The following is a 72,089-nucleotide window of genomic DNA, read 5'->3' as shown; positions in this document are numbered from 1 at the left end:
GAATCCACAGGGAATAAAAATTAAGTCATAAAAATTAGAAAAGAAGAAACAAAACTATCACTATTTGTGGACAGTAGGACTGTTTCTAGAAAACACAAAATAATCTACAAATTATTAGAAATTATAAGAAAATCTATTAAAGTGTTTGTATTTAAGATCAATACATGAAAATAATAAATGCCAGCCACAGTTTAAAAATGCAAATAAAAATAAATAAATATCTTTTTACCTCAGTTTAGGCAAAACATCTTTTTGACTTTTTTAGATGAAGCATAAAAATAGTGTCAATATTAAAATGTAAAATTAATTCATAAACACTATTAGGAAAGTGAAAGGCAAGTCACAAATTCAAAGATGCTGCTGCTGCTGCTAAGTCACTTCAGTCCTGTCTGACTCTGTGAAACCCCAAAGACGGCAGACCACCAGGCTCCTCTGTCCCTGGGATTCTCCAGGCAAGAACACTGGAGTGGGTTGCCATTTCCTTCTCCAATGCATGCATGCATGCTAAGTTGTTTCAGTCATGTCCAACTCTGTGCAACCCTATGGACAGTAGCCCACCAGGCTCCTCTGTCCACAGGATTCTCCAGGCAAGAATACTGGAGTGGGTTGCCATTTCCTTCTCCAAGTCAAAGATATATAACATTTAATTAGTAATGTTATATATGTGCATATATTTCTATAAATCATTGAGAAAAATGAAACAAAAGACATAAAAACATGTATTTTAATTTTATCTTTGACAAAGATTTTAGAAATTAATAGATAATATTCCTGTTGCTTCAAACCTTACTTTGACCCATATTATTTCTCAATTTATTAGAAAACATATGAAACTTTGTAACACATCTTGAATCTCTAGATGGTTTGGAAGTAACTTTTTTTAACTGTGGTAAAATATACATGCCACAACATTTACCATTTTCAGTTCAGTTCAGTTCAGTCTCTGAGTCGTGTCCGACTCTTTGCCACCCCATGAATCGCAGCACACCAGGCCTCCCTGTCCATCACCAACTCCCAGAATTTACCCAGCCTCACGTCCATCGAGTCATTGATGCCATCCAGCCATCTCATCCTCTGTCGTCCCCTTCTCCTCCTGCCCCCAATCCCTCCCAGCATCAGAGTCTTTTCCAATGAGTCAACTCTTCTCATGAGGTGGCCAAAGTACTGGAGTTTCAGCTTTAGCATCATTCCTTCAAAAGAAATCCCAGGCTGATCTCCTTCAGAATGGACTGGTAGGATCTCCTTGCAGTCCAAGGGACTCTCAAGAGTCTTCTCCAATACCACAGTTCAAAACCATCAATTCTTCCGTGCTCAGCCTTCTTCACAGTCCAACTCTCACATCCATACATGACCACAGGAAAAACCGTAGCCTTGACTAGACGGACCTTTGTTGGCAAAGTAATGTCTCTGCTTTTGAATATGCTATCTAGGTTGGTCATAACTTTCCTTCCAAGGAGTAAGCGTCTTTTAATTTCATGGCTGCAGTCACCATCTGCAGTGATTTTGGAGCCCAGAAAAATAAAGTCTGACACTGTTTCCACTGTTTCCCCATCGATTTCCCATGAAGTGATGGGACCGGATGCCATGATCTTCGTTTTCTGAATGTTGAGCTTTAAGCCAACTTTTTCACTCTCCACTTTCACTTTCATCAAGAGGCTTTTTAGTTCCTCTTCACTTTCTGCCATAAGGGTTGTGTCATCTGCATATCTGAGGTTATTGAGATTTCTCCCAGCAATCTTGATTCCAGCTTGCGCTTCTTCCAGCCCAGCGTTTCTCATGATGTACTCTGCATAGAAGTTAAATAAGCAGGGTGACAATATACAGCCTTGATGTACTCCTTTTCCTGTTTGGAACCAGTCTGTTGTTCCATGTCCAGTTCTAACTGTTGCTTCCTGACCTGCATACAAATTTCTCAAGAGACAGATCAAGTGGTCTGGTATTCCCATCTCTTTGAGAATTTTCCACAGTTTATTGTGATCCACACAGTCAAAGGCTTTGGCATAGTCAATAAAGCAGAAATAGATGTTTTTCTGGAACTCTCTTGTTTTTTCCATGATCCAGCGGATGTTGGCAATTTGATCTCCGGTTCCTCTGCTTTTCCTAAAACCATCTTGAACATCAGGAAGTTCACGGTTCACGTATTGCTGAAGCCTGGCTTGGAGAATTTTGAGCATTACTTTACTAGTGTGTGAGATGAGTGCAATTGTGCGGGTAGTTTGAGCACTCTTTGGCATTGCCTTTCTTTGGGATTGGAATGAAAACTGACCTTTTCCAGTCCTGTGGCCACTGCTGAGTTTTCCAAATTTGCTGGCATATTGAGTGAAGCACTTTCACAGCATCATCTTTCAGGATTTGGAATAGCTCCACTGGAATTCCGTCACCTCCACTAGCTTTGTTCGTAGTGATGCTTTCTAAAGCCCACTTGACTTCACATTCCAGGATGTCTGGCTCTAGGTCAGTGATCACACCATCGTGATTATCTGGGTCGTGAAGATTTTTTTGTACAGTTCTTCTGTGTATTCTTTCCATCTCTTCTTAATATCTTCTGCTTCTGTAAGGTCCATACCATTTCTGTCCTTTATCAAGCCCTTCTTTGCATGAAATGTTCCTTTGGTATCTCTGATTTTCTTGAAGAGATCCCTAGTCTTTCCCATTCTGTTGTTTTCCTCTATTTTTTTGCATTGATCGCTGAAGAAGGCTTTCTTATCTCTTCTTGCTATTCTTTGGAACTCTGCATTCAGATGTTTATATCTTTCCTTTTCTCCTTTGCTTTTCGCTTCTCTTCTTTTCACAGCTATTTGTAAGGCCTCCCCAGACAGCCATTTTGCTTTTTTGCATTTCTTTTCCATGGGGATGGTCTTGATCCCTGTCTCCTGTACAATGTCACGAACCTCATTCCATAGTTCATCAGGCACTCTATCTATCAGATCTAGGCCCTTAAATCTATTTCTCACTTCCACTGTATAATCATAAGGGATTTGATTTAGGTCATACCTGAATGGTCTAGTAGTTTTCCCTACTTTCTTCAATTTAAGTCTGAATTTGGCAATAAGGAGTTCATGGTCTGAGCCACAGTCAGCTCCTGGTCTTGTTTTTGCTGACTGTATAGAGCTTCTCCATCTTTGGCTGAAAAGAATGTAATCAATCTGATTCAGTGTTGACCATCTGGTGATGTCCATGTGTAGAGTCTTCTCTTGTGTTGTTGGAAGAGGGTGTTTGTTATGACTATTGCATTTTCTTGGCATTATGACTAGTGCATTTTCTTGGTGAAACTCTATTAGTCTTTGCCCTGCTTCATTCCATATTCCAAGGCCAAATTTGCCTGTTACTCCAGGTGTTTCTTGACTTCCTACTTTTGCATTCCAGTCCCCTATAATGAAAAGGACATCTTTTTTGGGTGTTAGTTCTAAAAGGTCTTGTAGGTCTTCATAGAACCATTCAACTTCAGCTTCTTCAGCGTTACTGGTTGGGACATAGACTTGGATTACTGTGATATTGAATGGTTTGCCTTGAAAACGAACAGAGATCATTCTGTCATTTTTGAGATTGCATCCAAGTACTGCAGTTCAGACTCCTTTGTTGACCATGATTGCTACTCCCTTTCTTCTAAGGGATTCCTGCCCACAGTAGTAAAGTGTATTAATTCACTGCCACTGAGAACTATAGCCATTATCTCTATTTCTAAAACTTTTCATCATGCCAAACAGAAACTCTGTGTCCATTAAGCAGTAATTTCCCATTCTCCCTCTCTTCCTGCCCTTGACAACCCCTACTCCACTTTCTATCTTTATGAATTTGTCTATTCCAGATACCTCATATTAGTGGAATCATATATTTGTCCTTTTGTGCCATGTTGTAGCATATATCAGAATTTCACTCCTTTTTATGGCTGAGTAATATTCCATTGTAGGTATATACCACACTGCATTTATTCATTCATCTGTTGGTGGACATTCAGGTTGTTTCCACTTTTTGACTATTTCAAATAATGCTGCTATGAGATCTGGTGTACAAGCACCTAAGCCCCTGCTTGCAATTCTTTTGGGTATATACGTAGGAATAGAATTGGTGGGTCTTAAGATAATTTTATATTTAACTACTTGAGGATCCACCAAACTGTTTTCCACAGAGCCTACATGTTCCCACCAGCAATGCATTACAGTTCTAGTTGGGAGTATCTTTATGTGTTACCCTATCTTATTTTTAAACACACAAACAAAAAAAAAATGCAAAGATTAATTTTCACCTAGAGGTGAAAAGCAATAGTTAAATAGCAAAGCTATGAGACATTAAAACCTGAAATTTGTGAATTTCCTCTTGTTTGGCGGACTTTTCAGGAATCCGCAAGTGTTGTTGGCACAAGCTTCTTTGTCAGTAGGTAATGTGAAAATTGAATTTGTTGTTGGTGATAAAGTTCACGTCTGCTTTCTTTGGGGGGACATTGATTTGGGAATATAGTTTACTGTAACCTGGTAATTTCAGTAATGCAAATGCAACAAAATGTTACTTAAAAACAAAACATAAATTCAATCGGGGGTGGCAAGGCAATTAAGGGGAGCTCTCTCCATTCGGTTGTCCTTCTGGGGCATTATGGCAGCTGCAGCCAATATTGAACAGGGAGCTGCAGCTGTTTACAGATGCATTAGGAAGGAGAGATTTTGGAACTCGGTTGCAGAATTTCTCCTGTGCAAAAGAAAGGCCAAAATTGTAGGAGAGGGAGGATATCTAGGGATATAAGTAAATTTAATTTTCAGCAAGAGCTCGGGGTGCTAACCCTGAGCCTTATAGTTGTAATGAATCAAAACTTCGGTTTTGAATGATCACAAGAAAGTTTACTAGGTTCAAAACAATCCAATCATGCATTTATCCCCCAGTGTATCCATTACTCTTACACAGTCCCAGAAAAGCATACCAAAGTATCTTTCATTTAGAATATTAATATGGTTCCTTTATGCTAAACAACTCTTAGCCTTCCAGTCTTCCATAAGTTGCAAGGCTATCCATTTACACCACAATAAATTCAGTGATTATAGACAGGTACTAAAGCATCATCTTCTGATATTTGATTATCATTAACATAGTAATCTTTTGATAATACAAAGATTTTTGTTGAAAACAGTGTAACTTCAGAATGGAATCATGGGAGCATTTGTAAACCCATGGCTCTTGGTTGTGACTTGTGACTGGGTGCTTAACAGGTGGTCTGCCACTTGGCCTTGTGACTCTGGTGACATCATCTCTTTGCCGAGATGCTGAAGCTGACTGAACACACACCCAGAACAGGAGCTACTTCTGTAATTTAGCAAATTATATTTATCATCTCATCTGGCTATATCCAGTTGCCCAGGAATATGACTTTTGGTCATTATTCTTCACCATATATGTGGTTGTCATGTAAAAAAGCCAAACAAAACAGTCACAAAATCAATTTGTTTCCAGGGAAGAAAGGGGGCTTAAAGGCATGGAGAAGGACCCTAATCCCTTTGGGAAAAAAGCAGAAAGGTCAATTTGGTTTATTAAAGAGCTGATCTTTTTAGGTTCAGGATATAATACACTTCCTTTAATGCCATCTAATAGGAAATCAGAAACAGTCCAAAAGCATACTATTCCCTGAGGAAGAGTCAACACAAAATTAGTACCATCAGGCCAACTCCAGCGCCTTCTGCAGCCTTAAGCACAGAATCCTGCAATGCAAATGTCATTTTAACTCCTTGAAATCAAATTTAAGGCCTGGTGTATAGAGGTGTTCTGGTAGGCGCATATATATAATAAAGTAAGGGCACGTAAAGTGTACTTTAGAAGGGTCTGGCAGATTTTTGATAAAGCTTAAAAAACACAGATACATGTATTTTTCCTATAAACAACACACTAATGAACATACCCTAATTGGTATTTACTATTGCCCAGCACTCATAAAGGTAGGTTACCTGAGAAGATTCCTCAAAGGATAAAGAGTTGGGGTTCCAAATTAGGGTCCCAGGACCAACGTGAGCCAAAAGGGGGCTTACCTAAGGTAGGACACCTGGTCAGAAGTGTGGTTCATGAGGGCAGGCACTCATCAGGGAAGTCTGTGGTTAGAATCAAACCTCAAGGGCACAGAAAGAAGGGGCAATGATTCGAATTGGATGATAAAGTGTTGGTGAAGAGTAACAGTGCTTATGGTCTCTGTGGCTGGTGCCTGCTGTTCGGTAAGAAAGGTACAATGGCTTCAAGGCACCATGAGTGTGTGCCAATGGGGGTGGGTACAGATACGTGCAACATGAAGTTCTTCTATTCCGAGAACTCCAGTGTAGCTGGGCTGACTAGATCCCCTGTGAAGCAACCAGCTGCTGCTAAGTCGCTTCAGTCGTGTCCGACTCTGTGCGACCCCATAGATGGCAGCCCACCAGGCTCCCCCATCCCTGGGATTCACTAGGCAAGAACACTGGAGTGGGTTGCCATTTCCTTCTCCAACCAGAGAATGGTTCAAAATAGCAAATGATGAAGGACTAAGTATCAGGTTGCTGACTGTGTGATATTCAGAGAGGACAGTCAGGGGAAGCTTCACAGAGAAGGGAGCTCAAGCAGGTTTCAATAAGCTTAGGGGAAGGGAGACAGATTGGGGGCATCCCATGCAAAGTGATGGCATGTGCAAAGGTCCTGAGGTTGAAGGAACATGGCAGCTGCATGGATCATGGGCAATTAGCCCATAACAAACATAGCCCTGCACAGACCACAGGAATCTGGCCCCAGTGGAGCAAATGGTACACTGTGAGAACCAAGGGTAACTCCGTCTGAGTGGAGAAGCTTGAGGACCAGTGAAGGTTAGGATGAGGTAGGAAACAGAGAGCCCTGAAAACAGCATGAAAAGAATGGAAATAGGAAAAGAGGGAGAAGGAAGAGACAGAGCCCGAGGAAACCACATGGCAGCCAGCTGATGAAGTGATTGAGCCACAGTGCCCAGTTTAGAACCTAGAAATGGGACAAGGGAGGAACATGCTACATGTTGGGACATTTTATAAGGAAGATCAACAGGTTTTGTATTTTGTACATAAAGTTTGTACAAAAACTTTGTACATAAAGTTTAAAGAAGAGAAGAATTGAGGAAAAGTCCAGAATTTCAAGTCTGAGTGAAAGGAAGGTTGGAGAAAGGAAACTTTCCATGTGAATTTGGTTTTTAGAAAACTGACAATGCATGTAATATTGGGCATATTGATGTTAAAGTAACATCTGAACATCTGAGTAGAAGTCCAGTAAGCAGCTAGAGCGATGGGAATAAAGCTAAGATAAAACGTAGGACAGGAAATACAATTTGATCATATGCAAAGTAATTCTCAGTGAGTTGTATGTTCATATATTACGATCCTAAGAGGAACTATTTTCTGTATTCCACATGGAGTATGAATTTATGTCCTGGAATTAACTGAGTACAGTTTTCCCTTTATTAGCAGAAGCAGTAAAATAAAGCAGTCTTCTTGGTACCAGAAGGGAGAGGAGACAAGTCTGCATACAATCTAGAAATCTAATATTTCAAACTTAGGTCAGCAGTTTAAGTGTTCAGATGCTTTAACCATTGTTTGAAGGTAAAATGAAACCCATCAGAATGCTCATCATTTTAAAGCTTCTACTGGAAAACTCAACATAACAAGCCGGAAGTAATTTTTTCCCACTGAAGCCCAGCATCTTGGTCTGAGTATCACTTCCTTACAGAATAGAACTACTATCATGGAAACAGGTTGCTTTGTTTCCTTAGTGTGATGTTCTCTTCAGAGAAATCTGCTGTTTAGTGTATACAGGTTGATTTGGTAGAATGATATTTGTGTGCAGTGTTATGTAAATAGAGTTATAGCCCGTCTTTCTGATAGTAAAATAGGCTATAGTTAGGATGCATGTGTATGTAATGATGGTGTGTGTGTGGGTGTGGGTGTGCATATATGTGTGTGTGTATGGGCACATGTGCATACTGAGAGCAGTGGGTATAGAGATGTGTAAGCAAGTCTGTGTTAAAGTTCTGGATGTAAAGAAAGTCGCCAATTCACAAAGGACTTTGATTACCTCTATCCATTATACACACACAGTGAGTGAGCGTGCTACTCACCATCTGTCATCTATTTCATTTGCATCACCAGCACCTGGCCTGTTTATCTGCTACATTCGTTTCTTTGCTGAATTCTTACACTGCTTTAATAAAATACAGAAATGTTATTGTTAAAAACCAATTAATTTACAATCCTCTACAGAGATAGTATTACTTATAATTCAATTTGGCTTCTAATGATCTGCTTTCTTGCAAAATGACTTAATTCTTGTGTCAAAGATTAGTTATTAGATATTACCCTGCCGTACAAGTCATGTACTGCTGAGGTAGGCAAAGCAGCTTGGAATGTCCCTGGCCATTAATCAGAAATCTGAAACATGTTCTTGTTTAACTCCTTCAAGAACCTGGCTGTAAGCATCATGCCTTTAACTATTCCCCTGACCAAATGCTGAGACAGTGTGCTTCCTACATTAGGTTAGGTCTGGTACACGGAGATCTGGAATTTCCAGGGAAAGGGTTTGGTCACTAAGAACTTGAATAAACATGCATAACTTAAAATTCTCTCCAGTTTCATGTATCCACATACATTTTTTATTTGTCCATTTCTTACCGTTTCCTTTTCTCTCCAGCCATGTTATGAGTGAGATATGAAAAGATTTCCTCCTCTCCTAAACCCAGACTTTGAAGTGACTGTGGTTAGATCTCTCACACAATGATGATGCTGGGTGTCATTTTCCTTATTATTACAGTGTTAGCCACACTCATCATGCAGGCCAACCTGCTCACACAGTGGCAGTCTGGCAGCTCTCAGCCACCTTGTCCACACATTTCAAGAATGGAATCACTAAGCATATGGCTATCGCCAGCACATTCTAGAAACATCAGCTTGGCCCAGGAGTATCTGAGAGAAAATTTATTCTTGCAGATTTAAAATCCTTACATGCCTTCAAAAAATTTTTTTTGGTATAACATTCTCAAGCTGCCCATACCTTTACTTTTTTAATCTAGAACTTGGTGTAGAAACTATTTCCTCTTGATTTAATTTCGATTGTATTAATAACACATGGCAAGTGATATATCATATTTTGTGTTTTATTTTCCATAGGTACAGAATTTTACATTTAAATTTATGGCTATATAGGACTTCCCTGGCGGTCCATTGGTCAAGATTTCACATTCCAGTGCAGGGGGTGCAGGTTCGATCCCTGGTCAGGGAGCTAGGATCCCACATGCCTTGCAGCCAAAAAAAAGAAGCAAAACATAAAACAGAAGCAATATTGTAACAAATTCAATACAGACTTTAAAAATGGTCCACATCAAAAAAAATCTTTAAAGAAACTATTAAAAAATTAAAAAAATAAGATTATGGCTATAAAAGCTAGTCTGTCCTGAGAAAAATAATGAATTGCTATGCAAAAATGAAACCACAAAAATAGTCATTGGAGATTAGTAATAACTGAATAAGGATACTTCTCAAATCTTGAAATAACTCGATTTGCTGAAGCTGAAGAGAATTCAGTAGTACAGACTGAAAGGAGATATCATTTTGATGTGAAAAGGGGAAAAAATCTTTTTTTGTTATGTCAATTAGCTAAAAAGCCAGCATTCTACATTTACAAAAATCTATTTTTTCAGTGATGCATTTGTTCTGCTGATACATTTTTAGCTCCACGAGACACACTTGCCTCTAGCTCTGGAACACGTGCACACATGAAAACTACAGGGGGCTTCAAAGGTAGTGACAGTTTAGTGTGACTTCTTCTCTGGATGGAACCACATTCAAAGCATGAGGTGCTCATTATTTCACAAAAGCAGAGAAACCAGCTTTGCGATCCAGACAGACAAAACTTGAACAGCTGTCTTACAAGATGCATCTTCTTTTTTGTACATTTATAATATCAAGGGAACTATGCCTAGCTCCACACACTTCGTCTTATATAACAGGCTTTCTATAAAACGATCAGACTCATTGGTAAATTCCAGAAGATCATCTGATTTCAGTTGTATAGCTCATCCTGAACACACTCTCTGGATACTCAGTCCATTTAGGTGTTATTTTAACGAGCTAGTCCTGTTTATTTATACACATGTTTTACACTCTTCTGCTATTAAAACTAAACGTGAAAGATGGTATTTAATATGAGTTTGTCCTCAAACCTGGAAGAAGTAAAAATTGGATTGGAAGGGGGCAAAGGGAGAAAACTACAGGAATAAAAATGGACAAATGGTCCTCAAATCTGTTCCCTGGAGACTTTGGCTCAGACTGATATGCTTTAAAAACTTCTTTAGGAATAACAAACACTTCAAGTCCCTGAACCGTTGCTTTATGTGCAAAGTAGGGATGGGAACCAAATGCCAAAATATGTCCCCCCGAAGAAAAATTCCCAAATAACCGTACCCTTCAAAGTTTATTCTTCAGATTCAGACAATACATCATCAGCCTCAGAAACAGGAGCTGAGCCAAGCAAGCTGCAATCTAATATGGAAATATGTCCTGGCCATGGTACTGTGTCATTCTTCTGAATGGGATCACCTGCACCCATCTCTCCTAGGAGAAAATTTCAAACAGAGTTAGCTCCTTAAACCTTCTAATTAAAATGAGAAATCCCCAGGCTTCCATGACTCAGCCTCAGAAAAAGATTATTAGGAATTTAATAGGGAAAATATAGCAGCTCAGACCATCTGTGACCCAGTGCTCTGTGAGAATTTAAAGAAAACTGGAGGGAGGCCGCGCACACTCCAATGCACGCTCGAGGAGTACTTTGTAGGAGCTGCAATAAATCAACATAGTTAGAGTACAGCCTTTTTCAGATTTAATTACTGTTACATAATTATTAGCAAAGCATTCTCCTCTGAAACTGTAAAACTCATTACATCAAAAATCCCCAAGCTCCTGATGGAATTTATGAACTAGTTACTTTCTTTCTAGCTCTGGGAAAATAGTGGAAGAGAGTCCAGATTTGTCTCCAGCTTTTTAGAGGCAGAGGAAGATTTTTTTCCCTGTTTTGTGTCATTTTAATAGGTTTCTGAATTAATTTTCTATGAATCGTTCTTAGACATCTATTGTATATTCTTACCTAAACACCTGTTTAAGTGAGCTTCATTCAATGGGAAAGGGTACTGAGGAAGAAAATTTCATAGTATATGGACAAGGAGCTGACCGATTTTCAAAAGAGTGAGAGATAAATACTTTTTAAGTATCTGATTTTTTTTTCTTTTGATGATTCATGAAGAGTCAGAAAAATCACAACAAGTCATGAGACTTGTGTTGGAAAGTCCAGTGTCAACATGAAAATGATCTATAGGCAATGGTTCACTGGCTTTGGCTGGGCTTCTCTTCCCAATACCACGTATAGGGGGCATTACACCGAGAGATTGAAATCGGCAGTGGTGGGGTATTCACAAAACAAAACCGGCAAATGATACCATCTAGGCATATTCCCTGCAGAGTCTGCTGTTAAACACTTACTAGTACAGTACTGTTACTGTGTTCACCAATGACACAAGTGTAAATGCCATCTCTATTGTCTACACTACTCTATCTGGGATAAATTTCTCTCACTGAAACACTGTTTTGATCAGTCAACAAAAATAGGTTTATTTAAAGTCTGACTTGGGTAGGATGTTTGAGAAGCAGGAATACTGTAAATGGGATTCCTTTGAAAGACAGGTAAATACCCTGACCTGTGGCTAATTAGCTTCTTATTCTAAAGCATTACTGAGCTTAAGATGGGGACATTCCTTCCAACGTGGGTCAGGCAGCCTCCCTGGATTCTTAGCTCCTTACCTGCAGAGAACTGCAGCTGCTAGAAAACAGTTTGCTCTTACTCCTAACACTCAGAATATCCAGCCAGATGTTTTCTGTTGTATTTGTAGGCTCTCCTGGGATTAGCTCTCATCAGAGTGAGAGGAAGATAAAGGCAGCTGAGGCTTAACCAGTCAGCTGCCTTGGACCTGCTCCCTCTGTTGCCACATTTCTGCTTCTGACTCTTTGCCAGCCCTGGGACAACCTTTGTTTCTCCCTGGCGACTTCCTAAGCCCTACTTCCAGCAGGATCTCCCTCCATTCCTGCTTCTCATAACTGACTTGTGGCCAACACCAAATGACTCCCTGCCCCGAACATGTCCTGTGCTCTTCCCCGCTATTTCTTTCCTAACGGAAGAGATGGTGACTAACACCGCCTAGACATTGTTTTGTTTTGATGTTCAGTGTGTACGTTGTACACTTCAGATCATCTATTGATTTTTTTCCCCTAGCAATCTGCTTTAACTGATAAGAGTTCTCACTGCTTACTTTTTTTTATAGTAGCCTGCTATGTCTTTTTAAATGTATAAAAATGATAGCTTTACAAATCTTTTGGAGAGTAACGTACTACCAGTTTTCTTCTGTTTTCAGCATTTCTTCTATGATCTCTGGATACAGTTCTTCTGTTTGCTAAATATTGTGTCTCAGGCTGGAGATTTTCTTGGATGTTTGGTGATTCTTTGTGGTCTGCTCATATTATAGATGAGGATCTAATGTAAATGATGTTATTAGAAAGAGTTATTTCCTCCACTTGGTGGAAACTTCCTATCTCTCCCTGAATTTGTGTTCTGATTTGGAAAGCGTTGCTTCTGCTGGCTGGATGGAAGAAGAGGATGTGGCAGGGCTGGTCAAGCTTTTTTTTCAGGTCTATAGGTGATTTTTCTTGTAGGTTATGAAGACCATTTTCTTAGTGACTATATGCTTATTAAAATGTTCCGTGCTTCTAGAGCCCCATACCAATCGCTAGGTGTCTCTAGTCAGAATTCTGAAGCGAGAGAAGACTCCAGAATTTAATCCATAGCCAAATGCCATATCCAGAAGCACTGAAGGATAGAACTGCCCTAACACTTTTATCGTCACTTAATTCACTAACTAGCCAGTCTCTCTTGCCTTCCTTTTAGCCTCTGCTACTTCTGGGTTTGGAATTACTAGAGTTTCTGTTGGGAAACCCACCTGGACACAGACAATTCTCTTTTATTTGAAATGGTTGTAGGTTTTTCAATTCTATTTTCCCTTTAGAGACAATTTTCTCTGTTCTGATCTGTTGGTACTATACTGCCTAGCTTTTGAGTGCCCTGTGTACTTCATTCTTGAACTTATTCCTACAGTTCAGTGGAATTTGGGGAAAGAGTGGTCAAGCGAACTTGAAATCAGCCTTCTTGAACTAGAAGTCTCCCTCGGATCTTTTTTAAAGTGCTTATTTCTGGCTCAGTTTTAACTATACCTGTAACTTCACAAAACAGAATTTAACTGTAGCGCTGTCTGCACTTGTGACTGGTGGCTTGCACACACGTGTTTAATGAAATAACATTAATCACATAAAATACTAGGGGTCTGTATTTTAATTAGGATACACAACTATGGACCTGCCCATCTGTTCCACATTTCCTGACTCATCATTGAGGAAAATGCTGCTTTTCAATCCAAGCCTATCATGAGGTACAAGGCATATTAAGAACTACCCAATTCTTATCTCTTCTTTGTGTCTGAATATGGTTTAAATTACATCTATTAATTTCTTTTGTATTTTAATAGGAAAATGTTATTAAAAAACCCACGAAAGCTTATGGTGCTAATAGTCTTTTTAAGAAATTTTTGTGCAATGAACATCACATGTTATTCTCTAGACAGTCATTGAGTCTATAGTTGAAAAATACTGAGCCTTTTGCTTAATGCCAGCATTTATTGTTTCTTTTTCTAAAACATCATTATTGTTGTGGGCCCAAAGCTAATTTTTCAAGGAAAGGAATGTGTTTTAAAGATAAAGAGGAGAAATGCTAATATTTTCCTACTATAAGTTGCTAATTTGCAGTAGAGTTGCATTACAGTAGAAAATTCTTAAATATATATTTGTGAATATCAGTTACAGTACCTGGAATTTTATATTATCATCACATGGTGAATCTGTTTTATTGCCATGACAATTAACCACTTAAGATTTATTCTGTCTTTGTAATTCTTTTCTATATTTTTTCAGATGTATGAAGTTGCTTGGTGTAAATCTAGAATTCAAACATATGACGGAGAGAATAAATGCTGTGCTTTAAATTGATCAGCATAGCAATGCGGAGAAATCCTAGAGGGTTACAGATGATATCAATCACTTGCTACACTCATGACTAATTTAATCTCCTTCTTACCATGTTCTCCCATCAGCCTAACACCACATGACCTGTCAAAGTCTCTGCCACAGTGTGACTGGGCCAGAGATGAAACAATTTGTTCAGCCAAACCTATTTGGCTAATATCTGATTTGGTTTTTACAATAACTCATCCTGGCTTGTTTGAAATGAATTTTATCACAGACTATAAGAAAGTGTTTGATTAACAAGATACAGGTGACATGAATTCAGCACTTATTCTGGGTCAGAATACAGCATTTTACAAGTATCACCTCATTTAATACTCACATCAATACCATTAGGCAGGGGCTATTGTTGGGTTAAACGTCCAAGCAAGAAAACTGAGGGTCAGAGAGTGTAAGTCATCTGCCCAAGTCACACATATGATATACAAGGGAAACAGGATTTGCATTTACATGGGGCGAATCTACAGGCCATGTTCTTATAACCTCTTGCTTTCTAAAAAAAATTTAGTTAATATACAGTCCTACAATTATAAACAAAAACTATCTATATGTAAAAATAATAAATGGCCCTAAAAAGTAAATGGATTGTATCTGATTAACTGAAGGATTTGTATACTTAAGGGCTTCCCTGGTGGCTCAGTAGTAAAGGACCTGCTTGCCAGTGCAGGAGATGCAGTTTCGATCCGTGGGTTGGAAAGATTCCCCGGAGAAGGAAATGGCAACCCACTCCAGTACTCTTGCCTGAGAAATTCCATGGACAGAGGAGCCTGGTGGGCTATAATCCTTGGGGTCGCAAAAAGTCAGACACTACAGTGACTGAGTATGCACACATGCAAGTATTGTTGTTCAGTCGCTCAGTGGTGTCTGACTCTTTGCAACCCCATGGACTGCAGTACCCCAGGCTTTCCTGTCCATCACTAACTCCCGGAGCTTCCTCAAATTCATGTCCATCAAGTCAGTGATGCCATCCAACCATCTCATCCTCTGTCGTCCCCTTCTCCTCCTGCCTTCTGTCTTTCCCAGCATCAGGGTCTTTTCCAATGAGTTGGCTGTTTGCATCAGGTAGCCAAAGTATTGGAGCTTCAGCTTCACCATCAGTCATTTCAATGAATATTCAGGATTGATTTCCTTTAGGATGGACCGGTTTGATCTGCTTGCGGTCCAAGGGACTCTCAAGAGTCTTCTCCAACACCACAGTTCAGAAGCATCAATTCTTCAATGCTCAACCGTCTTTATGGTACAACTCTCACAACCATACATGATACTGGAAAAACCATAGCTTAGACTAGATGGACCTTTGTTGGCAAAGTAATGTCTCTGCTTTTTATTATGCTGTCTAGGTTTGTCATAGCTTTTCTTCCAAGGAGCAAGCATCTTTTAATTTCATGGCTGCAGTCACCATCTGCAGTGATTTTGGAGCCCAAGAAAATAAAGTCTTTCACTGTTTCCATTGTTTCCCCATCAATTTGCCGGGAAGTGATGCAACTGGATGCCATGATCTTAGTTTTTTGAATGTTGAGTTTTTAAGCCAGTTTTTTCACTCTCCTCTGTCACCTTCATCAAGAGCCTCTTTAGTTTCTCTTCACTTTCTGCCATAAGGGTGGTGTCATCTGCATATCTGAGATTATTGATATCTCTCCTGGCAATCTTCATTCCAGCTTATGCTTCATCCAGCCTGGCATTTCGCATGATGTACTTTGCATATAAGTTATATAAGCAGGGTGAGAATATATAGTCTTAACATAATCCTTTCCCAATTTGAAACCAGTCCATTTTTCCATATCTGGTTCTAACTGTTGCTTCTTGACCTGCATACAGGTTTCTTAGGAAGCAGGTAAAGGTGGTCTGGGATTCCCATCTCTTGGAGAATTTTCCACAGCTTGTTGTGATCCACAGAGTCAAAGGCTTTGGTGTAGTCAATGAAGCAGAAGTAAATGTTTTTCTGTAATTCTTTTGCTTTTTCTATGGTTCAGTGGATGTTGGCAGTTTGATCTCTGGCTCCTTTGCCTTTTAAAAACCCAGCTTAAACATTTGGAAGTTCTTGGTTCACATACTGTTAAAGCCTAACTTGAAGAATTCTGAGCACTACTTTGCTAGTGCATGAAATGAGTGCAATTGTATAGTAGTTTGAACATTCTTTGGCATTGGAAATGGCAACCCACTCCAGTATTCTTGCCTGGAAAATCCCATGGATGTAGGAGCCTGGTTGGCTACTGTCCATGGGGTCGTAAAGAGTCGGACATGACTGAGTGACTTCACTTCACTTTCTTTGGGATTGGAATGAAAACTGACCTTTTCCAGTCCTGTGGCCACTGCTGAGTTTTCCAAATTTGCTGGCATATTGAGTGCAGCACTTTAATGGCATTGTCTTTTAGGATTTGAAATAGCTCAACTGGAATTCCATCACCTCCACTAGCTTTGTTCATAGTGATGCTTCCTAAGGCCCACTCGACTTTGGACTCCAGGATGTCTGGATCTAGGTGAGTGATCATACCATTGTGGTTATCTGGGTCATTAAGATCTCTTTTGTAGAGTTCTGTGTATTCTTGCCACCTCTTTTTATATCTGCTGCTTCTGTTAGGTCCCTACCATTTCTGTCCTTTATTGTGCCCATTTTTGCATGGAATGTTCCCTTGGTATCTCTGATTTTCTTGAAGAGATCTCTAGTCTTTCCCATTCTATTTTTTTTTTTTCCTATTTATTTGCACTGATGACTTAGGAAAGCTTTCTATCTCTCCTTGCTATTCTTTGGAACACACAAGTATACCTGGATATTTTATTGAACTGATTCAGCTCATGTATGGACTTGAAAGAAAACAAAGCACATTTCTATTAAATTATCTGTTAGCCAAATATTTTCTTAGTTTATACTGACTTTCCCCTTCTATTAGTCCGAATTATTTTGACTTTTACTCAATGTTCATACCTTCTAATCTGATTTAAAGAATATCTTCTCTATCCCTTTAAATTCTCTGCTTGTCACTGACTTTCTGGATTTAATCCTACCTGCAAGGCTGAAGACTGCCCGCCTTTGCTGATTTGTTCTATCCCTGAACCCAGAGGCAGGCCTAAGTTTGTAGAACCTGGAGTTTATATGATGGGGGTGAGGGTGGGGAAGAGGATTTTTAACATAAAGACTGCAAAATAAAAAATACAAAATTAGGGCCAAAATAAGTGTTTACTTATTGTGGAGAAAAGAAATCACAGCACATTACATATTTTTTTTTAAAAGCTGGAAAATACTACAAACATTAAAAAAATCCAAAAAATATGCACACATACAATATTTTTAATAGTTAACTGGAATTCATGCTAAGTTGCTTCATAATGTCTGACTCTGCGACCCTATGAACTGTAACTTGCCAGGCTCCTCTGTCCATGGGTTCTCCAGGTAAGAATACTGGAGTGGGTTGCCATGCTGTCTTCCATGGGATCTTCCCGACCCAGGGATTGAACCTGCATCTTTTATGTCTCCTCCATTGGCAGGTGGGTTCCTTATCGCCAGCGTCACCTGGGAAGGTTGACAACGTAAAACTCCTTTTCCCCCTACAATTTTTTTTGCTCCATATTCACTGACCAATCCTTCATATAACAACAATTTAGTAATACAATTTTTAATAGAGTAGAAAGCTAAGCCAGTTTTTCCTCTACCATAATTGATCACAATATCACTTTTGTTTAATGGTCCATTGTTTTTATCCAAATTGTATGTGTGCGTGCTTACAAATAAATTCAGTTATTAGCAAGAAAGATACATTTCACATATATTTAAACCAGGATTTTGTAACTTCACACTTATTTTATTCAACATTTCAAAATAGCTTTACAAATGGTAGTAAAAATGATATTCTTTTTAGCTCTATCTATATTATTGCGTCAAAAATGGGGTTCATTTATACTTGAATATGCTGCCTTATCAGAGAAGGCAATGGCACCCCACTCCAGCACTCTTGCCTGGAAAATCCCATGGACGGAGGAGCCTGGTAGGCTATAGTCCATGGGGTCGCTAAGAGTCGGACACGACTGAGTGACTTCCCTTTCACTTTTCACTTTCATGCATTGGAGAAGGAAATGGCAACCCACTACAGCATTCTTGCCTGGAGAATCCCAGGGACGGGGGAGCCTGGTGGGCTTCCGTCTATGGGGTCGCACAGAGTTGGACACGACTATAGTGACTTAGCAGCAGCAGCATGCTGCCTTATCAGAAGCCTTCTTGATAGGAGAGAGCTCCATTTGGCCAGATCTGGATGAGGCTGAAAGATCCACTTACGATTATACAGATCTGATAATTGGAAGGATTTCCCACTACCAGCTTCCAGCTTCTTATTTTCCCCCATTAGCACAATGCCCGGTGCTATGGGACACGCTCTATTGTGACACAAGCTTCCCTGGTGGCTCAGTGGTCAAGAACCTACCTGCAATGCAGGACATGGGTTTGACTTCTGGGTCGGGAAGATCCCCTGCAAGAAGGCATAACAACCCACTTCAGTAGTCTTGCCTTCCATAGTATTGCTCAAAAAGTCCTGATAAAATCTAAGCTTCATGGTTTTAGTAAAGTAATGGTAAAATCTTGCTTTAAGGATGAGACAAGTACTACTTGTATATTTCTAACCGTGTACCATAATATTATTTGTGCTTTATGATTTTAAGAATATTTTGTGACTTTTAAGAATATAGTTCTATTGACTATGCCAAAGCCTTTAACTGTGTGGATCACAATAAACTGTGGAAAATTCTGAAAGAGATGGGAATACCAGACCACCTGACCTGCCTCTTGAGAAACCTATATGCAGGTCAGGAAGCAACAGTTAGAACTGGACATGGAACAACAGACTGGTTCCAAATAGGAAAAGGAGTACGTCAAGGCTGTATATTGTCACCCTGCTTATTTAACTTCTATGCAGAGTACATCATGAGAAACACTGGGCTGGAAGAAGCACAAGCTGGAATCAAGATTGCCGGGAGAAATATCAATAACCTCAGATATGCAGATGATACCACCCTTATCTCAGAAAGTGAAGAGGAACTAAAAGCTTCTTGATGAAAGTGAAAGAGGAGAGTGAAAAAGTTGGCCTAAAGCATCTGGTCCTGTCACTTCATGGGAAATAGATGGGGAAACAGTGGAAACAGTGTCAGACTTTATTTTTTGGGGACTCCAAAATCACTGCAGATGGTGATTGCAGCCATGAAATTAAAAGACACTTACTCCTTGGAAGGAAAGTTATGACCAACCTAGATAGCATATTCAAAAGTACAGATATTACTTTGCCAACAAAGGTCCGTCTAGTCAAGGCTATGGTTTTTCCAGTGGTCATGTATGGATGTGAGAGTTGGATTGTGAAGAAAGCTGAGTGCCGAAGAATTGCTGCTTTTGAACTGTGGTGTTGGAGAAGACTCTTGAGAGTCCCTTGGACTGCAAGGAGATCCAACCAGTCCATTCTAAAGGAGAGTTCAGTCCTGGGTGTTCTTTGGAAGGACTGATGCTTAAGCTGAAACTCCAGTGTTTTGGCCACCTCATGCGAAGAGTTGACTCACTGGAAAAGACTCTGATGCTGGGAGAGATTGGGGGCAGGACGAGAAGGGGACGACAGAGGATGAGATGGCTGGATGGCATCACCGACTCCATGGACGTGAGTCTGAGTGAACTCCAGGAGTTGGTGATGGACAGGGAGGCCTGGTGTGCTGCAATTCATGGGGTCGCAAAGAGTTGGACACAACTGAGCAACTGAACTGAAGTGAGGCATTAGACATGTACTAGAAATGATTTAAAATATTTAAGAGGATGTGCATAAGCTGTATGCAAATACTACACCATTTTATCTAAGTGTGTTGAGCATCCATGGATTTTAGTATCTGCAGGGATCTTAGAACCAATCACTTGTATATACTGAGGGATGACTGTATACCTATGTAAAGGCATAAGCTCACAGCACTCATTACAGCACTCGTTACAGTGTCTGGCGTACAGCAGGTACTCAATAAATGTTTAACTGGATCCATTTATGTTGTATGCAGAAAGTACCCATGTGTTTACCAAATGCTAATCCTGCCCTAGAAGATTAGAATGATTAAGTTGTGTTTAGTATCAGTTGGAAATGCTAATTTCCTGGTTTCTGAATATCAAGCATCCGGGTCACCATGTGGACCCAGACATAGAGACAGTAAAAAACGGCACCCCACCATGTGAATAGAAGACAATATTTTTTGTGTATTGTTTTCTCCAGGAGACCTCAGAAGAAGAAAAACATCTTTTTAGTATCTTTTTATATGTTTAGAAAAAGCAGGCAGTGCCCCTTTAAGAAATTACTTATGGCAGAAGGTTGGTCAGAGGTCAGGCTATAAAACTACAAGATGAGTGTGAAGTATTCCAGAGTGAGCTTTCCCGGTTGGTTGTTAACGGAAGGAAAGACTCAGCTTCAAAGGGTGGAAAGCTAGGCAGGAAAATAATGAGGTGGAGGAAAATTACTCCCTTCTGATTGGAAAAGCATCATTAGCAGGGAGTCACACTGAGGAGCCTAGTGGGGCTCTGATCGCTCCCTTCCAGTTTCTCCTGAGCAATGTGGGGCAGAACACCACGTGGACCTGAGAGCTGAACAAAATGCCAAGCCCACTGCCTCTTTTCGCAGAGAGATAGGGGCCCTGTGTTTTGATAGAGAGCACTGAAGAGCAAATACTAGAAAGAGACGATCAAAGGTGCAGGTTCCATCATCTGCAGGGAATGCTGGCCTGATTGTCCTGAAGCCTGGATGTTCAGGACAGCCTATTAGAATTTAAAACTGTGGAGCCTCAACTCCTTCTGTCCAAGTCTGGACACAGAAGGAGACAGAATCGGGGTTTAGATTAAGAGGGGACCAACGGCAGGTTCTTGATAACAGTTGACAAGTAGGGAAAAGCTATCCGATGGTTTACGTGATTATATTCCTAATATAATTGTCCTAATTCTATCATTCTCTAAGTGTTATGTAACACAAATAACAGTGCTTAGAATTTTAAATAACTGTATGATAGAAATTCACCGTCCGGCTTAATGTTACTGTTTCTCTTTTCCCAAAGACAATAATTTTTTTCACCTAAGAATGAATTCTTTTTGCTAATATTGCAGATTCTAGCTGTGTGAGTACCTGACCACACCAGCCCAGGGTGGCCTTACTCGGTGAGGTATATGGTTTGCTCCATCTCTCGGGAGCGGCATGAGGACTGTATTGCTTATTAGTCTCAACCGTGGTGACAAGGCAGCCGTCAGATGAGCAGCAGAGTATGCTTCTGCTTGCCCGAGCCCCGAGTCTGTGTTCTAGTTTGTCAGGTCATCTTTTCCAGGAGCTGTGGCAGTATTTGTTGCATTTTTCCTGTCCCACAGGCCGGGGTGAGAGAGGTTGGGACCTGGGATCCTTGGCTGAAGTGCTCGCACCTAGACAAATGTCTCCTCAAGCAACAAAATACGAAGAAACCATGCATGCATACGCACACAGTCACCTCAGTGGTGTTCGACTCTTTGGGACCCTATGGGCTGTAGCCTACCAGGCTTGCTGTCGATGGGATTCTCCAGACAAGAATACTGGAGTGGGTTGCCATGTCTTCCTCCAGGGGATCTTCCTGACCCAGGGATCAAACCCACATCTCCTATGTCTCCTGCATTGTAAGCGGATTCTTTACTATTGTGGAAGGACCAGGGCACTGGTTTTTACTTTTGTGTGTATTTTACTTATTTATTATTCTAATTGGAGGATAATTACAGTATTGTGATAGTTTTCTGCCGTAGATCAACGTGAATCAGGCATGGGTATACATGTGTCCCCTCGCTCCTGAAGCCCCCTGCCTTCTCTCTCCCCACCTATTCCTCTAGTTGTTATTGAGCACCAGCTTTTGGTTCCCTGTGTCATACATCAAACTCCCACTGGCTATCTATTTTGCATATGGTAACGTATATGTCTCAAGGCTGCTTTCTCAAATCATTCAACCCTCTCCTTCCGCTACTGTGTCCAAAAGTCTGTTCTTTGTGTCTGTATCTCCTTTGCTGCCCTGCATGTAGGGTCATTGGTACCATTTTTCTAGATTCCTTATGTATGCATTAATATACAATATTTGTCTTTCTCTTTCTGATTTACTTCACTCTGTATAATAGGCTCTAAATTCATCCACCTCATTAGAACTGACTCAAATGCATTCCTTTTTATAGCTGAGAAGGAAATGGCAACCCACTCTGGTATTCTTGCTGGCAGAATTCCTTGGGTAGAGGAGCCTGACAGGCTACAGTTCATGGGATTGCAGAGTCTGACATGATTGAGTGACTAACACACACATTCCACTGTGTATATGTACCACAACTTCCTTACACATTCATCTGTCGATGGACATCTAGGTTGCTCCATGTCCTAGCTATTGTAAATGGTGCTGCAATGAACACTGGGGTACATGTGTCTTTGGAACTGGGTTTTGAAAGACTTGAGTCTAAGTTAAACTCTGTCAGTGCTAACTGAGTTTTGGTGCGTCACCTAACTTCTCTGCTTTTCCATATCCAAGACTAGCAATTACATCTATTTCCTGCAGTGTCAGAAAGTTTATTGTGATAATCCACGTAAAATAATACTCAAAGGTATTGTTCAGATGAAAGACATCACTATTAGAACAAGCTTTGAAATAAGCTCTTGGGTAGAGTTTAGTTCCTGTTTCCCTAGCTGTTAACAGTTATCAATGTTGTGTTTGTAGTTTTCTGCCCTGATCTTTATAGAATATTTCTTTTCTAGTTTCTCTACTTTTTCCTAGTTTAGGATCAAACCCCAGAAGTCTTCTACAGAGACGTGCACCTTTACATTGGTTTGAGAATAGAAACCCTTTAGAAACCCTTTGGGGTCGTTACCTCACATAACCTTGGTCCCCTTTCTGGTGAGACAATATGAATGAGAGCCAAAGTGTATTGCCTTTTTGCATTCTCAGCTCCCGTCTTCCGCCACCTCCATCACCCACCCCTCCTGTAAATAACAGACGCAAAAAGGTGCAATTGCCAAATATAAAGTTAAGAAATCTTTGTCACTATTTTTTTTTTCTGAATCATAGGTTTCCCTCATTTAAACTTTTAAAAGTGGCAGTAGAACAAATTTGGCAAGTCTTAGAGAGTGAAATGGAGTGACTAAAGCAGAGACTTCACCATGATGGATGAAGGGATCCATTCCAGGATAAATTCTGGGAGAAAAGCGATTGATTTGTCTGGTCTGTTCAACCAGCCTTCATGCTGGGAATGATGAAGGAAGAAAAACAGTTACCTACACAAAGTACTCCGAGGGGGTCTGTGGAGACCCAAGTTCTCAAGGTAACGAAACACTAAAGGAAAATACAGGTGAAAGATATATTCCCTACTCTTTAGGCTGTTTGCTCTCTTTTAGGCTTGAGACATGCAGTACAATTACGATGTTTATTTCTCATTGAGGATGATGCAAGTTGTATATATCTCATTCATTAGTGAACTTGAACTCCTTTTAATAGAGGCATGAACTCTAGTTATGAAACCCAGATGACATATCATTCTGGTAGAATCATGAAGAAGAAGGTTTAAACTCTGAATTCTTTTATGTCAACTTTCTTTAATAAATCAAATAGGTGTGTGTGTGTGTGTGTGTGTTTCTCCTCCTTGTCCTTCATCCTCTGAGGAAAAACAGCAAAAAGAAGAAGAAAGCTGAGAAACAAGAAAAGCAGATGAGCCTTGTTTAGCATTGGAGATTGTATGCTTTTGGTTTTTCTCCATCACTAAATCTCTTAGTAATAATAAGCCTACATATTTTAAAATATATTTGTCTAATATGATACAGATAAGAAATAAATCAAACCTTTAATTCTATAGTTTGAAAGTCAAAGCTTCATTGCTTAGTTCAAATGCCCCCTGATTAGACATGCTGGGCTCTTCTGTAAATGATTCAATAGAGTGACCAGAAACCTAAAATTGAAGCCATATGGAAACTTACTGTGCATATTAAACTGCGCGTAGCAGTGTTAACAGCATCTTGATTTGTGGCTGCAAGTAATAAATGAATTATATTAATTTTGTAGCTGCAAGCTAATTTCTCCAGAATTACTTTTTAATAACCAAGCATCATGTTCACTGGTAAGATTTAAATACATTTAGGAACAAATTTGTAGACTTTTAAGTAATGTTAGATTATCATTTTGAAAGCTTAAGAGTTCATTTACTATTTCCCTTAATACCAAATTTTTAGAGAGAAAACAATTTTGCTCAAGTTGGATAACTGGGTTGATAAGGAATCGCTGTGTTACTGGTCAGTACCAGTCAGTCTCCTGGTCCGGCCAGGTGGGAACTAAGTTGTTGCAAGTGTTTCGTCCCCTGTTTATAGGTGACTTGTCTTTATCATATTGCTCACCATTTTCCTCTCCTCTGCTGGATTGATGCTAATCATACTTTCATGTCAGTGCACAGCTTTGACAGTCATGGTTCGTTGTCTTATCCAAGGCTGTTCGGTTTGGTGTGGAGAGCGTGGGGTCTGGAGGCAGACCCCCTTGGATCCAATTCACCCCATCACTCCTCAACTGTGGGAACCTGGTTAGTTTTTGTATTTCAGTTTCCTGAGGGATCTGATAACAGTATATGCCCCCCAGGTTGTTGGGAGGATTAAATGAGAAAACACAAGACAAGTGCCCAGATGAGACCTGCCTCAAAGAAGCGTCATTAATTGAGCTACTGTAATTCTCTGGGGGAGAATGAGGTTCACGTGGAGACTGTGAGGCTACCTGTCAGAGTGACCTGGGTTGAATTCCAGGTCCATCATTTATCGCTTGGACAAGTTGCTTCATTGCTCTGAACCTTAATTTTTGGCTGAAAAAATGAGATTGGCTGAAAAAAATGAGATTTTCATAATAAACTAATCTCCTTGCATTGTTGGGAGGAATATATAAAATGAACTGTAAAGAAGTATCACATAGTGCTGGTCCTGTAGTAGTTTCAATAAACATTCATTAATATTCATTTCCCTTCTCTTCTGTGGGAAGTAGCGTCATCTCTATTATTTGGGCTGGATGATGGGGTCACAGCTAAGTCAGATGGCCTAATTCCTCATTGTGTTCCTAGGCTCCATAGCAAAGGGAACTTCTGACAATAGGGAATAGTGGTATGAAAAATCTATATTCACAAATAATACAAAAAATGTTTATATACGACTTTAAAAATGTTTTGTTTTGGCTACAGATTTTTCTTCCTAATTATATTTGGTATCAGATGATATTACAGTTATCTGGCTTTCCCAGCATAACACAGACTGGCAATGAAAGGAGGAGATAGAAAAGAGAAATACTAGCTAGTACTTAAAAAAAAAGGTAATCTGCCTGTGAGTAATTGAAATTGTATCATCTAAATGTTCAGCTACTTCACAAATAATAATACTATTATTTATTGAGCACTCACTATGTGTCAGTCAGGCTGAGTAATTTACATACAATATCTAATTGCTGCTGCTGCTGCTAAGTCGCTTCAGTCGTGTCCGACTCTTCGCGACCCCATGGTCTGCAGCCTACCAGGCTCCTCCGTCCATGGGATTTTCCAGGCAAGAGTACTGGAGTGGGTTGCCATTGCCTTCTCCACAATATCTAATTAAATTTTCCCCTAAGTGCTACCAAACAATTGTTATGGTTCTCACAATTGCAAATAAAAATAAGATAATTGCAAATAAGGATCAGAGAGGTTTTAAAAAAAATACTCCTGTCACTTCCTAAACTGATTGTCCAGCTTAAGTGATAGAATGGTGTAAGTGGTCAGTTTCAGCCTCTCCTTGTTACCATCAGATTTCATGACACAGAACTTTACAACAAAGAACTTAAAAAAAATTAGGAACCATGTTTTAATTTTCCCGTATGGTCCTTATTAATCCTATCCAGAAATCAGAGGCCTGTTTTGGTACAGTTATGCTACGGGTCCTACAGCAGTTTTGAGAGGAATCTGGGATAATAACGCCAAAGGCAAACAGAGAACTTGTCCTGTGGCATGCTTAGCACTGGAGGGGGCTGTGCTTAAAGAAACATCATCAATGCTCTAGTCTTACTCCTGTTTTCTTTTCAGAACCCACACTCTGGGTTTAGGTCTATTCATACCCCTAAGTCTCGAGCTGCAGCTCAGATACTTCTCCTGAGCTCCAGGCTTTTTTTTTTTTTTTCCTGCCACGCTGTATGGCATGTGGGATCTTGGTTCCCTGACCAGGGATCGAACCCACATCCCCTGCATTGTAAGTGAGGAGTCTTAGCTACTGGACCACCAGGAAAGTTTCCTGAACTCCAGACTTAAAGAGCTGCCATCGAACCATCTAAACATAACTGAACCGTGACTGTCCACAAGGCATTTAGTCTCAACAAGTTAAAAACTGAGAGCTTTCTTATCCCAACCTGCCTGATCCAAGTCACAGATGTGTAACCATTTTTTCTCAGTTTCCGGGTCCAGGAAATATGTACTATGATTTCTCTCTATTCATCTCCCTTTAGGTCTCTTCCTTCCTTTCTATCCCATCGTTGTCTTTTATTAGAACTATTTTCTGGTTGGTTTCTGAGTTCCGGTTGTGCCTCTCACTTTGTAACCACAGCAATAAAATGTAAATTTGCTGATGTACGCCTCTGTGTAAGATCCTTCAGCAGACTTCCCCTGCAGACCTGCAAGGCTTTCCATGGTGCGGCCTTAGCTAATCTAGGCTCACCTCAAATCGATGTTATTCCAGACACCCTCTTCAAGCTGACTTGCAACCTGAAAGAGATTTGCACTTCCCCTCTCCAGGTGAACATTTCCACCTGATACTCCTGTCTGTTAGAGTCTTGCGGCAGTGGCCGGGGCGGGGGGAGGGGGGTTCCCAATAAGTAACATCCACTTCCCCTTCAAATCCAACTGCTTAATAAGATAAGAAATAAGGCAGATGGAAGCCAAAGATCAATTCTATAATTGAGAAAGTTAAGGTCAGAAAATGTTGCTCAGAGTGTGAGCTAAATGAGCTTGCTAACTCAACCCTAGAAAGGGACAGGCCGTTCCTAATAATCACAGAAGACCCTGGGCCACTGCAGGCGGCCCCGACAGTTCCTTAACTGGGAACTCTTGGGAACACACGAGAGCAGGCTGCCTGGAAAGAAGGAGGAGCTAAGCCAAGAACATCCAATGTTCTTTTCCAATATCTTCCAATTAGATTAAATTCTTTTCCGGAGAGAGGGTTTAGGAGGTTAACGAGAGGCCAAGGATGCCATACCTCCTTCTGGACGGAAATGTAACAAGAGAAGAAGCATCACTACCTAACACCTTCTCACATCGGTCCACCTATGAAATAAACGTCTCTAACTCACCACAGCCCAGCTCAAGTGTCTCCTCTGGAAAACTCGTCCTGCTCCCTGCATAGCTCTGCCACGGAGGCAGACTGGATTATGCCTCCGTTTGTGTCCACTCTACTAAAGCTTTTCATTTACTAATTTACACTCATCTAAATGTCTGTCTTCTGACTTGGACTCCTTGATCTGTTCTTGGAGAGTGGTGGAGTCTTTTTCATTTCTATGTCTTCCACATCTAATGCAGTATCTGAAAAATAGCAGTTGAGTAATAGATATTGTTGAGTGAACAGGTGTCCTTTGGGCCTTGATTAGTCAGGATCCAAGAGAGCAAGGACACAGCTAGCCTGCTCGCCGCATGCTCACCCTTTTCGTGGCCCCTCTTAGTAGCACGTGGTGCAAGGTGGCACAGCCTCTTACCTGGGTGAAGGACACACAGGCATCCTCACCACACCGGAAACTCCATGAGATCAGGGAGCTGGTCTCATCGTGTCCCTGTATCCTCACTGCCCAGAGCAACGAAGAGCTCATCAGAGCAGGGACACAGTCAGTAATTGTTGAAGAAACAACTCCTCTCATTGAATCCTTCATTTTTCTCCCCCTGTTGGTACAGAGAAAGGTGAAGGCCAACACCCACTATATTGTTTTTTTTTTCTTGTTTTTTTTTTTTTTTAAAGTAGCTGGCCTAGTACCTAGTAAATTCCATGATCCTCATGGAATTACTATATCCTAGTAAACAGTGCTGATATAAAAATCCTCTTTAATAAGTAAATCCCACTTATACTTTTGAAATATTGTACTTTTCTAAGCATTCACTGAATGCTTATGAGTCTTTCAGTTATCAAACTGCAACTGTGACTCAGTTTCCTTTTATATTCAGAATGTTTCCAACCATGCAAAGTAGTTTAGTTGGCAAAATGGGGGACTGTGTTATGATGGTGTTATAATTACTAAATCGTCATCTAATGCTGGAAGCATCATCAGTTAGAGTAGAATCTTAAAAATGTTGTAAATGACACACCCTTGAAAGGTTCCAATATTAGAAGTAATTTTTCACAGACATTCCCTTAAGAAGCCAACAGCATTGATTTGTTGAATTAAAGAAAACCACTACAATATTGTAAAGTAATTAGCCTCCAATTAAATAAACAAATTAATTTTTTTAAAAAGAAAATGAAACCTCCAAGAATTCATAAATATGTCTTTTTAAAAGGCATACAGCTATTACACAAGTGTTGCCCTAGTGTTTTGTAAGGAAGCTTGGCAGTACTTCTATTTCTCTCTCCATTGGCATTGAGTCACATACTAATTGAAATCTATGTCTACAGAGTCCTGAATATACAGCAGGGAAGGTGAGATTCTGGTACAGTCTCCTTTTTTTAACTACAATTCCAGTTTTCTGCTGGTGCTGGTCAGTCTACATGCCCGTCTAGATCCTATTTGATGTGACATGGGACCCCCTTGTGTGGTTACTCAGTAGGAATTTGCAATCTCCAGATGCAGTAAATAATAAAATTTTAAAAGTTGGTTGGGGAGATAGCTCTTTTATTTTCCAAGTCCACGAGACAGTCTTGGAGAAGATGCACAAAGACCAGTTTATCCATTATGTGGATGTGTGCTAAGCTGCTCAGTCACATCCAACTTTTTGCAACCCTATGGACTGTAGCCTGCCAGGCTCCTCTGTCCGTGGGATTCTCCTAGCAAGAATACGAGAGTGGGTTGCCATTTCCTCCTGCAGGGGATCTTCCCAACTTGGGGATCGAACCCCCATCTCCTGCATTGCATGTGGATTCTTTACCCCCTGAACCACCAGGAAAGCCCTATCCATTGGGATAAGCCCACAGTCTTTTAAGATACTGCCATGAGGAAATCTGTATTTAATGCAAGTCTGTATTTATACACAAAAGAGGAGGGACAGTCTCAGGTCAGGATCCATGTGGATGTCCTCTGTTATCTCGGGTTATGTCTTAATATAAACACACAAAATACTCCTTCATGACTAATTTTACTTCCATTATATTTGAGAAGAAATAAATACAGAACGTTCAGCAAGGGGGATTTAAGAGTGCATGTATTTCACAAGTGTACTAGGAAGAATGCCAAAATAGTTGGGTACCATTGCTAATAACTTATCTCAGGTCTTCCACATGTTTATCCAACTTTTTGCCTAGAGTGCTGACTGCTCAAAAGTTGGAAAGAAAAACGACCTTTGTGTCTCAGCAGATCACACAGCTGTGATATTCCTGACCAACACTGCTGTACAAAGGCTGAGACTCATGTTGGAACTGCACTTTCTTTCTTCTTTAACACAAACACTAATGTTGTTCAGTTGCTCTTTGTGACCCCATGGACTACAGCACTCCAGGCTTCCCCGTCCTCCACTATCTCCCAGAGTTTGTTCAAGTTCATGTCCATTGCGTTGGTGCTACTACTTACCCATTTCATCCTCAGCCACTCTCTTCTCCTTTTGTCCCCAGTCTTTCTCAGCATCAGGGTCTTTTCCAGTGAGTTGGCACTGCACATCAGGTGGCCAAAGTATTGGAGCTTCAGCATCAGTCCTGCCAATCAATATTCAGGGTTGATATCCTTTAGGATTGACTGGTTTGATCTCCTTGCTGTCCAGGGGACTCTCAAGAGTCTTCTCCAGCACCACAGTTCAAAAGCATCAATTCTTCCAATTCATCAATCAATTGCCAAACACTAATGGGCACCCAGTATTCTTCCTCTTCTTAGTTCTTTTCTATAGTCTGTATCCAACTATCTTTCTGAGAGTTGAAAAGACATTTCAGCTTTTCTTTCACTCATCTTTACCTGACATTCGATGTCATAAAATACATTGTACTCTATGTGTGAGAGCGTGTGTGTATATGAAACAAAGTTTCAGATGAACTAGTACTTACTTTTACTATATGCAAGGGACTCCATTTTTTATTTTATTAACAATATATTGATTAAGTTCACTATACTAAATTTGTATCACAATGTACAACCTCAGTCAAACTTGTACTTAGAAAAATATTCATACTGTTCAGATTTAGCAGGAGTTAATACGTTTTGGAAAGGTCAGTTTTCATTCCAATCCCAAAGAAAGGCAATGCCAAAGAATGCTCAAACTACCGCACAATTGCACTCATCTTACACGCTAGTAAAGTAATGCTCAAAATTCTCCAAGCCAGGCTTCAGCAATACGTGAACCATGAACTTCCAGATGTTCAAGCTGGTTGTAGAAAAGGCAGAGGAACCAGAGATCAAATTGCCAACATCTGCTGGATCATGGAAAAAGCAAGAGAGTTCCAGAAAAACATCTATTTCTGCTTTATTGACTATGCCAAAGCCTTTGACTGTGTGGATCACAATACACTGTGGAAAATTCTCAAAGAGATGGGAATACCAGACCACCTAACCGGCCTCTTGAGAAACCTATATGCAGGTCAGGAAGCAACAGTTAGAACTGGACATGGAACAACAGACTGGTTCCAAATAGGAAAAGGAGTACATCAAGGCTGTATATTGTCACCCTGCTTATTTAACATCTATGCAGAGTACATCATGAGAAACACTGGGCTGGAAGAAGCACAAGCTGGAATCAAGATTGCCGGGAGAAATCTCAATAACCTCAGATATGCAGATGATACCACCCTTATGGCAGAAAGTGAAGAGGAACTAAAAAGCCTCTTGATGAAAGTGAAAGAGGAGAGTGAGAAAGTTGGCTTAAAGCTCAACATTCAGAGAATGAAGATCATGGCATCCGGTCCCATCACTTCATGGCAAATAGATGGGGAAACAGTGGAAACAGTGTCAGACTTTATTTTTCTGGGCTCCAAAATCACTGCAGATGGTGACTGCAGCCATGAAATTAAAAGATACTTACTCTTGGAAGGAAAGTTATGACCAACGTAGATAGCATATTCAAAAGCAGAGACATTACTTTGCCAACAAAGGTCCGTCTAGTCAAGGCTATGGTTTTTCCAGTGGTCGTGTATGGATGTGAGAGTTGGACTGTGAAGAAAACTGAGCGCCGAAGAATTGATGCTTTTGAACTGTAGTGTTGGAGAAGACTCTTGAGAGTCCCTTGGACTGCAAGGAGATCCAACCAGTCCATTCTAAAGGAGATCAGTCCTGGATGTTCATTGGAAGGACTGATTCTGCAGCTGAAACTCCAATACTTTGGCCACCTCATGCGAAGAGCTGACTCATTGGAAAAGACTCTGATGCTGGGAGGGATTGGGGGCAGGAGGAGAAGGGGATGACAGAGAATGAGATGGCTGGATGGCATCACCTTTTCGATGGACACGAGTTTGAATGAAGTCCTGGAGTTGGTGATGGACAGGAAGGCCTGGCGTGCTGTGATTCATGGGGTTGCAAAGAGTCAGACACGACTGAGTGACTGAACTGAACTGTATGTTTTGGGGGGCTTCCATGGTGGCTTACACAGTAAAGAATATGCCTGCAATGCGGGAGACCCGGGTTTGATCCCTGGGTCAGGGAGATCCCCTGGAGAAGGAAATGGGAAACCACTCCAGAATTCTTGCCTGGAGAAACCCATGGACAGAAAAGCCTGGTGGGCTATAGTCCACGGGGTCACAAAGAGTCACAAACATACCATACCAATGTCTCTGGTATTGACATTCCAGGGACGTATGTGGACCAGGTGATGAAGTAGCAAAGGATTTAGTAAGCAGAGGTGGAACCTGAGAACTGACGTTCCAAAAAATGATCTCTGGGTGATTTTGATGCTTAGCAAAACTTGAGAATCCTGACCTCCAAATCTAGGACTTGATTGGATTCTTGTAGGCAATTCTGATGAGTCCTTTAAACTTTTTCTTTTTTGGTTCCTGCTTTATACTCCAATGTAAATTCTCTGAACTTATTTGAGTCTTCCTCCCCTTCCTGATATTAAAAAGATTCTTCAACCTCTCTTCTTCAGAGTTCTCATTGCAGTACTACCTTTTTCAAACTTTGGAGAGAAACAAGGTATAAAAATATGCTTATACCATACTTGTAATAGAAATAATAGCAGTTTCATCAGCTGCTTGCTTAATTTGAATCAGGAAGTGGGCTAAGCACTTTTCATAAAGATTGCATTTTATCTTCAAAACCCTATGACATATGTGTTATTCTCACTTTAAAGGTGAAAAATCTGAATCTTACATGGTTGCTCAGTGTCAGTTGTTGGATATGAAGGTTTTGTGCTGTTTTGCCTTTGAACTGAGGTTACTCTGAAATAAAACAAGAGCTTATAGCACTAATTACAATCAATGAATCAAGAACTTCATGACTGCATGCCCCATAGAGGCACAAGGAAGATTAAAACATTGCCCCTGCTCACATAGAGTGTACAATCTAGTCAAATCTCTAACTTAAATAGCAAGGCACGTTTACATGTATATGTATGGCTGAATCCCTTTGCTGTTCACATAAGACTATCACAACATTGTTAACCAGTTATATCCCAATACAAAATAAAAAGTTAAAAAATAGCAATGTATGACCTAAATGAGATTTTGATTATAACACGATGTCTAGACAGTGAACATTTAGTTGACAACTATGTGATCCAAACAATAGAGCTGTGACTTCAGAGCAGCATGACGTCACTGCACACTAGAGAGAACTGGGAAGCTTCATGTAGGTGGCCTTGAAGGACACGTGAGTTTGAAATGATAAAGAATAGAAATGAGAGCGTCTCAACAGCTGGAGGATCAACATACAGTAAACATGTTCAACCAGGGATGTACACCTGTAGGGACTTCCCAGGTTGTCCTAGTGGTAAAGAACCTGCCTGCCAATGCAGGAGGTGAGTTCGATCACTGGGTCGGGAAGATCCCCTGGAGGAGGGCATGGCACCCCACTCCACTCTTCTTGCCTGAGAATCCCATTGACAGAGGAGCCTGGCAGCTACAGTCCATGATGTCACAAAGAGTCGGATACAACTGGAGCAACTTAGCATGCAAGCATGTGTGTCTGTAGAGTTCAGTTCAGTTCAGTTCAGTCGCTCAGTCGTGTCCAACTCTTTGTGACCCCATGAATCGTAGCACGCCAGGCCTCCCTGTCCATCACCAACTCCCGGAGTTCACTCAGACTCATGTCCATTGAGTCAGTGATGCCATCCAGCCATCTCATCCTCTGTTGTGCCCTTCTCCTCCTGCTCCCAATCTCTCCCAGCATCAGGGTCTTTTCCAATGAGTCAACTCTTTGCATGAGGTGGCCAAAGTATTAGAGTTTCAGCTTCAGCATCATTCCTTCCAGTGAACACCCAGGACTGATCTCCTTTAGGATGGACTGGTTGGATCACCTTGCAGTCCAAGGCACTCTCAAGAGTCTTCTCCAACACCACAGTTCAAAAGCATCAATTCTTCAGCGCTCAGCTTTCTTCACAGTCCAACTCTTTCATCCATACATGACCACTGGAAAAACCATAGCCTTGACTAGACAGACCTTTGTTTGCAAAGTAATATCTGTGCTTTTGAATATGCTATCTAGGTTGGTCATAACTTTCCTTCCAAGGAGTAAGCGTCTTTTAATTTCATGGCTGCAATCACCATCTGCAGTGATTTCTGAGCTCTCCCCAAAAAAGTCTGACACTGTTTCCACTGTTTCCCCATCTATCTGCCATAAAGTAATGGAACCAGATGTAGAGTAGAGGTTGTCTAATCTTGCTCCTCAAAGATATCTCAGGAGCTAGGGCAGAGATGGGGAGTGTCTTGGTTCTTGACTCTCCACACCTATCTTTACCAAGGTCAGAAACATTTTCATGTGTATACTAGCTCCTAAGAAATCATCTGAAAATAAAGGGTACTGATGCTTAAAAAAAAAAAAAAGTGGGTGAAAACCATTTATATAATGAAACAGGATATCAGGTTGGAAAAGAGGACATGAAACCTTAGGTGCTCAACTAAGGGGCAAAAATCTAAGAACTGGCTTTGTCCACTTACATCTATGGTCTCTGAGCCCATGGATGAGTGATATGACTTGGCTGATTCTGTTTCCAATAAAATAAGAATCATAAGGATTATTATCTCATGATAAAATTCCCAGGATTAAATAAGATGAATACATGAAATGCTCTTTATAAATTCTAACTCCTATATGAGGTCAGCAGTTGATTTAACTTTCAATATGGAGAATTTAGACAAATTAAAAATTTTTATCATTCATCAGATAGAAAATAAGAACTATGAAAGATGTTACTCTAAGGGATTTGAGTGTTAGAGTAGTTTGGGAAGATTAAGCTGACCTTGGGAAACTGACTGGAAGGAGGAAGGGTGGAGTAGGGGTGTTTAGCTTGGTGGTGGTTATTTAGTCACTAAGTCATGTTCAACTCTTGTGACCCCATGGACTGTAGCCCGCCAAGTTCCTCTGTCCATGGGAATTTCCCAGCAGGAAAACTGGAGTGAGTTGCCATTTCCTTCTCCAGGGGATCTTTTTGGACCCAAGGATCAAATCCAGGTCTCTTGAATTGCATGCATATTCTTTACAGACTGAGCCACCAGGAAGTAATTAGTTTGGAGATTGGTAAATTAGTCTAGATGTGAAGGGATAAGGGGAGTCAACAGAATCTGAAGACTAACTTCAAAGGGCAATGGCCAGAAAAAGAAGGAAATATAAGAAATATTTAATTTTTTTTTTTTTTTTTACAAAATGTTTTTCACATTTGTGCTCATTTAAACAAAGAAGGCTCAGAGACTTTATTCACAGGAAACTTCAGTAATGTTCTGGATAAGGCTGGTAGGAGCGGGTAGTGTTTTGGAGGGGGAGTGTTTAGGCGTAGTGTTTCATTATAGACTGTTTTAGAAGACAATGGGATATTCAAGTGAAGATATTTGGTGGGCTTAAGTGCAGATCTCGTAGTTTTCATATAGATGGGACAGGAGGAGAAGTGGGGTCTGCAAGGCAAGGAAGAGGTGCAAAGGGCCGAGGAAAGGTAAGGGGAGGACGGGCTTGTGAAGCACACAGAAGGATCGTTAATAAAGTGAGAGGAAACCCACAATAGCTTGGGAGGGCGGGAGCAGCCAGAGAGACAGCAATGAGAATAAGGATTGGATGAAAAGCATTGAATATCAATAAACCGTTTTTTCGTTATGAACCTTATTTTATCAGAAACTAAGAATCTGCAATATCATGCGTGTTGCTTGCCCAGGGGTGCAAAGCTAATGGAAGTAACTGAGAAAGTTGGGCCCTCAGCCTTAACACCCTTGGGTGATCCTCTGTATTCCCCACCTGGCCCCCAGGGCCTTGTATAATGAGAGCTCTAGTCAACTTTTCCAATTTGATGATATCTGAATTCTTTTTGTCAGTGGTTTTTATACACTCCCCACCCTGCCCCTCTTCCTTTTTCTTATTTATTTATTTACCCATCTGTCTAAACCCTCTCTGGTCCAGGAAGTCCACCTCCTTCCTTGGCCCGCAGTGCCCAACCAGCACGTGGAGCCACATCCTTTTCTCCCAGCCCTTCACCTCCCAGAGGCGCCACAGGGGCACGGCGCTTGCCCCAGGGCTGGTTCACTGGCTGCTAAGCCTGCGGCAGCTTCTTGTTGGCTGGGGCACAGTTCTTTCTTTGAAACATTAATATGCTTTGTTAAAAGGATTTTTTAGGGGTAAATATTAAAATACATGGAGCCTCAGGTGGTAGAGATGAAAGAAGGGCTACAGCAGATTAAAGAGAGAAGGTGCTAGAGAAGGTGAGACATTCTGGAGACAAACACTTATTGAAGAACTTTGGCTAGGAAGGAAAGAGGGGAAAAGTCTAGGTGGGGGCTTTACAAAGATGAAGGGTCTTTTGTTGCTGCTTTGGTTTGATTTCTCTTGGAAAGAAAGCCTTATATACACAGTGCTTCCCACGTGGCTCAGTGGTAAAGAGCCATTGGTCTGCCAATGTAGGAGAGGCAAGAGATGCAGGTTCAATCCTTGGGTCAGGAAGATCCCACGGAGGAGGGCATGGCAACCCACTCCTCTATTCTTGCCTATACAATTACACAGATAGAGGAGGCTGGTGGGCTATAGTCTGTGGGGTCACAGAGTCAAACATGATTGAGCACACCTCATATACATAGCTGGGTTTCTGCCTAGGTTAGAGCATCCTGTTAATATACTTTAGTATAAGAGTACAGGGCATAGACCCTCCCCTTCCTATGCTCCTGGTATACAGCTACTCACAGGAAGAACTTGAACTTTGTCCTATTTGGGGTTTCCACTGAAGCCTGATTAATAAATAGGGTTCCTGTTGGAAAGGGACAGAGAAGGCAATGGCACCCCATTCCAGCACTCTTGCCTGGAAAATCCCATGGATGGAGGAGCCTGGCGGGCTGCAGTCCATGGGGTCACTAAGAGTCGGACACGACTGAGTGACTTCACTTTCACTTTTCACTTGCATGCATTGGAGAAGGAAATGGCAACCCACTCCAGTGTTCTTGCCTGGAGAACCCCAGGGACGGGAGAGCCTGGTGGGCTGCCGTCTATGGGGTCGCGCAGAGTCGGACACGACTGAAGCGACTTAGCAGCAGCAGCAGTTGGAAAGGGAGGATACCCCACACATATGGAATGGCTCAGATGCATTGAAGACAACTCAGTATCAGTGCCAAGGGGAGACAAGCTTTGAAAAAACAAGAGGCCATGTTTGAATCTACCCAGACCCATCTCCCTGTGTGCCTGAGTGCCTTGGGACCAAGAGAGCTGGGTCATTAAAGCAAGAGACCCTTATCAGGAACTCAAGAGCTTTGCCCTCTCTTCAAAATATGAACATATTTTTTCGGTATAAGCCAGAGACCCACACAGAGGTGAGAGAGAAGGAAAGCAGTTTTAAGGGAGATCACAAACACTCAGAAGACATTTGATGGGGGTCAAAGGTGTGTCGGTGACACCAGGTGGGCTACACAGTATAACTTCGGCCACATAATGCTTCACTGGAGGTGGCACTGGCACAGGCAACCTGTGCATGGGGGCATGCCTGAGAAAAGGCATCGGTAGCGCCAGGAATGGTAGATGAAACCCTCTCCTTTCATGCTTTCAAAATCCAGACAGCAAGAGACTGGAGGTCTTGCATTTCACAAGGAGAGAGGAGGAGGACTGGACTTAAGAACAAGTCTGCTTAGAATCTATAAGCTGGGGAAGCCAAAGAAACTATTTGGTAGCATGAATGTATGTAGTCAAAGAGGAAAGAGATAGTAGAAACAGAAAAAAAGAATACTTAGGAAAAGTATAAGATCTGAGAGAGGAGAAGAAGGAACTGGTGAACAGCAGAGGTAAAGACGTTGGTCTTGGAAAGAGGCAAGCAAACCATACAGCCGGAAAGGGATGGGGCTCACTGTACTAAGCCTCTTATCTGGCAGGCTAAACTCTTGTGAGTAAGGCAGGTGATGCCATGGGTGGCATGCAAGTATTATGTTGGAGGCCAGGAGCGGTGCAGTGTGGGGATATAAAGGTCAGTGTGATTCAAGACAGTCCCTCAAGGGATACTAATGAAGGATGGATGTACTGCATCAGTGGTCCAGTGGAGGTTTGATATGCAGTGTATCTCATTAACACACAGATGGAAGACATGTCCTGAAATGTTTCCCTTCCAAACCATCATGAGGATTTTTGAAACAGCTGAAAATTATAACGAATACCTATGATGTGCAAGGCAAACTGCTGAGGAGGTCCTCAAAGTGTAAAAGGTGAGGTTCAAACCTTGAGGCTTCAGAATTTAGAGGAGATGCATGGCAGAGATTGATAGATACTAGACGCCTAACCAATATCCGTTTTCTCCTTTTTGTTTGTCTTATTCACAGGACCTGAATTCATTCCAGGTGGCACTATGTTCTGATGAAAAGAATGTATTTTGCAGTTTCTCTTGAATCTCGAAGTGGTCAGTGAAATATAAGTAGAGTCATTGGGGGCCTGCTTTCACAAATATTCTCTAAAGTGATCTGATCAGGTATGCGGCATATCCTTTTGCCACCCTCTTTTCTGCTTCTTAATTGGAATGAGGATGCAATGACTAAACTCCAGCAGCCATCTTGGGCCATGAGGTGAACTTGAGAATGAAAGCCCCATACTAAGTTTAGTGGAGTAGAAAGGGAGATGGAGCCTAAGCTTCTGGTGCCTTTGAACAGCCATACAGGTCCTACGTTACCTACTGCTTCTCTTATATGAGTGAGAAACGCATCTTTACTTTGTTGCTGCTGCTGCTGCTGCTAAGTTGCTTCAGTCGTGTCCAACTCTGTGCGACCCCGTAGATGGCAGCCCACCAGACTCCCCCACCCTTGGGATTCTCTAGGCAAGAACACTGGAGTGGGTTGCCATTTCCTTCTCCAATGCATGAAAGTGAAAAGTGAAAGTGAAGACGCTCAGTCATGTTGGATCTTAGCGACCCCATGGATTGCAGCCTACCAGGCTCCTCCGTCCATGGGATTTTCCAGGCAAGAGTACTTTGTTAAGACCATTTATATAGATGTATGTATATATAATATGTATATATATATATATATATATATATATATATATATATATAAATCCTGTTGAAGGAGAAAAGACAAACTTTTGAGAAGTTAAATATGGGAGTCACATAATACTCAAAAGAAGAGATGCTTAATCAATTTGAAAGACAGTAAAGACCTCTCATCCTGGGAGGTAAGGAAAGTATGAGGTCAGGAATTGGGCAAGGAGCTAAGGTATTCTGACCTTAAACCTCCTGGGTGCTGTGTACTATCTCACTGTGGTTGCAATAACAGGTTAGCAGTGAAGTAGCATTTTGACCCAAATCTGTTTCCAAGCCTTCCTGATCCTAAACTGCAGTCTCTGTTCTATACTATTTCCTCTTCCATTGGAGTGATACCATAAAAGTATCACTTAAAAGGATTCTGCAGGGCATTGAATCTGTGATGTTGGTGTATGAATGAACAAATCAAATGATTTCTTGGGGTTGCAGTCAACAGGGAACAGAGACAGCCCTATTAAGGAAGAGAACTGATACTCTGCCCTTGGTGAGTGTAAAGGGGGCAACTGGGTGATTCCAGGAGTCATCTGAAATCTGAAGGATGATTAAGTCACAGGAATCAGTCCCACACACCCTGCTCACACACAGCACAGTATCCTGGATTCCACCAGTCCACTGAAGGAGAGAGCACACATCAGATTTGTGCACCCCAATTACGGAAGAAATTTCATTATCTCTGGGGTCTTTGCCTACAGTCCCACTCTTGCTTGAATTTCATGCGAAGAAAGCTCTCAGATGAGACGCTTTTTCTGAATGTTTGCTTCTTCCCCAGACATTCAGCCAGCTGCTTTTCTTCGTAGCTTTCCCACATTGCCAGAAGGGAGACAAGAGAACGCATCTCCTGTTGCAGCCTCTACTTCCAACATGAGTTTGTGACCGTGGAAACACTATACAGCTTTCAAAGGTTTTCTGGACCAACCAGACACTGAGAAGGCGCAGGGCGGGTCACCTTGGAGAGAGCAAGGGTAGGGGGAGAGACCGCACCTATTCCGCTAAAGGCTAAACAGAACTGCCTGTTTTAAAAATTAAACACAACAGATTCTTCTAGTTTCAGATGCTTCCTCACTTTCGTGCTCTTTGCTCAGACACGGTGAGCAATGATCAGAGTCAGCGTCTGGGGGACCTTAACGAGGCCAGGCAGCCCAGGACACAGTCCCAGGGAAGGGCAGGTGTGCGAGGATGCGAGGAAGCAACGGCCAGTCACTCCTGCGTCCGCGACACACAGGGGACAGGCGGCTGGCTCTCTACCTAAGGCAAACTTCTCTCTGTCCCTAAGGGGGCACTCGGCTTCCCCTTTCCCGACTCCTTTGCCCCTGCCTTCGAGGGGTTTGAAGGGGCAAGTGCTTTCATCACCCGTCCAGTCCCGCGCCAGCGACTACTGGCACCCTTGCCCGTGGGAGCGCAGCGGCCATACGCGCCGCGGGACGGGGAGTTTAAGGCAGGGGAGCTTGGAGACCCGGGAAGCTGCGTCTCTCGAACTTGGCTCAAGAAACCCCGCCAGCCGTGGAGCGGCAGGACGAAGCAGGTCTTTAGCCGAACTTGGGCAAACTGGAGCGGTCGCCGCCGCGCGTGCCCCGCTGCACAGGTGAAGTGGGGAACCCTTTTCCCACCTTTCGGGGCCTGATCGCCAAGAGGTCGCCTCTTCCCGGTTCGGGGCAGGGTCTGGCGGGCCCGCCCCCGACGATGGTGAAGTCTCTTCCGCGGCCACACGGTACGAGAGCCGCGGCCCCAGGCCCGAGGGCGCCCACTGCGGGCCGCACCCGGGCAGTGCAGCCCGTGTCCCCGCGCGCCGGTGACCGCAGGTGAAGGAAAGCCGCCTTCACTCCTCGCCGCGCCTCCCGCGAGGCGCCGTCGGGCCTTCAGGGCACAAAAGAGGGCAGCGTGGGCGCAGCCGTGGGCCGCGGACCCCTGCCCCGGCCCAACCAGCCCCGCGCGGTCCTGCCACCCCGGGACCCATTTCTAGTGGCCTCACCAGCCTTCGCAGCTGTCCCCATCTTGCTCTCGGGAGGCAACCTGAGTACAGGGGCATCTGGAGTGAGGTCACTGCCACCTTGGTTTTTATTTTGGAAGGGGCTTAGTTGTGCTTAAGAGGGCGAGCTGCTTTGCGTTTTTCCAGTAGGGTTTAAACTTACACTCACACAGAATTTAGCCTCTAATCGGCCAGACTTATTTAAAAGGCACAGAGGAAAACCTTCCAGTTTTAACATCCACTCTGGTGTTTGCTGGAAATTTGCCACCAAATTTCGGCTCGAGCTGAAGGTTACCAGGATTTATCATTGTTTCCCCAGGATGTTTAACCCTTATGGGCACCTCTTCTTTCATTTAAGTTACTTAAAAAACAATCATGTAAGCACTTTGGCCATTTTGTTTAAGAAATTTGTTTTATCTCGTCTGATTTTGAAATACAGAAATATTTCTGAAATGGGGAGGAGGGAAGGTTGGAGACAGAAAGCAGCTGTGTACCAGGAAATAATAAGTATCATGCAAAAATATCACAGTTAATAGATGTCCTTTAGGAGTGGAAATATCTATTTAATTGCTTTAAAAATGTGGGTGGAAAAACACAATTATACATTGTGATAACAAACCTGTACAGATAATTTCTGAACAATACAAAGCAAGTGCTGAAAATTTTTTGTTTAGGATTGAAATAATTGTTCCAAATTATGACACCACCTACCCAAATATCACGTTGCCCCATCTGCAAATCCTTGAAGAGGAATAGTTACCAATCCAATGCATTTAGACTTGTTCTTAATAAAAAGAAAATTGCATAGCTTTTTATACTGTTGTACATCCTCAAATGCATCTTCCAATATCATTGTCAGCTTAGTGTTATTCTCGATTTTTTAAATGTTTGATTTTTCAGAGATACATAATATATAAATTCCTAATAATTATAAACACATTTTATTCATTTGATTTTAATAACATGCATTTTCATAATTACTTACTGTACAACTGAAGTAGACATTGAATTATGCTGTGTGCATGTCTTTATTCAACAGTATATTCTTAGACACCTTGCTCAAACAAATTAAATGAATTTAAAAGAAAATAAAACATGAAAAATAAATCCTTCCAGTAGAAACAAAATCACAGTGCTTTACAGAACAAAAGGAAAGGAAAAGAAGTTCTCATAGGAAAAGAGATTTATTATTACATAGAAAATTCTCACAATAGTTGAAACACACTCCAGAAACTAGTAAACACCTTAGATAGAGTTGTGCCAATTATTCAGCCCACAAGCATCTGCTTTGTCTTAATTAGACGGGGGAGGTGAATGACCACTGTTTATTTTCATTTTCCTCATTAATTATGAAAAACTGCATTTAATTCATCTTGCATGGTGAGAGATTGGCTGCGCAGATGTAAGTCGTAAGGGAAGTGGCTGTCGGTGGGCAACCTGAACATGGCACCCTGCCCAAGGGGACCCCTGGGTGGCACTGCACAGTAATGCATGCCATAATTGTAATTTTTGCCATAGTCCAAGGTTTCTTCTTGCTTCAGGGAAAATATCCCATTATAGTTAATTGGGGGAGGACTTAAGGGACCTTCAAACTGAGGGCTGGCACACTCAGGGGAAGTGCTTTCATAGAAGGATTCATACGCACTGCAATAATTGTAGGGTTTCATGGACTTGGAATTATCAAGAGTTCCATGCCCTGGGGGAGTGGTGAGCTCAGGGCTGTGGTAGGGTGGGTAGAAGGTAGAGTAGGGTGACCTTGTGTGGTGTGCAGCCTCCCCGCCCTGACCCACCAGGAAACTCCTGGCATTGAGCTGCAAGCAGCCTGCCACCAAGTTTGTAGTTGGCTGGGAAAGACCTTTGCATAAGTTTTGGACGAATGTGAGCAGATCAGGTCTCTTGCCGATTCTCAGAATTTCAGAAAGTGCCCAGATGTAGTTTTTGGCCAGTCGTAAAGTTTCTATTTTGGACAGTTTTTGGGTTTTAGAATAGCAGGGAACCACTTTTCTCAAATTGTCCAGGGCGTCATTGAGGCCATGCATCCTGTTCCTCTCCCGCGCGTTAGCTTCCTGTCTCCTGAACTTGACCCTCTCCAGTCGGAGCTTGGTCGTCTTTTTTTTCCTAAGACCCCTCCTTCTGGGCAACCCGTTTTCATCTTCCTCTTCCCTGTCTTCCTCCTCTTCTTCTTTCTCAGTCTCTTCTCCAGGGGCCCTTTTGATGCTCTTTCCTCGAAGGACAATCTGTTTGGAAAAGCTTTCTGGTTTCTTAATTTGCTTCTGGTCCTCGCATTCTCTAGAAAACTTTCTGCACATCTGGGATTCTGGCATTACAACAGACTCATCAAACGGTAGTGTTAACATGGTTCTCTAACCTTAAATTACCTGAAAAAATGCCAGCACAATATTTAAAGTGTTTTCATTTTTAAAGTTTATACACGTAAAACATATTCAATGACTTAATCATAAGAATACGAAAACATAAGAAAAAACTGATTCCAGGACTATTTTTTTATATTAAATAAAAATTTTGAGTTTGTGCAGCCTACTAATTATAAAAAAATTGACACATGCAATAGGATTATTGTATACAGGCAAACTATCAAAAGAAAATAAAACATAAAGTATTTATTGTAATACCACCACTACCTCCGTTTCTCTTTGATTTTAAACTGATTTTTAATACACAAAAAGGACTGTGGAATTCAATCAAATGCAAAACATGATATAGCAATGCAGAATTTCATTAATTCCAATTCCCCTGAGTGCAAAATGAGAAGAGTCACCAGTTTTTAAAAGAAAAAATGCTGCTTCTCCATTAGCTGACAAATTTGTGGAGATTTTTTTTTAGGAAGAAAATAAGCCTTAACTTTATTTACTGTATTATACAGCAGTGAATTTAGGTAGTAGCTGTAGAAATACACAAATTTAAAGAGAAGATTAATCAGAGCCAATTTAGAAAACTGCTTTCTTTCTGATCAGTACAGAAATATGTAAAAGAGCACTATTTTCCAAACCTTTACCAAAAAAAAAAAAAAAAGTGGGGAGAGGATTAGGCTAATTTGGGATAAACTCTATAAATAAATTTTCAAAATCACTGGCATTATTTTAAGTCAAAGAAAATAGTGAGACTCCTTTTCTATTTAAATTTTTTCTCAATGTAATTGTTTACTGCTATTCAAATCATCCTGACAAAAAACACTCTCATAGTGTTTTTGTTCTACGAACCACAGAAGTCTCCCTCTAGCTAATATCTGACAGGAACGGTCCAAGGATTCTGACTGCAATTGTGCACGTGTATTCAGAATCCTGAATGAAAGGGAAAAATAATTTGTGTTTCAAATGCAATTTGGCTTTTGTTTGGTGAAGCAGCAAGTATTTTCATCCAAAGTCTTCAAACAAATAGGCATGATAAAACAGAGACTTTTTAATTTAACAATCTCTAGCTCCCTCAACACACACACACACACACACACACACAAACTCTTAGTAATGTCCACATACTTGCAGTTACATAATAGCAGTGAAAGTATGTGATAATTACATCATAAGAATGAAATATGATAAGAAGTTATAGATGACAAAGAGCATATAAATACTATAAGACAGTGACACTGTATCTTTAAATACTTGCATGCAAAGCCAGCATCAATTGAAGTATATCTTTATTTATATTACCTTAGGTTTTAATTTCATTCAATAATCAGTTTTCATTTTGGATCTTCCAAATCTTTTCAGGCTGAGTGTCGCATCGTCTCCTGGAGTCTCTAGATCTGTGTGTATCTGCACTATCTCATTGATCTCTAAAAAGTGACATTGATGCCAACTGCCAGAGCTGGTACCCATGCCATCTGCTAGTGACGTCACAGGGCAGAGAGAACCATGTGATCCTCTCTCTTGGGACCTTCATTCTGCACTGATCATCTGGCATCCCTGTAAGTGGGTACCAGCATTCATGCATCAACACAGAAGGTTAGACTGATAGGAAAAAAATCTGCACCAGCCTTTCACATACAGTAGGTGCGTTTCTCCTCGAGCTGCTTCGGCTTCACCGGCAATCTGTAGAAATAGCTGTGTTAGTGTTCAGTTTCGCCCTGCCAACGTACAACTATTAGGGAGTCGTTAATATTCCATTCATTTACAAGATGGGCTTTTGTGTGAGCGAGAGAGGTTTTTTTTTGTTGTTGTTGTTATTGTTGATGTTTTGTAAAGATCACCATCCCGTTTGTGCACCTGGGTACCCAGGGGAAAAAAAGGCAGTGAAAAGGAGCTGAGATCAGGAAAATGGTCTTGAGATGCTTAACCAAACTAAGATTTGTGTAAGCGAACGGGGATCAACAAAGGTCTTCTGATTTCCTTGTTTTGTTTCATGGCATGAAACTTATGGGTGTGTGTCTGTGTGTTCTCTTATTAACATGTAAGACTTCTGTGCTTCTTAAGAATTTGGAATAAAAGAACAGTTTCTCCATCTGGGGTCTGTGAAAGACATGCTCAGATGCTCCCCTTTCTACACTTGCTGGTATCTTTCAACAACTTTTCAGAGAGATTCTTTGTGTATCTGTATAAAATGCACAGACAACTGCAAGCCCACTGTGAAAAGATTTCAAACTATATTCTCATGCCCTCTTCCCAAAGTCACAACTTTACTCTCTTGTCCCTGTCTTTACAGCCTTCACTGACCTGTTCCTCATTTCATTTCATAAACAATAAACATAAAAATGATCACTTAGGTTTTTATCTTTCTCTCCCTGACATTCTGATGAGTATTTTAATCAAAGGTTAGCTTTCCTATTTTTAGAGCTTTCAGATTTTTTTCCCTTTCTCCTAAAAATCATCCCTTCACATTTTTTCCCCTGTAGATCAAAATCAATTTAAATATCTTCTCATCTTTATACCAGTGTCCAGTTATTTTTCTCTGTCAGATTTATTTCATATTTATCTTTTTCCTCCCACTTTTCCCTTTTGGTTTCTTAACAAAAGCAGGGCAGAAACAGTTAAGCAAGGCTGGCAAAGCCTTGTGGATAAAATGAACTGTGAAGCCAGAGGCAATCCTCACCTTCTTCTTTTCTCTACTCCCCTGCCACCATCACCTTCAACCCCTGAAATAAGAGGACATTTTATTTCAGGATTGCCTGTCACTAAAGTTAAAAGTGCACTTTAAAAAAAAATAAAAGTTTAAAAATAGACAAATACAACCTTTGTTGTTTGACAACTGAGTAATCTCTTTCTATAAAGTGAGACAGTATGCTTTTGGTATTAAAGTAATCCCTGGCAGAGTTGTAACTGTTGAATCTGTGTTAGCATTCCCCTTATAAATCCCAGTTTTGAAAGGTTTAAAATTCTGCTGCTTTAATGCATTTTAGTTCCAAATTGGCATCGGGGGCCTCAAGCTAAATGCAGCTTTTCTCCTGTCATACCCCACTCATTTCCGTCTCCTCTCAAAGTTACCTGACTTTTCTTGGACTGTTTTAGAAAAATTTGGAAGAAGTTGACAAAAAGAAGAATCATGCTAAGTAAAGGAGGGTTATTTTTTTCTCTCAATGGTTTGGTTTAAAAATGCAAATTTAAAATAAAAATAAGGCTATACACACGTAACTTAAAATAGGTGGGTAGGTTGGCCTAGCCCATGTTTTTTTTTTTTTTTAAATAATCCGATATGCCAAAGGCATTTCAAAATGTCTTGTTTAAGGGGATAGCCCTGGTAATGGGGGCCTTGAGTCTATTTCCTATAGCTTGTGGTTCAGAAACTACATATACTTTTTATATCAGCACAGAGAGTTTCTATAGGAAGACCAGGTGCAGGTTTTGTTTGTTCTCAAATCTAGTTTACTTTTCAAATGTGAAGGAGCGTAAGTGTCGGAATCAGAAGCCGCAGAGCAGCCAGCCTTGTCATGAATGTTGCATGTTGCACTGTGTTCTGAAGTTGCAAAGTCTCCAGAAGCCGCACTGTATTACAGGCATCACAGGCGTGAAAACCAAAATCCAAGGGCAGATAATATGACGTGTTGGTAGAAAATTATCACCGGTGTAGCTCATCCCAGGGATAGATTTTATATTTTATCTTTGCGATGTGCAGACAAATGAGAAACAGCTTTTCCATGAAAACATTTGGGGCTGTTCTATTTCTGCCTTTGAACATGAAATAAAATCCTTTGGTGGTGGTAGTGATGTGCTGGGGTGGGGGAATAGAATCTGTGTTGAGGTTTTCTGAATATTAATCTATTGTTTGATAGTCTTAGTTTTTTTTCCCCAAAAAAGAGGAAACAAAAAGTTGTTATGTCAAGATTTAGCAAGGATTCAGTATGTTTGTACAATAATCTTTCAAATGAAATTTCATTATGCATTTTCTACTATAGTTAAGATATGCAAATGTCTGTGCTGTTAATATGCATTCATAACATACACCATAACGGCTGTTCTACTCTCTGCTAAGAAAGCATGTTAACACTAATACTCTAAACAGAAATACATTCTGAGTTATAGACACATACTCAGAGTGTGGGGCATGTATCATCCCCATTTCTATAACCTATTTTCTCATTTTACGGCAATCGCTGCACACCAAAGTTTACACCTATAACTCAATTTGTTATTAATTGAACTGATATGCTCTTTGCTTCTGGGGCCGTGACATTTTATAATAGATTTTTTAAAGTGCCCAATGTCTGTCTGTCTGCCTCTGTCTTGCTTTCAGTGGGTGAATGTTCATATTTCACTTATAAAATGACCCAGGGGAAATTTAGATATAATTTGACTCAGTTGCAAGGTAACAGAGACTGAAGGTCTAAATTAAGTCTCAAGTGTTATTATTTTTAGGTCATTCAGTTGGTACCTGTGTCTTAGCAAATGGGAATTCTGTTGACTTTCCTTTTCACAATCCCCTCATTACTTAAGAGATCAGTTTGGAACATGACAAGCATTTTCCTTAGCTCTCCAAGGGTATAAGGCGGTAGAATGGAGACCTGCTCAGGATTAGGCAACAAAACCTCAGGACTGGAGTTTTTTTCCTCACAAGTAGGGTACTTCCTGAGATAGATATTGGACAATTTTCTCTATTGCCTTCTCTTTCTGTCTTTTCTTTTTTTTTTTTAAGCGCTTCAGGGCAGCCTGGAAGCCTGTGAGCCTGCCAGTGTTAATCCCTAGAGTTTTAACTCTGTGATCCCCATTGCCTTGAAAGAGTTTTATGGCTGTGGCAGAGCATCCCCCACTTTGGAAAACAGCCCTTGGGATTTAAATAAAGGTATTTAAATTATAAGACAAAAACACAAAACAGTCTTATTTCCCTTGAAGCTTTAGAGGGCTTAAAATATAACTTAAATGAAGATGTCTTAATAGTTTGTCTACATGTATATACGCGAGGATGACTTAGAATACAGATACTCTGGAAATAAAGCAACATTTGGATTGTTTTTTAGATTTCTTTCAGAGTGAAGACTAGATTGAATGGTACAGTTATTATGCAATAAAATACATTGTTGTTTATGCCACTCACAAAGCATTACAATATACAGTCTTTGATTTTAGCCTTTGCGCAGAACAACGCTGCAGTCCTTTCTAGAAATACATTTCTTATTTTTCTTCCATGAAGCATACTCTTTATTTTGATCACAAAATTGCATTTATTAAATTCTTTTAATAATTTGTTATCAAATAAGGTCACCTAAATCTGCCAAGGAAAACTTCTACCAGCATGAGAAAACCAGTGTCACTAGACTGAGTTATTAAATTTCCAGCCATTACTAAAGAAATGATGTTTTATTAACTTCTGTGATCTTATTGTAAGAAAATGTCATTTTCTTTAGTTTTTATAATATTAAGAATGATTTATGGCCCCCAATTACTATTTTTTATGTTACTGAATTCAAAATTTTTGCCATATCCCACTAATATGTATTGTAATCATTACTTACAAACACAGAACACAGAAGTGCAATGTGTCTTCTTCCTGTTGTATGAATCTATTTTGTAAGATTGCAGTGGGTACTTTATAAAGAGATTTTTATTTTTTGCAATGTATAAGCAAACTGCATCTTGAAAATCAAGTTTTATGTTAGTTGCTTATATGATGATATGTAGGCTCTCTTCACACAGGGGATTCCTGGATGGGTTTCAAGAGGTTCTCGAGCCTCCTAAGATTGTGTACAAATTTGGAATATACATACATATGTACATTTTTCTAAAGAAAGGCTCTCTCTCAGATTTTAAAAAGTTGAGAATCACAACTAGAATTTTGTGGGCCTACTAACCTTGCTTTAAGCCTGATCCTGCTGTTTAATAGCTATATGTCACTCACTCATTCATTTATTCATCCATTCAACAAAGGTTAACTGAATATTTATTTCAGAGTAATTCTTGACTCCTCTTTTTCACACTCTAGAAACCAAAGGTCTGCAAATTTTCTCAGTACTGTCTTAAAATTATATCCAGAATCTAACCACTTTCTGGCGATCCCACTACTACTTCCAAACTGCCTTCATCTCTCCCTTGGCCTAAACGACACCTGTGCTTTCACTCTTGACACCTTATATTCTATACACAGTCGTCAATCCAGCATCCCGAGGCATCTGGTTAAAATATGAATTCGATTGTATTTGTCTGTGCTCAGAAATTTTCATGGCTTCCCCTCTCCCCCACTTGAAGCCAAATCTTTAGAGGGGCCCAGAGGCTTCCTCTGGCCTTTGCAGTCTCACCTACCACTCTCACCTTCATTCATCCAGCTCCAGCTGCACTGGCCCTCGGCTCTTTCTCACACTCTGGCATGTTCCTACCTCAAGAACATTGCCCTTACTCCTACCTGAATCTCCTTCCATGGTTTATTCTCACATTCTTCCAGTCTCTGCCCAAATGCTCCTGTCAGAGAGGTCCCCTTTGACCACCCTGGTGTATAATGTACCCTTACCCCCATCCATCCCTCTCTATCTACCTCCCACCAGTTTTGCTTTTCTCAATAGGGATTATCACTTGCTAACATAATACATTGACTTATTTATTGTGTGTATTAATCTACAGTTCTAGCACCTGCTCATGAAAGGCCTTAAGTACATACTTGAATGAAGATAGTTGTTCCAGGCACTGAGTTAGTGGTGGCTATTCAGTGGAGTGTAGAATAGCCAAGGCAAAGTTGTTGAAGAGGTTACAGTCTAAACAGGGGACAGACAATAAACAGGTAAATACAGAATTGTGAAATTTACATGTTAGTGGCTACAGTGAATCATGGGAAGATCTACTGGATGACATGGGAACCTTTTTCTGATTCATCTTTTATGCTGAGCCATAAAGGAAGAGCAGCAGAGGTAAGAGCACATGTGAAAGGTCTCATGTTCTCTGAGGACCAGAAGGGTCAGAGCCCAGTCGTAGTGAGGATCAGCTCGTATGAGACTGGATAGTGGTGAAGTAGATGTTTTTCTAGAAAAAAAATCTACTTCTGCTTTATTGATTATGATAAAGGCTTTGACTGTGTAGATCACAACAAACTGTGGAAAATTCTTCAAGAGATGGGAATACCAGTCCACCTTACCTGCCTCCTGAGAAATCTGTATGCAGGTCAGGAAGCAACAGTTAGAACCAGAAGTGGAACAACAGACTGGTTCCAAATTGGGAAAGGAGTACGTCAAGGCTGTATATTGTCACCCTGCTTATTTAACTTATATGCAAAGTACATCATGCAAAATGCTGGGCTGGATGAAGCACAAGCTGGAATCAAGATCGCCGGGAGAAATATCAATAACCTCAGATATGCAGATGACACCACCCTTATGGCAGAAAGTGAAAAGGAACTGAAGAGCCTCTTGATGAAAGTGAAAGAGGAGAGTGAAAAAACTGGCTTAAAACTCAGAGTTCAGAAAACTAAGATCATGGCATTTGGTCCCATCACTTCATGGCAAATAGATAGGGAAACAGTGGAAATAGTGAGAGACTTTATTTTTGGAGCTCAAAATCACTGCAGATGGTGACTGTAGCCATAAAATTAAAAGATGCTTACTCCTTGGAAGAAAAGCTATGACCAACCTAGACAGCATATTAAAAAGCAGAGAGATTACTTTACCAACAAAGGTCTGTCTAGTCACAGCTTTGGTTTTTCCAGTAGTCATGTGTGGATGTGAGAGTCGGACTCTAAAGAAAGCTGTGCACCAAAGACTGATGCTTTTAAACTGTGGTGTTGGAGAAGACTCTTGAGAGTCCCTTGAACTGCAAGGAGATCAAGCAAGTCTATCCTAAAGGAAATCAGTCCTGAATATTCATTGGAAGGACTGATGCTAAAGCTGAAACTCTAATACTTTGGCCACCTGATGTAAAGAATTGACTCATTGGAAAAGACCCTGATGCTGGGAAAGATTGAAGGCATGAGGAGACAGGGATGACAAAGGATGAGATGGTTGGATGGCATCACTGACTCAATGGACATGAGTTTGAGCAAGCTCCAGGAGTTGGTGATGGACAGGGAAGCCTGGCGTGCTGCAGTCCATGGGGTTGCAAAGAATAGGACACGACTGACTGACTGAATTGAACTGATTGGTGAAGAATTTGGAATTTCTTTCAAAGGAGGACATTGGAGTGTTTACAGCAATTTAAGATTTGAAAAGATCATTCTGGCTGCTATGGGGAGAGGAGTTGAAGAGAGAAAAAGCAGAAAGAGGGAGAGGATTTACAAAGGCTATGAAAGTGGACAGAACAAAAGGGTGGTCTAGATTAGAGAGGTGATAATGGAAATGGAGGTGGCTTAGACAGTAAAAAATCTGCCTATAATGCAGAAGACCCAGGTTCTGTCTCTAGGTTGGGAAGATCCCCTGGAGAGGGCGATGGGTACCCACTCCAGTGTTCTTACCTGGAGAATTCCATGGACAGAGCCTGGAGGGCTACAGTCCATGGGGTCAAAAAGAGCTGGACATGACTGAGTGACACACACACAGACACACACACACACACGCACACACAATGGAAATGGAGAGAAGAAGTTTGGAACTATAATTTGGAGATACAATCAACAGAACTTACTGATGGATGGGCATAAATAGATGTGGGGAAATTTCTCAACCTCTGGTCCTGGTGATAATGAACAGAAATCTTTCATACACAATCTGCCAAGAACCAGCCTAAATGCTTCATTTAAAGTTAACATTTGAACAATTTAGGGGTGGGAGGTAGAGGTGCTAATCTTCCTCACAGTCAAAAACACATGTATAACTTATATTTGGCCCTCCACACACACAATTCCTTCATATCCATGGTTCTGCTTCCTTGGATTCAGTCAACAGTGGATTGTGTAGTACTAAAGTCTTTGCTATTGAAAAAACTTATAAGTGTACCCATACAATTCCAACTGTGTTGTTCAAGAGTCAACTGTCTCATGGAATCTTTGCAATAAGGTAGATATGACTATCTCCATCATAGACTCTATGGAACTGTGGTTCAAAGAACTCATTTTTTTAGGTGCTCAGTTTTTAGGTGAGAGAATCATGATTAGGACCTAAGTTGGTCTGAAACCAAATCTTGATTTCTTAACAACTCAGACTTTACTGCTTAGAGAATTAAGTGATCAAATAACAAATTATCTAGCACTGTTTCTAGTACAAAATAAATCCTGACTAAATAATGAATATTAGAAGAAGTAGAAAAACTTAGCAGTGAATCCATCCATGAATGAAGAATTATCCAATTAATATATCAGGTGACTTAAGCTTTTTTATTCTAGATATTTGTTTTTTGGACCCATGTATATAGACAGGTAGGTCAGTAGACTGCCGTGTATGACATAATCCTCTAACAATGATTGTCATCATCATGACAGTGAGCTTCTGTTAGTCTAGAAGAATCGAAGATTGAATTGTTTATTCTTTCATTATTTTTCATTCCTTCAACAAAACACTTACTTTCCTGTGTTACCACTCTAGATGTTATGAGGAAAAGTAAAGATAAATAACAGAGAGCCCCACCTCTCAAGGAAGTTAGAGTTGAACTAGCACATACAACATGTCCATGATATTCCAATGAAAAGTCGTGTGAGCCTACTATGAGAAGAGTTCGTTGGTAGGGAGTGAAGAAAGGATCTGAGTAGAGTTTGCGAGTATGTGGAGAGTTATTGTTTTCACTGGAAGTATAATAGAGATGGAAAAGCATACATGAGAATAAGTACACAGCTCAATTAATGTTGACAAACTGAACACCCCTGTGTAATAAGATCTTGATCAAGAAATAGAACATTACCAGAAGCCTCCTTCCTACCCTTTCCAGCTACTGGCCACTTTTCCCTGAGAGAGAGAACTCTCCTGAATTCTAACACCATTGCTTGGTTTTGCTCAGTTTTGTACATTATATAAATGGTATCATTCATGATATACTTTTGAGGGGTCTGATTTCTTTATCTTAGCATTTTTGATTGTGCAGTTTATCCATGTTGTTGTGCATAACTGTAGAATATTCACTCTCATTGCTGTATGCTGCTGCTGCTAAGTCACTTCAGTCATGTCCGACTCTGTGCGACCCCATAGACGGCAGCCCACCAGGCTCCCCTGTCCCTGGGACTCTCCAGGCAAGAACACTGTATAGTACTCAGTTATATGACTGTAGCATAATTTGTTTCTCCACTCTGTTGTTGACAGGAGTTGGGATAATTTCCAGTTTGGGGCTATAATAAGTAGTGTTATTCTAGTACAAATAATTTATTAAACATATATATATATATATAGTAGGTGTAGTCCATTCCTAGATATAAGATCAACAGAAATGCATATGCATACATGTATTCTGCATGTGTAATTTTAAGAGAAGTTTGGAATAGGACATTTAGAAAGAGTTAATCTTTACTGCTTGCCTGCATGATAGTCACACACTTTCTAAGATCATTAGGGCTTTCCTGGCAGCTCGAAGTTTTTCAGTCTGTTACCAATCTACAAGTATTTATTGAATGATACCTTCAAAACAAGCCTTTGTGATGCTGGAGAAAGACAGTTGAAGACACAATCCCTTCCCTCAATGACTCAAGTCAAGAGTCCTGTTGAGGAATAGAAATTAACAAACTTAAAGCAGTGAGATACACAAGGGGCAGACTATGGGATAGCTGCTGCTGCTGCTAAGTCGCTTCCGTCGTGTCCGACTCTGCGGCCCCATAGACAGCAGCCCACCAGGCTCCCCGTCCCTGGGAGTCTCCAGGCAAGGATACATCGTATAGAGTATCAAACAAATGAATATCTGCTTTGTTTATGTAATATCCTTTAGGAACATAGTGCAAATTTATAATTTTGCAAAATGTTTACCAAGAATATTTCAGAATAGCCGCACTTAAAGAGTACTTTAGTTGATTTTAAGTTTTAAAACATGATGGCTAAATTATTTACTAAAGTTTGATTATGTTATATTAATACTTTGTTAGTCATCCAGTCATGTCTGACCCTTTGTAAACCCATGGACTATATCCCGCCTGGCTCCTCTGTTCATGGAATTCTGCCAGTAAGAATACTCAGATAGTTAGCCATTCCCTTCTCCAGGGGATCTTCCTGACCCAGGGATTGAATCCATGGCAGTAAAGAATCTGCCTGCAATGCATGAGACCTGAGTTTGAACCCTGGGTTGGGAAGATCCCCTGGAGAAGGGAATCACTACCCACTCTAGTATTCTTGCCTGGAGAATTCCGTGGACAGAGGAGCCTGGAGGGTTACAGTTGTTCATGGCATGGCAAAGAGTCAGACACAATTGAGCAACTAACACTTTATACATAAGCAGATCAGTATGTGGTATCTGGAACCAGAACCCCTGGTTCTGCCTCTTTCTTGCTAGTTGACTCTGAGTAAGTTCCTATGCTTTAGCTTGTTCCATCAAATAGGGATAAATATATTTTTGTCTTATAGGTTGTTGGGTGTACATGGCTATTATATTAGCTAGGCCTTGCATTATTATTTGATGGATTATTTTAAAATAAAAATGGAGGGGAGGTTAAAAATAAGACATTCTTTGAGAAGGAAAGGCTCATGTCTCTGGCACTGTCCTCTGGTTAGCCTAGTATTTGGGGTATAGAAGGAGAGCACATATTATGTTATCAATGAAACCAATTATTTTGAAAATATTATATCCTTCTATTTACAAATTTTGCTCCTTGGACCAGGAAATACAGTGGAATGTTAAAGTTAAAATAACATCTGAGGGAAGCTTGAGCCAGGCTACAGATATTTAAGGAACTTGCGCTCTCCTGTGAACACTCCACTTCTTTCTTGTAGAAACAGGGCTTTGCCCTTTGTCTCCACCTACTTTTGAATTTCTTAGTGGCTTTGATGGAAGGAACACACTGCACACCAGAAGATAAACAGACGGAAAGCATTTTTAGTCCTAGAATTTACATGCTTGCATTAGATGCAAGCCCATTAGATGACTCTGAAACTAAAGCATTAGGTTGAAAGGCTAACTTTGTTCATGATGTGGATTCAAACTCACACAGGCACGATCCGGTCACTCCCCAGGGACCACTCTCATGTGTCCTGAGATCCGCCATGTGCAGGTAGATCTTATAACTCCTAGATCACACTAAAAAAAATTACCATTTACTACCTATAGCAATAAAATAAGCAGCAAACTAATTCTGCACAAAATGAAAAAGCCCAAATCATTATTTGTCATTTTGTATTTTAGACTTCTGGTTGGTTTGCTCTGTTTGGCTGGCAGATCTCATCTAATTACAATATATTTTTCATTTGTGTTTTAAAATAGCAATCCAAACCCACTGTTATTATAACATATGTGGTAAGTTGTTGTTCCTGGGGTGGTAATAAATTCGTGGCGATCCATTCACATCCTCATGGGTTGGAATTAATCTTTCTCCTCTGATTTCCCACTACACTTTGTGCTTCTATTATTGTGCTTAGCATAATTTACTTTGTAGTGGAGCTATTTGGGAATACATCTGTCTCCCCAGCTAGATCATGAGGACAAAAATTATCTTGAATTTTTGTCTGTCTCACTATGTTCTGCAGTCTCTACGTCACACAGCCCACTGATTTGTACTTTGTATGGACACAGTCAATATTGATAGTGGAATCAAGTCGATCACTTGCACACTTGGCTGCAGAACACCAGAGAGCAATGAGGCCCATCTGTCAATCAAAGCTATGATCTTTGCTTCATTAACACCAGGGCTAAGCAACGAGGTAATATGTTAGTGACAAAGAGTTTCATGGCCCACATACCAGACGTTAGATGGTAAATTATATAATTCCTTAAGCAGCAGATATCTTTTGCTAAGCAAGAGGCTCTGAGGTGGCAATACCGATCCATGATTTTATTTGGTCTGTGTAAAGACTTGGACCCAAGTATCTCCTTCCTGGCTTTTTTTTAATCCCCAAAGGCTGCTCCAGTACTAATTATTTTTTTCAAAAGCTAGAGTAACTGTTTCACTAAGCTGTTTGCTGTTCATTTTGGCCATCAGTACTGGTACAAGATCCAGTCTAAGACTGTGGCACATGGCTTTGATTTCTTTAATTGGCCAGTGTTATTTTCTGCAGGAACTATATCATTAGTCTTTTGACTCAAAGATTAAGCATTCATTCTCCAGGCTGGATTTTCTACCATTCACAGGAGATAAGTTTGGCTTGTTAGTGGCAATGATAACTTTCTGTATGCTAGCTCTACTTTTCTTCTGTTACATTTTTGGGAGATGTTGACATAAAAAAGAATGGAAGGGACTGTCCTCCGTCATGCTCCATCTGGCCCTGCTGGTTACTTGGCTGCTGAGGCAGCGCATACATTTGGTGGACTGATAAGGAATGGGAAATCCACGATATTAATAATGATCCTCTTCTCTGAAGCAGAAATCCTTCTAGTTTAGCATGTCTCTTACAAACAATCCATGTCGGGAGGGGGCTGAGAGAGACTCAGTGGAGAAAACGAAATAGAAGTGACTACATTATGCATTTGGAATTAAAAACCAAAGAGAACACTTGAAGATGGCATGTTCTTAACAGCTATAATTATTGAATGTCTAGTGATAAACCAATAGAACATGGTGCCCATTCTAAAGAGGCTCTTGATATTTAGGGGCACTTAGACTCATGTAGACATATTCCTATAAAGTAGCTGGGTAAGAATCATTTATAAAACTCCATAGAAGTCTGTCTCTTTTAGGTTGGAAGAGACCCTAGACGTTTTGGTAGTGATAGCAGTAAAAACAGAATAGCCCATCGGAAATTTGGATGAAGTTAACATGCTTCCCTGGAAGAATTATGATTTTTCTACAATAGGAAAGAGCAGATTGAAAAAGAAATTCTGAAATGTAGCTCAGAAGGTCTTTGAGTACTTGATTTTTAACTATTCCTCAGGAGACTGAAAAACTCATTTTTACTTTCCATGGGAATTCTGCTGCTGCTGCTAAGTCACTTCAGTCGTGTCCGACTCTGTGTGACCCCATAGACGGCAGCCTACCAGGCTCCCCCGTCTCTGGGATTCTCCAGGCAAGAACCCTGGAGTGGGTTGCCATTTCCTTCTCCAGTGCATGAAAGTGAAAAGTCAAAATGAAGTCGCTCAGTCAAATCCGACTCATAGCGACCCCATGGACTGCAGCCTACCAGGCTCCTCTGTCCATGGGATTTTCCAGGCAGGAGTATTAGAGTGGGGTGCCATTGCCTTCTCCGATGGGAATTCTAGTCATAACTAAATAGAAAGTGAGAATTATATGAATGAAGTGGTGTGGTCTTTAATTCAGAAATTCTGGGCAGCATGGAATTATGACTTTTGTGGGCCCTAGGCACCTTGCTTTTTTAAGCCCTGTCCACCAATAAAAAAATAATGCAAATTATCAAAATTATATTTGGTGACTGTGTTGCTATATAAGAAGTATAATCCAAGGTAGTTTATATTATTATTATATAATAATATGTTATTTATATGCTTATATATGGAATAGGCTTCCCTGATAGCTCAGCTGGTAAAGAATCCCCCTGCAATACAGAAGACCCTGGTTCTATTCTTGGGTCAGGAAGTTCCCCCGGAGAAGGGATAGGCTACTCACTCCAGTATTTTTGGGCTTCCCTGGTGGCTCAGATGGTAAAGAATCTGCCTGCAGTGTGGGAGATCTGGGTTCGATCCCTGGGTTGGGAAGATCTCCTGGAGGAGGGCATGGCAACCCACTCCAATATTCTTGCCTGGAGAATCTCCATGGACAGAGGAGCCTGACAGGCTACAGTCCATGGGGTCTTAAAGAGTCAGGCATGACTGAGTGACTAAGCATAGAATAGCACAACACATACAGAAAAAAAAGATATATATATATATATATATGTTTATAATTTTTATTCTTGTGTACTGTGCCTAATGGATGAATCTACCTACCACCTGTCATTGGAGGTAGGGCCTGGCCAATAGTACTTTTAGACCTCCACGTGGTTGAGAATCTCTGTGCTTTGGGAGTTACCCCCTAACCTACAAGGACCTTGGAATACCTTTTAGAAGTGTCTGCCTCTTTTATTTCCTTCATCTTCCAGTTTTCATAAGCCACCCACTCTCCATATGAAATACACCTGGTTGGGGGACATGGCAGAATGGGTATACTACTAAGATTGCCAGATTTAGCAAATAAAAATGCAGGATGCCTAGTTGAATTGGAATTTCAGACAAATTTATGTGTGGGAAAAACTTATACTAAAAAGTATTTATTGTCTCTCTGAAATTCAAATTTAACTAGGTATCCTGTGTTTTACCTGGCAACTCTCTATACTTCTTTTATTCTTGGAACCCAAGTTGCTTTTTCCTTATAGGCTACACTTTCTGATTAATATGCTATGCACTTTTACAGTGTTTCCCAATGAATACTCTGTAGACTGTTAATGGGACTCACAAAGAAAAGAATTGCATGGTCTAAGGTTTTTTTTTTTCTTGAATTCTTCCATATAACAAAGCTCATTATAACTTTCCAAGAGCAGGAGGTAGAAACATGTCCCAAATTTGTTAAACTACCGTGAGTGACTTCCTTTCTCTTGGAGTATCTTGCAAGGCTGAAACTTCTGATGGAATACATACAGTATCCTGCCAAGGGCCAATGTGCTTTTATTTATGATGAGTCCGATGGATATTTTGAACCTGCCTCACTGATCTACTTTTCTTTCTCTTTTTTCTCTTATTGGCTTTTGTGATGACTAGTACGTTGCAGGGTGAAATCCAGCTTTCTCTTTTATCTCAAGTGTTTTATAGTCTCCCTTTGTGACTGGGGTAAGGTTTAGGAACAGCTGGATTTCACAGTGTAGGGTCTGTGGAATCAAGGATTTTACCTTTAAAAAAAATTGTTTTATTTTATTGAATATAGTTGATTTACAATGTTGTGTTACTTTCTGCTATACAGTGGGGTGATTCAGTTATACATATATACATTCTTTTTCATATTCTTTTCCATTATGGTCTATTATGGAAAACTGAATATACAGTAGGACCTTGTTGTTTGTCCATTTTATAATAGTTTTTATCTGCTAATCTCAAACTCCCAATCCATTCCCCCCCCTCCTCGTCCTTGGCAACCACAAGTCTGTTCCCTATGTCTGTGGGTCTGTTTCTGTTTTTTCTGTTTTGTAGATGTGTTCATCTGTGTCATATTTTAGATTTCACATACAAGTGATGTCATATGGTGTTTCTTTTTCTGACAATTTAGTATGATGATATTTAGGTTCATCTGTGTTGCTGCTAATGGCATTATTTCATTCTTTTTTATGGCTGAGTAGTATGCCATTGTATATATGTAGCATGTCTTCTTTATTGTGGATTTTATCTTATTATTGAGTAAAGGGCACCTGAGGCAGGTGTACAGGGCCAGCTACATAATTAGTGGGGCTGAGAATAAACTGAGGATGCAGGGACCCTAGTTCAGAGATTATTAAGACTTTCAAGATGGCAACATGTAGATCACTAACCAACTATCAAATCCTTCTATGTACAGTGTCCTTCTGAGTGAGTGCCCACACAGGTGGCACACTCACGAAGTCAGCCTTGCAGGAGCACCATCCTCAGTGCCAAGACACTGAGAGTCTTTACCCAGGGAACTCCAGAAAGAGTTTTCAAAGCTTAATAATCAAAACTATCTTCATAGTTACTAAGACATCATAAGCAGGTGCAATATAACTAGATTAGACCCCAGAAGATTTAGAATTTTGATATTTTATTCTTTGTGGATTTTTGCATTGATTTTTAATTTTAAAAACATTGTATTAAAATGTTATTTATATTGATTTTGATGCTGTCTTAGTCTGCTCAGGCTGCTATCACAAAGAAACCTAGACTGGGTAGCTTAAACAACAGAAATTTACTTCTCATAGTTCTGGAAGCTGTAAGTCCAAGATCATTGTGCCAATTTGGTTTCTAGTGAAGGAGGACTCTCTTCCCAGTCTGCAGATGGCCACCTCTCACTGTGTCCTCACACGACCTTTCTTTGGAGCACAAACTGGAGGAGCGAAGGAGACACAGAGAGAGACAGCTCTTCTTCATCTCAAAATGCCACTAATACTATCATGAGGGAAACAACCTCATGACCTAATCTCACTCTATTTACATCCCAAAGGCCCTGTCTCCAAAAACCATCACACTGAGAGTCAGGGCTTCAGTTACAAATTTTTTGGAGTGTAGATATTTATTTAGTTTATAATAGAAATGTGTGAAAGTGTTAGTTGTTCAGTTGTGTCCATCTCTTTGCAACCCCATGGATTGTAGCCCACCAGGCTCCTCTGTCCATGAAATTCTCCAGGCAAGAATTTTGGAGTGGGTAGCCATTCCCTTCGCCAGGGGATCTTCCTGACCCAATGCTTGAACCTGGGTCTCCTGCATTGCAGGTGGAATCTACCATCTGAGCCACCAAGGAAGCCCCCACTTTATAATAGGCACCCTCCTAAATTTTGTTCTGGGGTGAATGCTTATTCACATGCCGCTAACCCTAGCCTAGCAAATGGTGATGAAAAATTATGATCTATTTTGTTTACTTTAAAACATAGTTTAAAAAGGGAAACATTTTCTTCCTTTATTTCTGTTTTACAAGTCAAACACAGAGCTACATATATCTTACATAGATCCATACACACACCCCAATGAATAAATATGATTTCATGGAAATAGTTGGCACAAAAATCTAGAATCATCCTTATAAGAATGCTTAAAATGGAAATGAAAAATATTAGACTAAACTATTTGTGATTAGAATTATACTTATTTCATATGAGTTTTTTTTTTTAAGAACAGCAAATCCTAAAAAATAATTGTGGGCAAACATATTTTATCTGCTAATTTATCTGCTATATTGTTTTATTTTCTCCATATGAAAGCAGTTACTTGGTTAATCATAACATCTGAATAATGCAAAAGAGGCTGTTCTTATTTAACAAATCACAGCTTTAGTTATTTTCTTAAGTTTCTGGACCACTGTTGATTTATTTATTTATTCTTTTTTTTTTTTTTGAATTTTTGCTTACTTGTAGTGGCCATCTGTTTCCGAGTGCCAAGAGTCATCTCTGTATATTTTGGCAAAATGCTCTTCTTTTCTTTGGCAGACGAGCCCTGTTCAGTCCACATGCTTTCAGTGGTCCTAAATTCACCTCCGGAGATAGGTTAGATCCAGGGCCCAATTCTGGCCAGTCAACAAATTCTGTTCGCTGAATCAAGTACATGCTTGGGGATCGGTATTTGCCCCAAGTGAAAGTCAGCTCCAGGCTTCTGATAAAACTATTGGAAAAAGACACTTTTTTTTTTTTTAAACCACTGAAGCTGCAGAGCTGGACGAATGTCAGTCTGGAGCTGCTAGTGCCATCCTGACCACTCCTGAGGGGAAACTGATAAAAGAAGAGGCACACAAGAGAGAGGCCAAGACATGGTGAGGATCCCTAATGGCATTTTTTGAACCCCTGGATCAAGCCATATCTGAAGCCAGCTACCTCAGACTTTTAGTGTGTTAACAATAAATTTAAAAAGTCTGGGATGGACTGGGAGTTTGGGGTTGGTAGACGCAAACTATTATACTTAGAATGGATAAATAACAAGCTTCTAATGTGTAGCACAGGGAACTATATTCAATATCCTATAATAAACTATAAAGGAAAAGAATATATATATATGTATATATATGTGCATGTATGTGTATGTATCACTGAGTCACTTTTGCTTTAAAGCAGAGATCGACACATTGAAAATCAACTCTACTTTAATAAAAAACGTAAAAAGAAATCTGGTTTAAGTTTCTGTCATTTACCACCAATAATACTGAAATTTTAGTGCACAAAAATTTCAGAATTGGAGATGTGATGATTATATTGCTAAAGTGGCCTTTTAGAAATACCAGAGTCAGTCTGAATGCTCATTAATTGATATCTTCCTCAGACTATGTTAGATGCATGGACTGCTATGTTTTCACAAAGAATTGTAAGTACTTGCTTACCTGTCTGTCTCTTCTTTTGGACTGTGTGAGTTCCTTTGTGGTATTTGTTTGTTTGTTTGCTTTTTGGCTGCATGGCATGTGGGATCTTAGTTTCCTGATCAGAACTGAACCATATCCCCTGCAGTGGAAGCGTGAAATCTTAACCATTGGACCACCATGAAGGTCTGTGATAGCCCCTCCGGAAACTGTTTTTGGGCTCAAGGGCTTTCATTTGAGGCTTACTGCTAGGCTCTATTGGGTGCTTTATTCCATTATCCAACTGTCACTACAATCCTATACTAAAGTATCTGTGCCTTTTCAAAAAATTGTATTCTTGTGCCTGGCTTATAGTGCTGTGTGTCAGGGGTCAACTACGTAACTTGGAGTTTTCTGAACTTAATTCTCTTTAGAATGCATATTAAAATTCAAAACAACCGAATCATTTCTTTAGAATGGAGGTGAATAAACTTTTCTCTCAAAGGCCAGATGGTAAAAATTTATAAAGGCTTTGCGGGTTATGGGGTCTCTTTTACTGTTGTAATATGAAAGCAGCCTTATACAATATATAAACAAATGGGCATGACTGTGTTCCAACAAAGTTCTATTTACAGAATTTGAATTTCATACAGTTTTCACATCATAAAATATTAATTTTTCTCTTCATATTTTTCAACTATTGAAAAAGGCAAAACCATTCTTGACTCTTGGCCTGTACAAAAACAGGTGGTGGACTGAATTTTGCCTATAGGCAGAAATTTGCATGGTTTAAAACTTAGACCAACGCTTTCTAATAGAAACATAATGTGAGCCACACATGTCACTTAAAATTTTCTGGTACCCATAGATTAAAAAAGGCATTAAGAAACAAGTGAAACTGATTTTAACAAGCTATTTGAATTCTTCCAATATAACCAAACTATTACCATTTCAATTTGTATTATTCAATATATAAATTCATTAATGAGGGGCTTTGCATTCTTTATTTTTGTGTTGTTCGATATTTGATGTATATTTTACATTATAGCACTTTCCCATTAGTATGCTAAGTTTTTACCAGGAATACTTGATCTGTATTTAGATTTCGTAAAATTTACAGCTAAAAAGTACTTTTACATATGCAAGTTGTTAGAAAACATTCTTAAAAGTTTTCTCATATTTGAAAACTTTAAAATTTAAGTTAATTAACTTTAAATTAAAATTTAAACATGTGCAATCTAGTTTCCCAATTACTCCAGTCATGTTTTAAGGATTCTGTAGATATTATATTGAACAGCACAGACTAAGTACAACAAGAGTTTTTTTTTTTTTTTTTTGATGAGAGTATTTTCACTGGCATGGTTTAGAATTGCTAGTAAAATGGAGATTATATAAAGCAGATTGAATATGTCAGTGTTTTAAACCTTTAAAAATTATCTACCAGGACTTCCCTGGTGGTTCAGTGGTTGAGACTTTGCCTTCCAATGCAGGTGGCATGGGTTCGATCCCTGGTCAGGGAGCTAGATCCCACATGCCTCTCAGCCAAAAAAACAAAACATAAAACAGAAGCAACATTATAACAAATTCAATAAAGACTTTAAAAATTGTCTACACAAAAAATAAATAAAAAATAATTCTCTACAGACAATGTATCCCCTCTCGCCTATACTCAGGCTTGGAATGTAGTGACCAAGTAAGAGAAAAATATGAGAGATTGCCAAAGAGGTATCTAGCTGTGGATCATGTATGGCCTGGCAAGCCTTGGTGAGGATTTTAGACTTTCTCTTAAGTGTGACAGGCAGTCACTGGAGGGCCTTGAGCTGCTGTCGGAGAACAACATTTGTAAGAGAGCAGAAGCATGGTGGTGAAAGTGTTAGTCACTCCGTGGTGTTCAACTCTTTGTGATCCCATATACTGTAGCTCACCTATAGAGAATTCTATCCATGGAATTCTCCAGGAAAGAATACTGGAGTGGGTTGCCATTCCCTTCTCCAGGGGATCTTCCGAACCCAGGGATTGAGCCTGGATCTCCCGCATTGTAACAGCAGATTCTTAACCATTTGAGCCACCAGGGAAGCCCTTGGCAACCCACTCCAGTATTCTTGCCTGGAGAATGCCATGGACAGAGGAGCTTGGCAGGCTATAGTCCACAAGGCCATGAAAAGTAAGACACACTGAAGCGACTTAGCATGCATGCATGTATGGTGGAGGAGGTCTTGAGGCAAAAGCGGGTGTGGGGTGAGAGACATGGTGGATGCGGAGCTGTGATGGTGGGAAAGGGAGTGGGGTACCTGAGATTCTAAATTGAAGGAGGCAGTCACCCTTCAGGTCATGTGAGCACTGGGGTCCAATCCTAGGGGTGGGCGTCCCCTTACATTTTGGCCCTATGATGGCTTGGATATAGGAAGTGAGGGAGGTCACCAGATTTTGAATCTATTTTAAAGGAAGGGATCACAGAATCTACTGCAAATTGGATATGAAATGTGAGAACAATAGGGGACTGGAGATGACACCACATTTTTGATTTTCAGTGTAAGTCTGGCCAGCCCCCAGGGTAGCTTGCACTGCTCTTCCTGCTCCATTGTCAAGTTTACCAGAGCACAGACTTTTGAAAACAGGAATTTCAACTAAACACATTTTGAAATTACATAGCCTCAATCTCCTTCATTGTAACAAAGATCACACTGTACATAAAGCTGGACGGTTTATGGTTCCACTTCATCATGAACCAACACAGAGCTGGCTTGTCCTTAATACCACTTATAAAAAGTCTCAGGGTACCATGGCTGCATGAACCTGTTTTCACCCCATTGAATACAAGGCTGCTCTGACCCATCACCCCGTCAAATGGCGCCTCAGCCCATCCCCCCTGCTCTAGGTCTGTAATGGAAATGCACACTTGTTCTTATCCCCCTTGCCCCCACCACCATCTCCACCCCTCTTAGATTCCATTTTACAACACACAAAGCAAGATAGCCTTTGTTAAAAAGTTTAATGTGCTTAATTAGTTGAATTGGTTGGGCTAATTAGAATACCAATTAGAACTGGCAGGGCTATCGTTAATTTGAAAGTGCTGTGGTCTAGTGTTAATCGCTATTAAACCTTATAGTTTGTGAAAGATAGAGGATGAATTCACAAAATACTATTTGAAATGTTAGAGGTCGGTGGTCAGAAGGAGCCTGCCAGTCAGTGAGGATTCCAGGGAGGCAAAACCCACAGAGAAGTGCAGTTGCTGAAGACTTGGGCCCTGCATGGGGCATAAGTGCTTCCCTTTTCAGAAAAAATGTTAAAAGCCTGCAGTGTGTTTTACTAAAATAGCCAAAGCGTTTAATTCACCTAATGGACTAGTGATCTGGAATGATTCTTTTAAAAAATCAGTTTAAGTTAGCAAGGCACACAAAAAAGTTTCTGCTCTTAGTAGAGCTGTGTGTCCCTTTTGGGTTGTAACTTTCTAAATATAAAGATCAGCCCTCACCATGAAACCTCTTTTGTTTCTGATCACTGTCTGAATAGGAAATTAAATCACAAAAACAAAAAATCAAAGCCTTAGTACAAAAGAAAAGCCATGTTTGGACTGTAGTCTTGCATGAGTCTGTATTTTCATGTCTCATTTGGAGATGGCTAAATGGATAAGCAAATCTTAATTTATGTCTTCCGACAAGTTTAAAAATCACTCCTCGTTTTCTCAACAAGCAAATATGGAATGGACAATTATAGCTATTCCTGCCGTACGTTTTCTGAGATACAACTTGATTTTCCCTCTATTCCAGTGATAAAGACAGAAGGTATTGCCATCCATTATCGTTGCTGGTATCCTCTCAATATATCTGTGATACATTTCCAGAAAATAAACCATGCAGTTTATAGAAACAAATAGAAAGATATATTTCATCATATGTATTATGGCACTGTTAGGAAACAAGGAATCTTTTTAAATGGTGAATTGCTCTACAAAGGATATAAAAACATTCAACTCAATAGCTACCTCAAATCTTGGAGGTATATGGAGAATAAATTTAAAGCACACAGACCAACAAATACATGAGTGACTGAGTGCCTACCAGTTTAGTATTTGTGTATAAAAATTTGTAGGTGAAGAAAAAGTTTATAACCAAGAATTTGCTCTCAGTGTGTCTTAGGATCTCTGGTGACATCTGTATAGATACTATAAAGTACCATCTAGTTAAGTTCCAGGGGAGCTTATGAAGACCCATTTCACCTTGGTCAAATGCCCTTGTATTACAGCCATTGTGCTCGATGCTTGCCCTAGGAACAGGAGAGTATTGTTGAAAAAGACCTGGGTAGGGTATACCAGGAAAGACTGTATAACTGACAGCAAAACGCACAAACAACAGCAACAAAAACTGATAATGGATCAAAGCAGACTTGTTGCCTTTCACCATGGATTCACACCACATTAAGTCTGCCTCACCACTAACTGAGTGACTTCACTTTCACTCTTCACTTTCATGCATTGGAGAAGGAAATGGCAACCCACTCCAGTGTTCTTGCCTGGAGAATCCCAGGGATGGGGGAGGCTGGTGGGCTGCCGTCTATGGGGTTGCACAGAGTCGGACACGACTGAAGCGACTCAGCAGCAGCAGCAGTAGCAGTCACCACTAATATTTTTTACGTTTTTTTAACTTCTTTATTGAATTTGCTACAACATTGCTTCTGTTCCATGTTTTGGCTTTGGTGCCACGAGGCATGTGAGATCCTAACTCCCCAAAACAGGGACCCAGCTTGCACTCCCTGCACTGGAAGGTGAGGTCTTAACCACTGGACAGCCAGGGAAGTCCCTGCATTTGTTTTTAATCCAACTCACCAGCTCCAATTCTTTAGGACTACTAGTCATATGTTAGCTTTAGGTTATGGTTGAAAATAACATTCAAGCTACTTGTTTAGTCTTATTTTGAATATCTATGTGAAAAATAAGTGAGTCTGGGGAGGTAAAATGCCAAAGAGTTAAGTACCAGAGGTTTTTGTTTAAGCACTGAGAAAGGGAGAAACCAAGGCAAGGGAAGTGCAAGTAAAAGTTTGAACTGGGGACTGTACTGATCCATGGCTCATTTTTGTTTTCTTTTGTCTTATTTGACTACATTTCAAGATACTTATTTCTTTGCATATGTTTTGGAGCGGCTTTTTAACCTTGTAGGCAAATCTCTTGATGAATGTTTTCTATAAAGTAAAAGCAAAAGTCATTTACTCATGTCTGACTCTTTGTGACCCCATGGACTGTAGCCTGCCAGACTCCTCTGTCATGGAATTTTCTAGGCCAGAGTACTGGAGTGGGTAGACATTCCCTTCCCCAGGGGATCTTCCCGACCCAGGGATGGAACCTAGGTCTCCTGCATTTCAGCTGGACTCTTTATCATCTGAGCCACCAGGGAAGCCCATCAAACCGTAAGTGGCTTCCTTAATTCATCCGTGCAGTGATTTAACAAGCATTTATTTTTTACTGTATATCAGGTAGTGTGCCAGGCTCTAAGATACAAATATAAGATAGCTATGTCTAAAAAAGGGATTGGTCTAAGAAGTGAGGTGAAGATATAAGAGATAGTTAGAATACTGCCTGTCAAGCACTGTGTTGGGGCAAGGGCCAAGTGTGTTGGAGGACAAAAGATAAGTTTGCCTGTGGGCAGTTGGGGAGGTGAAGTCTGAGGGAGTTTTGAAGGGCAAGTAGGGCCACTGTGGGATGGCTGTCCCCTGGAATGTGCCAGGCAGAGGCCCTGGCTTAGGGTTTGTGGTCAGGGAGGCATCTGATGTTATTTGAACATGGAAAATATAATGCAAAAAAAAAGATGAGTAAAAGTACAACTCTAATGTAATGTGCGTGTATATTTCCTCTCTAGAATCTCTCTAGTTCACAAGGACAAGAGTTGACCCTCAACATTACTAATTGTGTTGTTTAGAAAGTTATCTAATAAATTAACAAAGCTCAGGGGTAATTTTCCTCTACCAAAAAATGGGTAGAATTGAGCTAAAGTGACATATTTTCAGAAATTTCTTTTGAAAGTAAAAGTCACTCAGTCGTGTCCAGCTCTTTGTGACCCCATGGACTATATGGTCCATGGAATTCTCCAGGCCAGAATACTGGAGTGGGTAGCCTCTCCCTTCTCCAGGGGATCTTCCCAACCCAGGGATCAAACCCAGGTCTCTCGCACATTGTGGGCAGATTCTTTACCAGCTGAGCCACAAGCGAAGCCCAAGAATACTGGAGTGGGTAGCCTTTCCCTTCTCCAGGGGATCTTCCTAACCCAGGGATCACACCAGGGTCTTCTGCATTGCAGATGGATTCTTTACCAACTGAGCTATCAGGGAAATTTCTTTTAGCTTCTGTAAAAGGTAGACGACACCAAGGAAAGTATATACAATTCATTTCAGTGTTAGAATGTATGTTAAGAAAACAAATGAAATAATTTTTATCCCCCTTTTGGTTTGACTTGAGGCTAAATGTACCACTTATTACTAAAGGAACTTCCTAGCTGGCTCAGTGGTAAAGAACCCGCCTGTCAATGAAAGCTACACAGGTTCTATCCCTGGGTCAGGAAGATCCCCTGGAGGAGGAAATGGCAACCCACTTCAGTGTTCTTGCCCAGAAAATCCCATGGACAGAGGAGCCTGGCAGGCTGCAGTCCATGGGGTCACAAGAGAGTCGAACATGACTTAGCGACTGAAAACAACAACAGAATCCTAAAGAAGGCATTCTCACCAAGTCAGGCTCTCCCCAATCACGATGTGCATCCTTACCCTGAAAATAGGTTTAGTGAAGTCAAATCAGTGAAGATGCTGTTTATCATTCGTCCTGATTCCCCAACTTTCCTGGACACTTTTTAGCAGATCCCTCATTTTACTATGGGTGCTTAATGTCTATTATTTGAAGAATGTGCGTCTGCATGTCTGTGAGCATGTTTATAGTTTATTTGCCCCATGTCATCTTGCAGAAATGGATTCACTCAGTCAACTAGCTAGGAGAGCTTTGAGCTCAGCTATCAGCTGGAGGAACAAAGAAACTGCAATCAGAGCCCCCTGAAGGGAAGGTAGTGTAGCCTGCAGTCCCCTGAGGGGCTTCATCAGCACTAGAGAACTGTTTTGACAGAACCACTGAATTGGGTGCAGGAGTCAGATTCCTGGGACATCAAACCAGGACAGATTTCCCGTTCACCCACAAACAACATAGACCCCTCTGCCTTTGGGGAATAGGAGGAGCCCGGTCTGAGGGGCGTGCTGACTTCCAGGGTTGGTTGGAATAACTTGCTGTAGGCAAAAGGGCAAGGAACATTGAGTAGCAGAAATGGAAGCAAATAATTTACTGTTTTTTTTTTTAAATTGTGAACCCTGATGTCTGGCCCCAGATATTTGAGCATATTCTCCATTCTTCTAACAAAAGAAACACACATGCTTATTCCACCCTTTTCCGCCTCATCTGGCAGCCGCTTTCTGGTCCAGCAGACACTAACATCTAATGAGTCAAACTTCTCATTTTCAGACTAATCAGTCGGCTGCACTAATTGCAAATGCAAATATGCAAATTTATATTAATTAATTACTCTGCTAATTAGTTCTGCGGTCTTTTTTGGGTAATAAATCATTGTGCAGTGGAAGGGAAACAAGTCCTGTCCCATTTCGCTCCACATAAAAATTTAATGTACTCATGGCAAAATATATATAAAAAAAAGACACCGTGAGTTGATCACTGTGCTTCCAGTGACGAGTCCCCTCCAGAAAAGGTGCAATTGTGAGAGGGCTTTCACATCTTCAGCAAATGCCATCACTAAGGTGCCTGTTAGCAATTTAATTATCACATTATGAGCTTCAGAAAAAGCCAGTTCGCTGTGCTGCAGGCTGTGACATGGAGCTCGGCAGTTCACCCACTTTGCAGCAAAACACTTATAAATAAAATGAGAAAATAGAGATGGAATCACATTTCTTTGCTGAGAAACTATAGCTTGGAATCCAACATTTTCAGCGTTTGTGTTTTTATTGTCGTTGGTTTAAGCCAAAGTTACCACCTTGTTTTCCATGCCCTTGAATGAAAAGTTTTCTTTCAGGTGTAGAGACTCAGTGAAGGACTGTGTGGTGGGGAATGGGGTTCAGGACAAGCTCCTGGAAAGGAAACCATCTTTCACAGTACTTAGGAGGTATATTGTGTCTACTCAGACTTAATTATTTAGTAAATCTTGCTGGTGACCTACAATGTTTCCAACTATACATCTTAGGGGATAGTGTGATATGTAAGTGACATATGAGAAACAGTCTTTCCCAAATAGCCTGTGAATTCTTTGAGGATAAGAAGCTGTGTCAGATTTATCTCCCTGTTCTTTGCTCAGATAGAACATTCAGTAAGTATTTGCTGAATGACTGAATGAATGAATGGCTGCAGCCTTCAAGAACCTCAAGTCTATTGAAGGTGATAATAACTGTTATTCATGTGCAGCCTCGCCTTTGTTGTTAGGTAAGTGCCAAGCGAAACTCACTGATTAGGAAATGAGAGGAGCAGCCATGGAGGTTGAGATTTAAATCCTCATATATTAAATGTCCCTTTATTTCCTTCTTCTCAACCAGAAATTTCTATTTTGATTCCCCATGCTCTTTCTTCTCTATTGTGCCTTCTCCACATGGGATTGCTCTATTTTATTTGAACAATAAAAAGGGAATTCCTGTCATCACAGCTGGGCAATTGGCATTGGAAGCCTGGCTCACCCATTACTGGTTTTGTAATCTTGGGCAAGCCATTTAACCTCATGGAGTCAGTTTCTTTACCTTTGAAAATGAAAGTGGTGGGTTCCTCATCCGCTTTATAGTCAGGAGGCTCAGCACCCAGTCCTCACCCCCTCAGTTGTTCTCTATGTGACTTTATTTTTTATTATTTGTAAAAATTATTTACTTTTAATATTTTTGAAAAAATTTGAGATGTAGGACACACATATGTGATACAGAATTCAAAAAGTGTAGTCTTTTTCCTTGACCCCTAACCTCTCTGTCCCTTCCCCAGGGGCAACAACTAATTCCTGTGTGTCCTTCCAGATGTCATCACCTGTGTGTATTTCCCCACACACAAATGAATGAATGATAACATACCATGATCCGCGTCTGCATCTTACTCATAACCTATAAGCTGGATGCTTTCCGTTGTATAAGAGTATGGAAATTTACTTGTATTAGCCACCAATGGATGCACATTTCAGTTTCCAATTTTCGACTACTATAGATAAGGCTGCAATTAATATTCCTGTACATACAACACATTGGCCATATGGAGGTAGATCTGCAGGGTGATACTTCAAAATAGAACTGCTGGATCAAAGGATACATGCTTCTCAAAATCTCAGTTCCTCAGTTTTCTTATCGACAAAGTGGAGAAGACTGTGCTCCTTTTCTCAGACACGGTTGTGAGAAAGAACTGAGATACTTAACGGAAAGACCTTAGTATTGTTATTTGTTATTCTTATTCTCAACATCAACATTATTAGTTTTGCTTTCACCACCTCATGGCTTTATTTTGAGGGCAAAGGAGACCATAGCTGTGAAAGTATTGTGTGTATATAGAGCTATGCCAATGTTAGTCCTATGTTGTCATCAATAGGAACCTGTTTTGCTTTTCCTACCGTGTTTTCGCAGGTTTTTGTGCCATGGTGGCCTCTTGTACTAAGGCTTCACATTGCTTCAGTTCATAGAAATATTTTGTGAGTGCTTTTGAAGGTTTTTCTAAAGCCTCAGATATTTCTGTACATGTAACATGCTTAACAAAAATAAGACTAATACTAACTTCATTCCCCGAAATTAGTCACATGCCTAAGGTGCAGAACAAGAAAAAGTTGAAAACACGAGTGATGGGAAATGAGAATGCAAACCAAGGAATTAAATGAGGGAGACAGGAAGTGAAGAAAAG

At 40.5% G+C, this 72,089-nt stretch overlaps 1 protein-coding gene across 2 annotated transcripts; it reads right to left on the bottom strand.

Moving 5' to 3' along the window:
• Positions 1 to 41,409: 41,409 nt before the first annotated feature.
• On the bottom strand, positions 41,410 to 44,799 carry NEUROD6 (neuronal differentiation 6). 2 transcript variants are annotated; one of them, XM_061414199.1, is made up of 2 exons: positions 44,539 to 44,799; positions 41,410 to 43,104 (listed from the first exon to the last, which is right to left on the bottom strand). In XM_061414199.1, exons 1-2 carry the CDS (start codon positions 44,554 to 44,556, stop codon positions 42,211 to 42,213), a joined length of 912 nt encoding a protein of 303 aa, XP_061270183.1. In that variant the 5' UTR covers positions 44,557 to 44,799; the 3' UTR covers positions 41,410 to 42,210. The 2 variants fall into 2 exon arrangements, with proteins under 2 accessions (XP_061270183.1, XP_061270182.1); XM_061414198.1 differs by having other exon boundaries at positions 41,410 to 43,245; positions 44,539 to 44,793.
• Positions 44,800 to 72,089: the final 27,290 nt, after the last annotated feature.

This window comes from Bos javanicus, chromosome 4 (genome assembly GCF_032452875.1).
Source record: "Bos javanicus breed banteng chromosome 4, ARS-OSU_banteng_1.0, whole genome shotgun sequence".
Taxonomy (NCBI): domain Eukaryota; kingdom Metazoa; phylum Chordata; class Mammalia; order Artiodactyla; family Bovidae; genus Bos; species Bos javanicus.
The sequence above is the reverse complement of the archived record's forward strand: the minus strand, read 5'-3'. Positions and strand labels throughout refer to the sequence as shown.

Excerpts from the sequence above, each read along its gene's own strand:
- NEUROD6 (XM_061414198.1), bottom strand. The coding sequence starts at position 43,224 with ATGTTAACACTACCGTTTGATGAGTCTGTTGTAATGCCAGAATCCCAG.